We start from the raw sequence: 70,279 nt of genomic DNA on the forward strand, positions 1-70,279 counted from the left end.
GCTGAGTGTCCAGGCTATGGTGGTGTTATACAGAAGGCAGCATGCAGAGTGTCCAGGCTATGGCGGCGTTATATAGAAGGCAGCATGCTGAGTGTCCAGGCTATGGCGGTGTTATATAGAGGGCAGCGTGCAGAGTGTCCAGGCTATGGCGGTGTTATATAGAAGGCAGCGTGAAGAGTGTCCAGGCTATGGCGGTGTTATATAGAGGGCAGCATGCTGAGTGTCCAGGCTATGGCGGTGTTATATAGACGGCAGCATGCTGAGTGTCCAGGCTATGGCGGTGTTATATAGAGGGCAGCATGCTGAGTGTCCAGGCTATGGCGGTGTTAAATAGAGGGCGGCGTGCAGAGTGTCCAGGCTATGGTGGTGTTATATAGAAGACAGCATGCTGAGTGTCCAGGCTATGGCGGTGTTATATAGAGGGCAGCATGCTGAGTGTCCAGGCTATGGCAGTGTTATATAGAGGGCAGCATGCAGAGTGTCCAGGCTATGGCGGTGTTATATAGAGGGCAGCATGCTGAGTGTCCAGGCTATCGCGGTGTTATATAGAAGGCAGCACGCTGAGTGTCCAGGCTATGGCAGTGTTATACAGAAGGCAGCATGCTGAGTGTCCAGGCTATGGCGGCGTTATATAGAAGGCAGCATGCTGAGTGTCCAGGCTATGGTGGTGTTATACAGAAGGCAGCATGCAGAGTGTCCAGGCTATGGCGGCGTTATATAGAAGGCAGCATGCTGAGTGTCCAGGCTATGGCGGTGTTATATAGAGGGCAGCGTGCAGAGTGTCCAGGCTATGGCGGTGTTATATAGAAGGCAGCGTGAAGAGTGTCCAGGCTATGGCGGTGTTATATAGAGGGCAGCATGCTGAGTGTCCAGGCTATGGCGGTGTTATATAGACGGCAGCATGCTGAGTGTCCAGGCTATGGCGGTGTTATATAGAGGGCAGCATGCTGAGTGTCCAGGCTATGGCGGTGTTAAATAGAGGGCGGCGTGCAGAGTGTCCAGGCTATGGTGGTGTTATACAGAAGGCAGCATGCTGAGTGTCCAGGCTATGGCGGTGTTATATAGAAGACAGCATGCTGAGTGTCCAGGCTATGGCGGTGTTATATAGAGGGCAGCATGCTGAGTGTCCAGGCTATGGCAGTGTTATATAGAGGGCAGCATGCAGAGTGTCCAGGCTATGGCGGTGTTATATAGAGGGCAGCATGCTGAGTGTCCAGGCTATCGCGGTGTTATATAGAAGGCAGCACGCTGAGTGTCCAGGCTATGGCAGTGTTATACAGAAGGCAGCATGCTGAGTGTCCAGGCTATGGCGGCGTTATATAGAAGGCAGCATGCTGAGTGTCCAGGCTATGGTGGTGTTATACAGAAGGCAGCATGCAGAGTGTCCAGGCTATGGCGGTGTTATATAGAAGGCAGCATGCTGAGTGTCCAGGCTATGGCGGTGTTATATAGAGGGCAGCGTGCAGAGTGTCCAGGCTATGGCGGTGTTATATAGAAGGCAGCGTGAAGAGTGTCCAGGCTATGGCGGTGTTATATAGAGGGCAGCATGCTGAGTGTCCAGGCTATGGCGGTGTTATATAGACGGCAGCATGCTGAGTGTCCAGGCTATGGCGGTGTTATATAGAGGGCAGCATGCTGAGTGTCCAGGCTATGGCGGTGTTATATAGAGGGCAGCATGCTGAGTGTCCAGGCTATGGCGGTGTTAAATAGAGGGCGGCGTGCAGAGTGTCCAGGCTATGGTGGTGTTATACAGAAGGCAGCATGCTGAGTGTCCAGGCTATGGCGGTGTTATATAGAAGGCAGCGTGCTGAGTGTCCAGGCTATGGCGGTGTTATATAGAAGGCAGCATGCAGAGTGTCCAGGCTATGGCGGTGTTATATAGAGGGCAGCATGCAGAGCGTCCAGGCAATGGCGGTGTTATATAGAGGGCAGCACGCTGAGTGTCCAGGCTATGGCGGTGTTATATAGAAGGCAGCGTGCTGAGTGTCCAGGCTATGGCGGTGTTATATAGAGGGCAGCATGCAGAGTGTCCAGGCTATGGCGGTGTTATATAGAGGGCAGCACGCTGAGTGTCCAGGCTATGGCGGTGTTATATAGAAGGCAGCGTGCTGAGTGTCCAGGCTATGGCGGTGTTATATAGAAGGCAGCCTGCAGAGTGTCCAGGCTATGGCGGTGTTATATAGAAGGCAGCATGCAGAGTGTCCAGGCTATGGCGGTGTTATATAGAAGGCAGCCTGCAGAGTGTCCAGGCTATGGCGGTGTTATATAGAAGGCAGCCTGCAGAGTGTCCAGGCTATGGCGGTGTTATATAGAAGGCAGCATGCAGAGTGTCCAGGCTATGGCGGTGTTATATAGAAGACAGCATGCTGAGTGTCCAGGCTATGGCGGTGTTATATAGAAGGCAGCATGCAGAGTGTCCAGGCTATGGCGGTGTTATATAGAAGGCAGCATGCTGATTGTCCAGGCTATGGCGGTGTTATATAGAAGACAGCATGCTGAGTGTCCAGGCTATGGCGGTGTTATATAGAGGGCAGCATGCTGAGTGTCCAGGCTATGGCGGTGTTATATAGAGGGCAGCATGCTGAGTGTCCAGGCTATGGCGGTGTTATATAGAGGGCAGCATGCAGAGTGTCCAGGCTATGGCGGCGTTATATAGAAGGCAGCGTGCAGAGTGTCCGGGCTATGGCGGCGTTATATAGAGGGCAGCATGCTGAGTGTCCAGGCTATGGCGGTGTTATATAGAAGGCAGCATGCAGAGTGTCCAGGCTATGGCGGTGTTATATAGAAGGCAGCATGCAGAGTGTCCAGGCTATGGCGGTGTTATATAGAAGGCAGCATGCAGAGTGTCCAGGCTATGGCGGTGTTATATAGAAGGCAGCACGCTGAGTGTCCAGGCTATGGCGGTGTTATATAGACGGCAGCATGCTGAGTGTCCAGGCTATGGCGGCGTTATATAGAAGGCAGCATGCAGAGTGTCCAGGCTATGGCAGTGTTATATAGAAGGCAGCATGCAGAATGTCCAGGCTATGGCGGTGTTATATAGAAGGCAGCGTGCAGAGTGTCCAGGCTATGGCGGTGTTATATAGAAGGCAGCATGCAGAGTGTCCAGGCTATGGCGGTGTTATATAGAAGGCAGCACGCTGAGTGTCCAGGCTATGGCGGTGTTATATAGACGGCAGCATGCTGAGTGTCCAGGCTATGGCGGCGTTATATAGAAGGCAGCATGCAGAGTGTCCAGGCTATGGCAGTGTTATATAGAAGGCAGCATGCAGAATGTCCAGGCTATGGCGGTGTTATATAGAAGGCAGCGTGCAGAGTGTCCAGGCTATGGCGGTGTTATATAGAAGGCAGCATGCAGAGTGTCCAGGCTATGGCGGTGTTATATAGAGGGCAGCATGCAGAGTGTCCAGGCTATGGCGGTGTTATATAGAAGACAGCATGCTGAGTGTCCAGGCTATGGCGGTGTTATATAGAAGACAGCATGCAGAATGTCCAGGCTATGGCGGTGTTATATAGAAGGCAGCATGCAGAGTGTCCAGGCTATGGCGGCGTTATATAGAAGGCAGCATGCAGAGTGTCCAGGCTATGGCGGTGTTATATAGAGGGCAGCATGCAGAGTGTCCAGGCTATGGCGGTGTTATATAGAAGGCAGCATGCTGAGTGTCCAGGCTATGGCGGTGTTATATAGAAGGCAGCATGCAGAGTGTCCAGGCTATGGAGGTGTTATATAGAAGGCAGCATGCTGAGTGTCCAGGCTATGGCGGCGTTATATAGAAGGCAGCATGCTGAGTGTCCAGGCTATGGCGGTGTTATATAGAGGGCAGCGAGCAGAGTGTCCAGGCTATGGCAGTGTTATATAGAGGGCAGCGTGAAGAGTGTCCAGGCTATGGCGGTGTTATATAGAAGACAGCCTGCTGAGTGTCCAGGCTATGGCGGTGTTATATAGACGGCAGCATGCTGAGAGTGTCCAGGCTATGGCGGTGTTATATAGAGGGCAGCACGCTGAGTGTCCAGGCTATGGCGGTGTTATATAGAGGGCAGCACGCTGAGTGTCCAGGCTATGGCGGTGTTATATAGAGGGCAGCATGCAGAGTGTCCAGGCTATGGCGGTGTTATATAGAGGGCAGCGTGCAGAGTGTCCAGGCTATGGCGGTGTTATATAGAAGGCAGCATGCTGAGTGTCCAGGCTATGGCGGTGTTATATAGAAGGCAGCATGCTGAGTGTCCAGGCTATGGCGCTGTTATATAGAGGGCAGCGTGCAGAGTGTCCAGGCTATGGCGGTGTTATATAGAGGGCAGCATGCAGAGTGTCCAGGCTATGGCGGTGTTATATAGAAGGCAGCATGCAGAGTGTCCAGGCTATGGAGGTGTTATATAGAAGGCAGCATGCTGAGTGTCCAGGCTATGGCGGCGTTATATAGAAGGCAGCATGCTGAGTGTCCAGGCTATGGCGGTGTTATATAGAGGGCAGCGAGCAGAGTGTCCAGGCTATGGCGGTGTTATATAGAGGGCAGCGAGCAGAGTGTCCAGGCTATGGCGGTGTTATATAGACGGCAGCATGCTGAGTGTCCAGGCTATGGCGGTGTTATATAGACGGCAGCATGCTGAGTGTCCAGGCTATGGCGGTGTTATATAGAAGGCAGCATGCAGAGTGTCCAGGCTATGGCGGTGTTATATAGAAGGCAGCATGAAGAGTGTCCAGGCTATGGCGGTGTTATATAGAAGACAGCATGCTGAGTGTCCAGGCTATGGCGGTGTTATATAGAGGGCAGCGTGCAGAGTGTCCAGGCTATGGCGGTGTTATATAGACGGCAGCATGCTGAGTGTCCAGGCTATGGCGGTGTTATATAGACGGCAGCATGCTGAGTGTCCAGGCTATGGCGGTGCTATATAGAAGGCAGCACGCAGAGTATCCAGGCTATGGCGGTGTTATATAGAGGGCAGCACGCTGAGTGTCCAGGCTATGGCGGTGTTATATAGACGGCAGCATGCTGAGTGTCCAGGCTATGGCGGTGTTATATAGAAGGCAGCACGCAGAGTGTCCAGGCTATGGCGGTGTTATATAGAAGGCAACATGCAGAGTGTCCAGGCTATGGCGGTGTTATATAGAGGGCAGCATGCAGAGTGTCCAGGCTATGGCGGTGTTATATAGAGGGCAGCATGCTGAGTGTCCAGGCTATGGCGGTGTTATATAGAGGGCAGCAGGTGAGTGTCCAGGCTATGGCGGTGTTATATAGAGGGCAGCAGGTGAGTGTCCAGGCTATGGCGGTGTTATATAGAGGGCAGCATGCTGAGTGTCCAGGCTATGGCGGTGTTATATAGAAGGCAGCATGCTGAGTGTCCAGGCTATGGCGGTGTTATATAGAGGGCAGCATGCAGAGTGTCCAGGCTATGGCAGTGTTATATAGAAGGCAGCGTGCTGAGTGTCCAGGCTATGGCGGTGTTATATAGAGGGCAGCATGCTGAGTGTCCAGGCTATGGCGGTGTTATATAGAGGGCAGCGTGCAGAGTGTCCAGGCTATGACGGTGTTATATAGAAGGCAGCATGCAGAGTGTCCAGGCTATGGCGGTGTTATATAGAGGGCAGCATGCTGAGTGTCCAGGCTATGGCGGTGTTATATAGAAGGCAGCATGCTGAGTGTCCAGGCTATGGCGGTGTTATATAGAGGGCAGCAGGTGAGTGTCCAGGCTATGGCGGTGTTATATAGAGGGCAGCGTGCAGAGTGTCCAGGCTATGGCGGTGTTATATAGACAGCTGCATGCAGAGTGTCCAGGCTATGGCGGTGTTATATAGAGGGCAGCATGCAGAGTGTCCAGGCTATGGCGGTGTTATATAGAAAGCAGCATGCTGAGTGTCCAGGCTATGGCGGTGTTATATAGAAGGCAGCACGCAGAGTGTCCAGGCTATGGCGGTGTTATATAGAGAGCAGCATGCTGAGTGTCCAGGCTATGGAGGTGTTATATAGAAGGCAGCATGCTGAGTGTCCAGGCTATGGCGGCGTTATATAGAAGGCAGCATGCTGAGTGTCCAGGCTATGGCGGTGTTATATAGAGGGCAGCGAGCAGAGTGTCCAGGCTATGGCGGTGTTATATAGAGGGCAGCGTGAAGAGTGTCCAGGCTATGGCGGTGTTATATAGAAGACAGCCTGCTGAGTGTCCAGGCTATGGCGGTGTTATATAGACGGCAGCATGCTGAGAGTGTCAAGGCTATGGCGGTGTTATATAGAGGGCAGCACGCTGAGTGTCCAGGCTATGGCGGTGTTATATAGACGGCAGCATGCTGAGTGTCCAGGCTATGGCGGTGTTATATAGAGGGCAGCATGCTGAGTGTCCAGGCTATGGCGGAGTTATATAGAGGGCAGCATGCTGAGTGTCCAGGCTATGGCGGTGTTATATAGAGGGCAGCATGCTGAGTGTCCAGGCTATGGCGGTGTTATATAGAGGGCAGCATGCAGAGTGTCCAGGCTATGGCGGTGTTATATAGAGGGCAGCGTGCAGAGTGTCCAGGCTATGGCGGTGTTATATAGAAGGCAGCATGCTGAGTGTCCAGGCTATGGCGGTGTTATATAGAAGGCAGCATGCTGAGTGTCCAGGCTATGGCGCTGTTATATAGAGGGCAGCGTGCAGAGTGTCCAGGCTATGGCGGTGTTATATAGAAGGCAGCATGCTGAGTGTCCAGGCTATGGCGGCGTTATATAGAAGGCAGCATGCTGAGTGTCCAGGCTATGGCGGTGTTATATAGAGGGCAGCGAGCAGAGTGTCCAGGCTATGGCGGTGTTATATAGAGGGCAGCGAGCAGAGTGTCCAGGCTATGGCGGTGTTATATAGACGGCAGCATGCTGAGTGTCCAGGCTATGGCGGTGTTATATAGAAGGCAGCATGAAGAGTGTCCAGGCTATGGCGGTGTTATATAGAAGACAGCATGCTGAGTGTCCAGGCTATGGCGGTGTTATATAGAGGGCAGCGTGCAGAGTGTCCAGGCTATGGCGGTGTTATATAGAAGGCAGCATGCTGAGTGTCCAGGCTATGGCGGTGTTATATAGAAGGCAGCGTGCTGAGTGTCCAGGCTATGGCGATGTTATATAGAAGGCAGCATGCAGAGTGTCCAGGCTATGGCGGTGTTATATAGAGGGCAGCATGCTGAGTGTCCAGGCTATGGCGGTGTTATAAAGAGGGCGGCGTGCAGAGTGTCCAGGCTATGGCGGTGTTATACAGAAGGCAGCATGCTGAGTGTCCAGGCTATGGCGGTGTTATATAGAAGGCAGCGTGCTGAGTGTCCAGGCTATGGCGGTGTTATATAGAAGGCAGCATGCAGAGTGTCCAGGCTATGGCGGTGTTATATAGAAGGCAGCATGCAGAGTGTCCAGGCTATGGCGGTGTTATATAGAAGGCAGCATGCAGAGTGTCCAGGCTATGGCGGTGTTATATAGAGGGCAGCACGCTGAGTGTCCAGGCTATGGCGGTGTTATATAGAAGACAGCATGCAGAGTGTCCAGGCTACGGCGGTGTTATATAGACGGCAGCATGCAGAGTGTCCAGGCTATGGCGGTGTTATATAGAAGGCAGCGTGCTGAGTGTCCAGGCTATGGCGGTGTTATATAGAGGGCAGCATGCTGAGTGTCCAGGCTATGGCGGTGTTAGATAGAAGGCAGCATGCTGAGTGTCCAGGCTATGGCAGTGTTATATAGAGGGCAGCATGCAGAGTGTCCAGGCTATGGCGGTGTTATATAGAGGGCAGCATGCTGAGTGTCCAGGCTATCGCGGTGTTATATAGAAGGCAGCACGCTGAGTGTCCAGGCTATGGCAGTGTTATACAGAAGGCAGCATGCTGAGTGTCCAGGCTATGGCGGCGTTATATAGAAGGCAGCATGCTGAGTGTCCAGGCTATGGCGGTGTTATATAGAAGGCAGCATGCAGAGTGTCCAGGCTATGGCGGCGTTATATAGAAGGCAGCATGCTGAGTGTCCAGGCTATGGCGGTGTTATATAGAGGGCAGCGTGCAGAGTGTCCAGGCTATGGCGGTGTTATATAGAAGGCAGCGTGAAGAGTGTCCAGGCTATGGCGGTGTTATATAGAGGGCAGCATGCTGAGTGTCCAGGCTATGGCGGTGTTATATAGACGGCAGCATGCTGAGTGTCCAGGCTATGGCGGTGTTAAATAGAGGGCGGCGTGCAGAGTGTCCAGGCTATGGTGGTGTTATACAGAAGGCAGCATGCTGAGTGTCCAGGCTATGGCGGTGTTATATAGAAGGCAGCGTGCTGAGTGTCCAGGCTATGGCGGTGTTATATAGAAGGCAGCATGCAGAGTGTCCAGGCTATGGCGGTGTTATATAGAGGGCAGCATGCAGAGTGTCCAGGCATTGGCGGTGTTATATAGAGGGCAGCACGCTGAGTGTCCAGGCTATGGCGGTGTTATATAGAAGGCAGCGTGCTGAGTGTCCAGGCTATGGCGGTGTTATATAGAGGGCAGCATGCAGAGTGTCCAGGCTATGGCGGTGTTATATAGAGGGCAGCACGCTGAGTGTCCAGGCTATGGCGGTGTTATATAGAAGGCAGCGTGCTGAGTGTCCAGGCTATGGCGGTGTTATATAGAAGGCAGCCTGCAGAGTGTCCAGGCTATGGTGGTGTTATATAGAAGGCAGCATGCAGAGTGTCCAGGCTATGGCGGTGTTATATAGAAGACAGCATGCTGAGTGTCCAGGCTATGGCGGTGTTATATAGAAGGCAGCATGCAGAGTGTCCAGGCTATGGCGGTGTTATATAGAAGGCAGCATGCTGATTGTCCAGGCTATGGCGGTGTTATATAGAAGACAGCATGCTGAGTGTCCAGGCTATGGCGGTGTTATATAGAGGGCAGCATGCTGAGTGTCCAGGCTATGGCGGTGTTATATAGAGGGCAGCATGCTGAGTGTCCAGGCTATGGCGGTGTTATATAGAGGGCAGCATGCAGAGTGTCCAGGCTATGGCGGCGTTATATAGAAGGCAGCGTGCAGAGTGTCCGGGCTATGGCGGCGTTATATAGAGGGCAGCATGCTGAGTGTCCAGGCTATGGCGGTGTTATATAGAAGGCAGCATGCAGAGTGTCCAGGCTATGGCGGTGTTATATAGAAGGCAGCATGCAGAGTGTCCAGGCTATGGCGGTGTTATATAGAAGGCAGCATGCAGAGTGTCCAGGCTATGGCGGTGTTATATAGAAGGCAGCACGCTGAGTGTCCAGGCTATGGCGGTGTTATATAGACGGCAGCATGCTGAGTGTCCAGGCTATGGCGGCGTTATATAGAAGGCAGCATGCAGAGTGTCCAGGCTATGGCAGTGTTATATAGAAGGCAGCATGCAGAGTGTCCAGGCTATGGCGGTGTTATATAGAAGGCAGCGTGCAGAGTGTCCAGGCTATGGCGGTGTTATATAGAAGGCAGCATGCAGAGTGTCCAGGCTATGGCGGTGTTATATAGAGGGCAGCATGCAGAGTGTCCAGGCTATGGCGGTGTTATATAGAAGACAGCATGCTGAGTGTCCAGGCTATGGCGGTGTTATATAGAAGGCAGCATGCAGAGTGTCCAGGCTATGGCGGCGTTATATAGAAGGCAGCATGCAGAGTGTCCAGGCTATGGCGGTGTTATATAGAGGGCAGCATGCAGAGTGTCCAGGCTATGGCGGTGTTATATAGAAGGCAGCATGCTGAGTGTCCAGGCTATGGCGGTGTTATATAGAAGGCAGCATGCAGAGTGTCCAGGCTATGGAGGTGTTATATAGAAGGCAGCATGCTGAGTGTCCAGGCTATGGCGGCGTTATATAGAAGGCAGCATGCTGAGTGTCCAGGCTATGGCGGTGTTATATAGAGGGCAGCGAGCAGAGTGTCCAGGCTATGGCAGTGTTATATAGAGGGCAGCGTGAAGAGTGTCCAGGCTATGGCGGTGTTATATAGAAGACAGCCTGCTGAGTGTCCAGGCTATGGCGGTGTTATATAGACGGCAGCATGCTGAGAGTGTCCAGGCTATGGCGGTGTTATATAGAGGGCAGCACGCTGAGTGTCCAGGCTATGGCGGTGTTATATAGACGGCAGCATGCTGAGTGTCCAGGCTATGGCGGTGTTATATAGAGGGCAGCATGCTGAGTGTCCAGGCTATGGCGGTGTTATATAGACGGCAGCATGCTGAGTGTCCAGGCTATGGCGGTGTTATATAGAAGGCAGCATGCAGAGTGTCCAGGCTATGGCGGTGTTATATAGAAGGCAGCATGAAGAGTGTCCAGGCTATGGCGGTGTTATATAGAAGACAGCATGCTGAGTGTCCAGGCTATGGCGGTGTTATATAGAGGGCAGCGTGCAGAGTGTCCAGGCTATGGCGGTGTTATATAGACGGCAGCATGCTGAGTGTCCAGGCTATGGCGGTGTTATATAGACGGCAGCATGCTGAGTGTCCAGGCTATGGCGGTGCTATATAGAAGGCAGCACGCAGAGTATCCAGGCTATGGCGGTGTTATATAGAGGGCAGCACGCTGAGTGTCCAGGCTATGGCGGTGTTATATAGACGGCAGCATGCTGAGTGTCGAGGCTATGGCGGTGTTATATAGAAGGCAGCACGCAGAGTGTCCAGGCTATGGCGGTGTTATATAGAAGGCAACATGCAGAGTGTCCAGGCTATGGCGGTGTTATATAGAGGGCAGCATGCAGAGTGTCCAGGCTATGGCGGTGTTATATAGAGGGCAGCATGCTGAGTGTCCAGGCTATGGCGGTGTTATATAGAGGGCAGCAGGTGAGTGTCCAGGCTATGGCGGTGTTATATAGAGGGCAGCAGGTGAGTGTCCAGGCTATGGTGGTGTTATATAGAGGGCAGCATGCTGAGTGTCCAGGCTATGGCGGTGTTATATAGAAGGCAGCATGCTGAGTGTCCAGGCTATGGCGGTGTTATATAGAGGGCAGCATGCAGAGTGTCCAGGCTATGGCAGTGTTATATAGAAGGCAGCGTGCTGAGTGTCCAGGCTATGGCGGTGTTATATAGAGGGCAGCATGCAGAGTGTCCAGGCTATGGCGGTGTTATATAGAAGACAGCATGCTGAGTGTCCAGGCTATGGCGGTGTTATATAGAAGGCAGCATGCTGAGTGTCCAGGCTATGGCGGTGTTATATAGAGGGCAGCGTGCAGAGTGTCCAGGCTATGACGGTGTTATATAGAAGGCAGCATGCAGAGTGTCCAGGCTATGGCGGTGTTATATAGAGGGCAGCATGCTGAGTGTCCAGGCTATGGCGGTGTTATATAGAAGGCAGCATGCTGAGTGTCCAGGCTATGGCGGTGTTATATAGAGGGCAGCAGGTGAGTGTCCAGGCTATGGCGGTGTTATATAGAGGGCAGCGTGCAGAGTGTCCAGGCTATGGCGGTGTTATATAGACGGCAGCATGCAGAGTGTCCAGGCTATGGCGGTGTTATATAGAGGGCAGCATGCAGAGTGTCCAGGCTATGGCGGTGTTATATAGAAAGCAGCATGCTGAGTGTCCAGGCTATGGCGGTGTTATATAGAAGGCAGCACGCAGAGTGTCCAGGCTATGGCGGTGTTATATAGAAGGCAGCATGCAGTGTCCAGGCTATGGCGGTGTTATATAGACGGCAGCATGCAGAGTGTCCAGGCTATGGAGGTGTTATATAGAAGGCAGCATGCTGAGTGTCCAGGCTATGGCGGTGTTATATAGAGGGCAGCGAGCAGAGTGTCCAGGCTATGGCGGTTTTATATAGAGGGCAGCGTGAAGAGTGTCCAGGCTATGGCGGTGTTATATAGAAGACAGCCTGCTGAGTGTCCAGGCTATGGCGGTGTTATATAGACGGCAGCATGCTGAGAGTGTCCAGGCTATGGCGGTGTTATATAGAGGGCAGCACGCTGAGTGTCCAGGCTATGGCGGTGTTATATAGACGGCAGCATGCTGAGTGTCCAGGCTATGGCGGTGTTATATAGAGGGCAGCATGCTGAGTGTCCAGGCTATGGCGGAGTTATATAGAAGGCAGCATGCCGAGTGTCCAGGCTATGGCGGTGTTATATAGAGGGTAGCATGCTGAGTGTCCAGGCTATGGCGGTGTTATATAGAGGGCAGCATGCAGAGTGTCCAGGCTATGGCGGTGTTATATAGAGGGCAGCGTGCAGAGTGTCCAGGCTATGGCGGTGTTATATAGAAGGCAGCATGCTGAGTGTCCAGGCTATGGCGGTGTTATATAGAAGGCAGCATGCTGAGTGTCCAGGCTATGGCGCTGTTATATAGAGGGCAGCGTGCAGAGTGTCCAGGCTATGGCGGTGTTATATAGAAGGCAGCATGCTGAGTGTCCAGGCTATGGCGGCGTTATATAGAAGGCAGCATGCTGAGTGTCCAGGCTATGGCGGTGTTATATAGAGGGCAGCGAGCAGAGTGTCCAGGCTATGGCGGTGTTATATAGAGGGCAGCGAGCAGAGTGTCCAGGCTATGGCGGTGTTATATAGACGGCAGCATGCTGAGTGTCCAGGCTATGGCGGTGTTATATAGAAGGCAGCATGCAGAGTGTCCAGGCTATGGCGGTGTTATATAGAAGGCAGCATGAAGAGTGTCCAGGCTATGGCGGTGTTATATAGAAGACAGCATGCTGAGTGTCCAAGCTATGGCGGTGTTATATAGACGGCAGCATGCTGAGTGTCCAGGCTATGGCGGTGTTATATAGACGGCAGCATGCTGAGTGTCCAGGCTATGGCGGTGTTATATAGAAGGCAGCATGCTGAGTGTCCAGGCTATGGCGGTGCTATATAGAAGGCAGCACGCAGAGTATCCAGGCTATGGCGGTGTTATATAGAGGGCAGCACGCTGAGTGTCCAGGCTATGGCGGTGTTATATAGAAGGCAGCACGCTGAGTGTCCAGGCTATGGCGGTGTTATATAGACGGCAGCATGCTGAGTGTCCAGGCTATGGCGGTGTTATATAGAAGGCAGCACGCAGAGTGTCCAGGCTATGGCGGTGTTATATAGAAGGCAACATGCAGAGTGTCCAGGCTATGGCGGTGTTATATAGAGGGCAGCAGGTGAGTGTCCAGGCTATGGCGGTGTTATATAGAGGGCAGCATGCTGAGTGTCCAGGCTATGGCGGTGTTATATAGAGGGCAGCAGGTGAGTGTCCAGGCTATGGCGGTGTTATATAGAGGGCAGCAGGTGAGTGTCCAGGCTATGGCGGTGTTATATAGAGGGCAGCATGCTGAGTGTCCAGGCTATGGCGGTGTTATATAGAAGGCAGCATGCTGAGTGTCCAGGCTATGGCGGTGTTATATAGAGGGCAGCATGCAGAGTGTCCAGGCTATGGCAGTGTTATATAGAAGGCAGCGTGCTGAGTGTCCAGGCTATGGCGGTGTTATATAGAGGGCAGCATGCTGAGTGTCCAGGCTATGGCGGTGTTATATAGACGGCAGCATGCAGAGTGTCCAGGCTATGGCGGTGTTATATAGAGGGCAGCATGCTGAGTGTCCAGGCTATGGCGGTGTTATATAGAGGGCAGCGTGCAGAGTGTCCAGGCTATGACGGTGTTATATAGAAGGCAGCATGCAGAGTGTCCAGGCTATGGCGGTGTTATATAGAGGGCAGCATGCTGAGTGTCCAGGCTATGGCGGTGTTATATAGAAGGCAGCATGCTGAGTGTCCAGGCTATGGCGGTGTTATATAGAGGGCAGCAGGTGAGTGTCCAGGCTATGGCGGTGTTATATAGAGGGCAGCGTGCAGAGTGTCCAGGCTATGGCGGTGTTATATAGAAGGCAGCATGCTGAGTGTCCAGGCTATGGCGGTGTTATATAGAAGGCAGCGTGCTGAGTGTCCAGGCTATGGCGGTGTTATATAGAAGACAGCATGCAGAGTGTCCAGGCTATGGCGGCGTTATATAGAGGGCAGCATGCAGAGTGTCCAGGCTATGGCGGTGTTATATAGAGGGCAGCATGCTGAGTGTCCAGGCTATGGCGGTGTTATATAGAAGGCAGCGTGCAGAGTGTCCAGGCTATGGAGGTGTTATATAGACGGCAGCATGCTGAGTGTCCAGGCTATGGCGGTGTTATATAGAGGGCAGCATGCTGAGTGTCCAGGCTATGGCGGTGTTATATAGAGGGCAGCATGCAGAGTGTCCAGGCTATGGCGGTGTTATATAGAAGACAGCATGCTGAGTGTCCAGGCTATGGCGGTGTTATATAGAGGGCAGCGAGCAGAGTGTCCAGGCTATGGCGGTGTTATATAGAGGGCAGCGTGCAGAGTGTCCAGGCTATGGCGGTGTTATATAGACGGCAGCATGCTGAGTGTCCAGGCTATGGCGGTGTTATATAGAAGACAGCATGCTGAGTGTCCAGGCTATGGCGGTGTTATATAGAGGGCAGCATGCAGAGTGTCCAGGCTATGGCGGTGTTATATAGAAGACAGCATGCTGAGTGTCCAGGCTATGGCGGTGTTATATAGAGGGCAGCATGCAGAGTGTCCAGGCTATGGCGGTGTTATATAGAGGGCAGCATGCAGAGTGTCCAGGCTATGGCGGTGTTATATAGAGGGCAGCGTGCTGAGTGTCCAGGCTATGGCGGTGTTATATAGAAGGCAGCATGCTGAGTGTCCAGTCTATGGCGGTGTTATATAGAAGGCAGCATGCAGAGTGTCCAGGCTATGGCGGTGTTATATAGAGGGCAGCAGGTGAGTGTCCAGGCTATGGCGGTGTTATATAGAAGGCAGCATGCTGAGTGTCCAGGCTATGGCGGTGTTATATAGAAGGCAGCATGCAGAGTGTCCAGGCTATGGCGCTGTTATATAGAAGGCAGCATGCAGAGTGTCCAGGCTATGGCGGTGTTATATAGAGGGCAGCATGCTGAGTGTCCAGGCTATGGCGGTGTTATATAGAGGGCAGCGTGCTGAGTGTCCAGGCTATGGCGGTGTTATATAGAAGGCAGCATGCAGAGTGTCCAGGCTATGGCGGTGTTATATAGAGGGCAGCACGCTGAGTGTCCAGGCTATGGCGGTGTTATATAGAAGGCAGCATGCAGAGTGTCCAGGCTATGGCGCTGTTATATAGAAGGCAGCATGCAGAGTGTCCAGGCTATGGCGGTGTTATATAGAAGGCAGCATGCTGAGTGTCCAGGCTATGGCGCTGTTATATAGAAGGCAGCATGCTGAGTGTCCAGGCTATGGCAGTGTTATATAGAAGGCAGCAGGTGAGTGTCCAGGCTATGGCGGTGTTATATAGAGGGCAGCATGCAGAGTGTCCAGGCTATGGCAGTGTTATATAGAAGGCAGCATGCAGAGTGTCCAGGCTATGGCGGCGTTATATAGAAGGCAGCATGCAGAGTGTCCAGGCTATGGCGGCGTTATATAGAGGGCAGCATGCTGAGTGTCCAGGCTATGGCGGTGTTATATAGAGGGCAGCATGCAGAGTGTCCAGGCTATGGCGGTGTTATATAGACGGCAGCACGCTGAGTGTCCGGGCTATGGCGGCGTTATATAGATGGCAGCACGCTGAGTGTCCAGGCTATGGCGGTGTTATATAGAAGGCAGCACCCTGAGTGTCCAGGCTATGGCGGTGTTATATAGAAGGCAGCATGCTGAGTGTCCAGGCTATGGCGGTGTTATATAGACGGCAGCATGCTGAGTGTCCAGGCTATGGCGGTGTTATATAGACGGCAGCATGCTGAGTGTCCAGGCTATGGCGGTGTTATATAGAAGGCAGCGTGCTGAGAGTGTCCAGGCTATGGCGGTGTTATATAGAGGGCAGCATGCAGAGTGTCCAGGCTATGGCGGTGTTATATAGAGGGCAGCATGCAGAGTGTCCAGGCTATGGCAGTGTTATATAGAAGGCAGCAGGTGAGTGTCCAGGCTATGGCGGTGTTATATAGAGGGCAGCATGCAGAGTGTCCAGGCTATGGCGGTGTTATATAGAGGGCAGCACGCTGAGTGTCCAGGCTATGGCGGTGTTATATAGAGGGCAGCAGGTGAGTGTCCAGGCTATGGCGGTGTTATATAGAGGGCAGCATGCAGAGTGTCCAGGCTATGGCGGTGTTATATAGAAGGCAGCATGCAGAGTGTCCAGGCTATGGCGGTGTTATATAGAAGGCAGCAGGTGAGTGTCCAGGCTATGGCGGTGTTATATAGAGGGCAGCATGCAGAGTGTCCAGGCTATGGCAGTGTTATATAGAAGGCAGCATGCAGAGTGTCCAGGCTATGGCGGCGTTATATAGAAGGCAGCATGCAGAGTGTCCAGGCTATGGCGGCGTTATATAGAGGGCAGCATGCTGAGTGTCCAGGCTATGGCGGTGTTATATAGAGGGCAGCATGCTGAGTGTCCAGGCTATGGCGGTGTTATATAGAGGGCAGCATGCAGAGTGTCCAGGCTATGGCAGTGTTATATAGAAGGCAGCAGGTGAGTGTCCAGGCTATGGCGGTGTTATATAGAGGGCAGCATGCAGAGTGTCCAGGCTATGGCGGTGTTATATAGAGGGCAGCACGCTGAGTGTCCAGGCTATGGCGGTGTTATATAGAGGGCAGCAGGTGAGTGTCCAGGCTATGGCGGTGTTATATAGAGGGCAGCATGCAGAGTGTCCAGGCTATGGCGGTGTTATATAGAAGGCAGCATGCAGAGTGTCCAGGCTATGGCGGTGTATATAGAAGGCAGCATGCTGAGTGTCCAGGCTATGGCGGTGTTATATAGAGGGCAGCATGCTGAGTGTCCAGGCTATGGCGGTGTTATATAGAGGGCAGCACGCTGAGTGTCCAGGCTATGGCGGTGTTATATAGAGGGCAGCATGCAGAGTGTCCAGGCTATGGCGGTGTTATATAGAAGGCAGCATGCTGAGTGTCCAGGCTATGGCGGTGTTATATAGAGGGCAGCATGCTGAGTGTCCAGGCTATGGCGGTGTTATATAGAGGGCAGCATGCAGAGTGTCCAGGCTATGGCGGTGTTATATAGAAGGCAGCATGCTGAGTGTCCAGGCTATGGCGGTGTTATATAGAGGGCAGCATGCAGAGTGTCCAGGCTATGGCGGTGTTATATAGAAGGCAGCATGCAGAGTGTCCAGGCTATGGCGGTGTTATATAGAGGGCAGCATGCAGAGTGTCCAGGCTATGGCGGTGTTATATAGAAGGCAGCATGCTGAGTGTCCAGGCTATGGCGGTGTTATATAGAAGGCAGCATGCAGAGTGTCCAGTCTATGGCGGTGTTATATAGAAGGCAGCATGCTGAGTGTCCAGGCTATGGCGTTGTTATATAGAGGGCAGCATGCTGAGTGTCCAGGCTATGGCGGTGTTATATAGAAGGCAGCATGCAGAGTGTCCAGGCTATGGCGGTGTTATATAGAAGGCAGCATGCAGAGTGTCCAGGCTATGGCGGTGTATATAGAAGGCAGCATGCAGAGTGTCCAGGCTATGGCGGTGTTATATAGAAGGCAGCATGCAGAGTGTCCAGGCTATGGCGGTGTTATATAGAGGGCAGCATGCAGAGTGTCCAGGCTATGGCGGTGTTATATAGAAGGCAGCATGCAGAGTGTCCAGGCTATGGCGGTGTTATATAGAAGGCAGCATGCAGAGTGTCCAGGCTATGGCGGTGTATATAGAAGGCAGCATGCAGAGTGTCCAGGCTATGGCGGTGTTATATAGAAGGCAGCATGCTGAGTGTCCAGGCTATGGCGGCGTTATATAGAAGGCAGCAGGTGAGTGTCCAGGCTATGGCGGTGTTATATAGAGGGCAGCATGCAGAGTGTCCAGGCTATGGCGGTGTTATATAGAAGGCAGCATGCTGAGTGTCCAGGCTATGGCGGTGTTATATAGAGGGCAGCATGCAGAGTGTCCAGGCTATGGCGGTGTTATATAGAAGGCAGCATGCAGAGTGTCCAGGCTATGGCGGTGTTATATAGAGGGCAGCACGCTGAGTGTCCAGGCTATGGCGGTGTTATATAGAGGGCAGCACGCTGAGTGTCCAGGCTATGGCGGTGTTATATAGAAGGCAGCACGCTGAGTGTCCAGGCTATGGCGGTGTTATATAGAAGGCAGCATGCAGAGTGTCCAGGCTATGGCGGTGTTATATAGAGGGCAGCAGGTGAGTGTCCAGGCTATGGCGGTGTTATATAGAGGGCAGCATGCTGAGTGTTGTAGTCCTGACACCATGTTATCAGAAATTGCAGCAGTACCGCAGAGTGACCAGCAGGGGGCGTCCTGTAATTACTAATCTACCACCAGTGTCAGCCCCGCCCCCTGTGCGCACGCACTGCCCTCCACTGCGACGTGATGACGTAATGACAACACGTCTCCCTGACAGAACGCAGCGCAGAGAGAAGGAACATCCGGGATAGTGATCCGAACATCAGTCCTAGAGGTCCGGGGAGCCTCACAACTCACATGGGGATCTCAGGGAACGACGACATAACGGCCCCGGAGGATGAGCTAAAGATAGCCGTCAGATCCAAGGTACGAGCCGGGGACGAACAGCCGCACAGGGCACTTCCGGTGTGTGGTGACGTCATCGTGTGCGCCGGAAGTTTCAGCCATGTGGCTTTATGTATTGAAACTGTCACAGAGAACTCGTTTGTGTGCTGCACACAGGTGACTGATAGGCTGTATGAGCAGAGCTGTGCAAGCTGCAGGGCTGCTGGGAGTTGTAGTTCTAAACTAGTGCTTACACCTGCAGCGTGGTCTGTCCTGACACATCTATGTACTGTAATTCCTTCCATACTGCACAGTGAGCCGAGGAGATGGCGCCTTCTACTGCATCAATCACATAGAGATAGTGAGGCTGCATCTGTACCGCCCTCCCTCCATCATGGAGAGACAATACTGCCGCTGCTGCGTCCCCCCTCCTCCATCATGGAGAGAAGATGCTGCAGCATCCCCCTCCTCAGTCATGGAGAGACGATGCCGCTGCTGCGTCCCCCTCTTCCATCACAGAGAGACAATGGCGCTGCTCCGTGTCCCCCTTCCCCAATCATGGAGACTATGCCGCTGCTGCTTCCCCCTTTTCCATCACAGAGAGACAATGGCGCTGCTCCGTGTCCCCCTTCCCCAATCATGGAGACTATGCCGCTGCTGCTTCCCCCTTTTCCATCACAGAGAGACAATGCCGCTGCTCCGTGTCCCCCTTCCCCAATCATGGAGAGACGATGCCGCTGCTGCTTCCCCCTCTTCCGTCATGGAGAGACGATGCCGCTTCTGCGTCCCCCTTTTCCATCACAGAGAGACAATGCCGCTGCTCCGTGTCCCCCTTCCCCAATCATGGAGACTATGCCGCTGCTGCTTCCCCCTTTTCCATCACAGAGAGACAATGCCGCTGCTCCGTGTCCCCCTTCCCCAATCATGGAGAGACTATGCTGCTGCTGCTTCCCTTTCCTTCATCATGGAGAGAAGCTGTAGCACTATCCCCCAAATCCATCTTAGAGAAAGTTATAGCTTCATGGCTTGCCTCCATCACAGAGAGAGAATCTGCCGCTGCTTCTCTCCTCCTTCACATAGGAAATCTCTCTATCTCTTGCTTCCGTCACATAGAGAGAGGACCTGCCTCTGCACCAGCCATTCTCCATCACAGAAAGAGAGAAGTTGCAGATGCATCTCGTTCAGAAAGATATTAATGTTTTGAGGGGTTCTTTAGCTTCCAAAAATTACAAATCCACCCCCAGCAGTGCTCCCTCGTGCAGCCTTTGCTTGGCTCTATTTGACTCTCATCTCTTACTTCATCTTCCTGCTCTCACGCTCTGTGTACCTGTTCCTTCTCTACATTCCCCTGCAATGAAATCACAGATAATAAATAGAGATGAGCGAGTACTGTTGGGATCAGCTGATCCGAACAGCACGCACCATAGAAATGAATGGATGCACCTGGTACTTCCGCTTTGACGCCGGCCGGCCGCTTAACCCCCCACGTGCCGGCTACATCCATTCATTTCTATGCGAGCATGCTGTTCAGATCGGCTGATCCGAACAGTACTCGCTCATCTCTAATAATAAACTACTCCCACATTTGAGGTCACGAGCTGCTGCGATGACATCACAGTTGGGGTCAATGACCTGATGGTGCTGATGTAGATTAGGAAGTGTTTGGTATTGATGTATCCTAAACTGAATAACCCCTTTAATGGTTCTTCTGTCCACAGGAGATCATAGTACCCCTAGGGGAGCACCCGCTGCAGTACCGCTATACCTTCTGGTTCTCTCGGAGAACCCCCTCCCGACCCGCCAGCTCTCAAAACTATGAGCAGAACATCCGACAGTTCGGGACAGTGGCATCAGTGAGTGTGACCTTCTCTTTAAGGACCCCCTAAGGTATGGCAGCGTGGTTACCGTAACCTCTCAACTCGTCTCTGCTATATTCTAGGTGGAGCAGTTCTGGCGAGTATACAGCCACATAGTGCGGCCCGGAGACCTCACCGGATACAGCGACTTCCATCTGTTCAAGGAAGGCATCAAACCCATGTGGGAGGTGAGTGCAGGCACACCCCTATTTTATGTGTAGCTTTGTCTCAGTCCCTCATTAGTACCAGGATGTCTGCCTGCTATTAGTGAATTAAACTGATACACTGTAACAAACACTTATGGCAGGAGCTATGCTGTACAGCCTTCAGGGGATCATCTAGACTGCATGTAACTGTAACAAACCCTCCGCTGTGAGAAGCATCAGATCACTGGCAGAAATGTTATATCCCCCCTAGTATTAACCTATCACCTCCGCTACATCATTAACTCATTGATATAACTCGCCCACAGGATGACGCCAATAAAAATGGCGGGAAGTGGATCATCCGCCTACGGAAGGGCCTAGCGTCCAGGTTCTGGGAGAACATCATCCTCGCCATGGTGGGGGAGCAGTTCATGGTGGGAGAAGAGATCTGCGGAGTGGTCGTGTCCATACGCTTTCAGGTACGTTCCCCTCTTACCCACAGGAAGCTTCTCCTCCTAGCCTGCCCCAGCTGTCATGGAGAAGGAGACCTCCAGCCAGCACGTGGGGAAACCCATCAAGCCCCGCCCACCTTTCTGCCTCTTCTATATAGGGTGGAGCATGACACACCTGACTCCTCCCCCTGTACACTACAGGCTAGTAATGTTTGAGCATTGTCTGTTCCGCCTCCTTCAGGAAGACATCCTCTCCATCTGGAACAAGACGGCCAACGACCAGATCAGCACCATCCGTATCCGGGACACACTCAGGAGAGTCCTCAACCTCCCTCCAAACACCATCATGGAGTACAAGACTCACAACGACAGCCTCAAGTAAGTGGCCCCTCCTCCTCCTCCTGTTAGACCCCGCACTCTTTGCCTGCTGTCATTAGGGGATGTGTTTGGTCTTGATATAGTCCTGCAGTCTCGGCGGATAGGATCGGTGCTCTGGGACAACAGGTGCATTATAACAACCCTTCAACTCTGTGAGCAGGTCTAGCTCACAAATTAAAGGGATTTTCCCAGGCTGTATACTTAACCTATCCCTAGGTCTGTAAAGACTTACACATGGGACCCATGCAGATCAGCTGCTCAAAGTAACTTCCACTTCACTGGCCTGATTGTAGCTCAGTCCCATTTAGGTGAATGGGCTGAGCTGCAATACCAAGGACAGCCACTATATAAAATATGGTGCTGTGCTTGGTAAGTAGTGAAGAGGTCACATCACTCACCTGAACACTCTCCAAACAGCTGATCGACAGGGGTCCTAGCTTCTAGACTTAGCTCCTGTCTCCTCTGCTGCCCCCTCACTGTATTCTCATGTTTCCCTGCAGAGACAACTCAAGTTTCAGGAACACAAAGCTCACCCTCTAGTGCCCGCCTCGCCCCAATAGGGTCTGCAGTCATATCTGCGGAGAGTCCTGCGGACGGAGGAGACCTCTGATCACAGCGTATATGGGTAGACCGGACATAGGTCTGTGGACGTCATCTGACCACTGGACGCACACCGCCCGGACCACACTGGACCCTTCCATTCTTCTTCCATTTAGGTTTTTGTCATCCATACAATTTAGGACAATAAAATATTTTCCAACAGTTTTCAGGTTTATTACTGGACCAGAGATGAGACCGCCCCCGAGGAACAGGCCGTGCTCTGCTGCAGAACCTCAACCTGCCATAGGGAGCAAAGGACGATATCCCTCATTGGTAGTAAGAGGCCGCCTGGATCTGAGCGCAGGGGGGAGATAGTCTCTGCCGATACCCCTAAAAGATGGCAGTATATCCGCAAATGCAGGCCTATGAGTGGCGGTGCATTTGGCAGGTACATGGTCCAGGGTACTACTATGACTCTCAGCACACAGCGGTCAGACACGTATACATGTAGTATGGCCTCTATATACTATTACTGCAGCAGTAACACATGTGAGTGCTGTAGGATAATAGTGCCGGAACATTAATAGGAGCAAGGGGGGAAGAAGCGATCGCCATTCAGGAAGTAGTTCTCCGGAACATTGTTGAAATGACCCATAAAAAAGATAGCCAAGGTCCCCACCACAAAGAGGGGGAGCGCCCCCCAAAAGCAAAGAACGTCCAGCACCTTCCCGATCATGACCCAGTTCTCCATCTCCTGGTGGGGGCAAAAGAGACAAGCGGTTACATGAGCTGAAATGGGTTGTAATGAGTAGTGGGAGGGGGTCATTGTCTAATGGAGAGTCCCAGTACATCCTGTATTAGGCCCGGTTCACATCTGCGATCGGTATTCCATTCAGGGAGTCCAGTTGGGGACCCCCGAACGGGATACCGAACGCATTGACAAGTGTTGAGCTTATAAAAGCACATGGACCCCATAGACTATAATGGGGTTCATGTGTTTTCTGCTCAGAACATGCAGAGAGAAAAGTACTTCATGAATTTTCTTCTCCGCATGATTCCGCAGACATTGCACAGAAAACACACGAACTCCATTATAGTCTATGGGGTCCATGTGCTTTCATAGGCTTACTGCTTGTCAATGCGTTCGGTATTCCATTCGGGGGGAGTCCTCATGCGGACTCCCTAAATGGAATACCGAAGGCATATGTGAACTAGGCCTTATACAGTACTTCAGAGCTTCGCTCACTATTCTGCTGGTGCAGTCACTGTGTACATACGTTACATTACTTATCCTGTATTATACTTCAGAGCTTCGCTCACTATTCTGCTGGTGCAGTCACTGTGTACATACGTTACATTACTTATCCTGTATTATACTCCAGAGCTGCGCTCACTATTCTGCTGGTGCAGTCACTGTGTACATACGTTACATTACTTATCCTGTATTATACTCCAGAGCTGCGCTCACTATTCTGCTGGTGCAGTCACTGTGCACATACGTTACATTACTTATCCTGTATTATACTCCAGAGCTTCGCTCACTATTCTGCTGGTGCAGTCACTGTGCACATACGTTACATTACTTATCCTGTATTATACTCCAGAGCTGCGCTCACTATTCTGCTGGTGCAGTCACTGTGCACATACGTTACATTACTTATCCTGTATTATACTCCAGAGCTGCGCTCACTATTCTGCTGGTGCAGTCACTGTGTACATACGTTACATTACTTATCCTGTATTATACCCCAGAGCTGCGCTCACTATTCTGCTGGTGCAGTCACTGTGTACATACGTTACATTACTTATCCTGTATTATACCCCAGAGCTGCGCTCACTATTCTGCTGGTGCAGTCACTGTGTACATACGTTACATTACTTATCCCGTATTATACCCCAGAGCTGCGCTCACTATTCTGCTGGTGCAGTCACTGTGTACATACGTTACATTACTTATCCCGTATTATACCCCAGAGCTGCGCTCACTATTCTGCTGGTGCAGTCACTGTGTACATACGTTACATTACTTATCCTGTATTATACTCCAGAGCTGTGCTCACTATTCTGCTGGTGCAGTCACTGTGTACATACGTTACATTACTTATCCCGTATTATACCCCAGAGCTGCGCTCACTATTCTGCTGGTGCAGTCACTGTGTACATACGTTACATTACTTATCCCGTATTATACCCCAGAGCTGCGCTCACTATTCTGCTGGTGCAGTCACTGTGTACATACATTACATTACTTATCCCGTATTATACCCCAGAGCTGCGCTCACTATTCTGCTGGTGCAGTCACTGTGTACATACATTACATTACTTATCCAGTATTATACTCCAGAGCTGCGCTCACTATTCTGCTGGTGCAGTCACTGTGTACATACATTACATTACTTATCCCGTATTATACTCCAGAGCTGCGCTCACTATTCTATGTAACACTCACCGCGCCACACTTGTTCTGCTCCTTGGTGTTGCAGGCGATATAGTTGCACGCTTCCACACACTCCTTTATTTCTGGAGCGCAGTGTGCCAGATTCTTGAACAGCGGGGTGGTCACCCCCACATCAAAGCCGTCCACTGTAACGCAGGGAGACAATGAGCTATATAGCCCTGTGTTATTAAGCTCCGCCCCCTTGTCTGTTACTTCCTCTCTATTTACGTGACTCTTCTTCGCAAATCTCGGCTCCTCCAGCAGCAGCTCCACTTCTGTACGTCACGTGCGCGGTTATAGCAAAGTATTATATTAGGTAATTTGTCCTCATCTGGAGTTACATCTTCACTCCATACACATCCAAAGCTGCATTTGCCATGTGTTATACGCCAATCACATACAGAACTACTTTTGTACCTATTACATTGTATTTTACAGAGCTGCCTTCACCATTCTGCTATTACATCATGTCCCACACTCCAGTCGCATCCAGAGCTGCATTCACCATTCTACTATTACATCATGTCCCACACTCCAGTCGTATCCAGAGCTGCATTCACCATTCTGCTATTACATCATGCCTCACACTCCAGTCGCATCTAGAGCTGCATTCACCATTCTGCTGTTACATCATGTCTCACACTCCAGTCGTATCCAGAGCTGCATTCACCATTCTGCTATTACACCATGTCTTGCATTCTAGTTACATCCAGAGCTGCATTCACCACTTTGCTATTACATCATGTCCCGCACTCCAGTCGTATCCAGAGCTGCATTCACCATTCTGCTATTACATCATGTCTCACACTCCAGTCGCACCCAGAGCTGCATTCTCCATTCTGCTATTACATCATGTCTTGCATTCTAGTTACATCCAGAGCTGCATTCATCATTGTGCTATTACATCATGTGTCACACTCCAGTTGTATCCAGAGCTGCATTCACAATCTTGCTACATCATTTCTCACACACTAGTTGCACCCAGAGCTGCATTCACCATTCTGCTATTACATCATGTCTCACACTCCAGTCGTATCCAGAGCTGCATTCACCATTCTGCTATTACATCATGTCTTGCATTCTAGTTACATCCAGAGCTGCCTTCACCATTCTATTACATCATGTCTCACACTCCAGTCGTATCCAGAGCTGCATTCACCATTCTGCTATTACATCATGTCTTGCATTCTAGTTACATCCAGAGCTGCCTTCACCATTCTATTACATCATGCCTCACACTCCAGAGCTGCATTCACAATCTTGCTACATCATTTCTCATACACTAGTTGCACCCAGAGCTGCATTCACCATTCCCATATTATGTCTTAGCTCCTGTTGCAGTCTCCATTCTTCTGCTACATAAGGCCTTCTACTCTGGTTATAACCAAAGCTGCATTCAGCATGTAGTTCAGTGTTTTCTGCTAGCTCATGCCTGCTGTATACAGCCCCTGCTGCCAAGCATTGTTGTAGTTGTAGTGTAGATTTGACTAGAGCCTATATAGTAGTGAATAGCCCCACATCTCCCTGCATGCAGCTCTGGCTGTGAGTGGAGGTCAGAGGTGGAGCTGTGCTGTGGCCTCCTCCTGCCCCCTCCTTACCTATCTGCCACCTCCACTGCCCCTTCCTGCCTTTGGATCCCTTTTCTTCACCTCTGTGGCCCCGGTCGTCCCGGCTCATCCCATGGCGCTCTCTCTGCCGCTCAAACATCAGCTCGCTCCGCGGCTTCCTCAAGACGTACTCCTCAGCCTTCAGCATGATGCCCAAGGAGCTCTTCCTCCTCTCCCGCGGGATCTCCTCCTCTTCCTCACAGGGCTCAATCTTCATCTGCAGGTAGCGAGGTAAAACCTCCAGGAGTTTCTGCAAGAATAGCAAACCATCATCAGAAACAGCGCCACTCCTGGCCATAGGCTGTGTCTGGTATTGCAGCTCAGCCCCACTGAAATAAAATGACTGCGCTTATTATTTGTTCCACTAGGTGGTGCTTAGAGTTATGCTCCTAGTGGTAGAAACATTAGGCCACTGTGCTCAGTGCTGCTCCTGTGGTCAGGCCTGATATTGCAAGTGAAAGGAACCGAGTCATGGCCCTTTAAGAATGTACATAAGTGAATTCCTTACGTGTTTCATAGCCGCGGTCAGGTTGTGGGTTTTCGGCGACCGCAGGGAGACGTTGAGGACGATGACGCAGCTGAGGACGATGATGGTGGACACAATCATCACGAAGATCAAATACCTGAAATAAAAGCTCATTGTCATTCCAGTAGTCTCCAGAAGAGGGCAGAGCACCGCTAACAGGCTAGGGGAGTGTCTGTCAGCATGTAAACTGCTGACAGATTCCATGTAGCAACGTATGAATGCAGCTTTGGATGTGACTATAGTATAAGGCATGGTTGGATCCAGCGATACTCCAGATTTAAGATCTTAGAGGCCCAGAATTCTAATCCATATGTTCTACTCCAATCACATAAAATGCTGCATTATGGCCTATACTTGACGTGGACATTTGCAGCAGCTTTGGTGACAACTAGTGATCATTGCTACCGATCACACAATGCTCATAGTGATGCATGATACTGAGATGTAAGCTCCTGCAGCCTGGGGCTAGGAAGAAGTCACGTAAATTATGAATGCAGCTCTGGATATGACTAGAGCACTTTAAAGGTCTTCGTAATGGAGTGTGGGGTCACTTACTTTCCAATTAGTGGGACACTCAGGGAAGTTTCCGGGACCTTTTGAGCGATGAGGAACAGGAACACAGTCTGGGCCAGGAGGACGGAGATGGACGTTGTGCACTTCTGACCACCAGCTGGAGAAGAAGAGGATGAATTAAAGGGATTGTCCATGATTTTACCTAAAATATAGTCCCGACTATGGAGTCAGTCCCTTTCTCAGCCCCATGGGATTGATGGATAGGCCAGAAGATCAATGAAGATGAAGTTGCTCTTTAAGGAACTTTTTGGCCAAAGTTATGTGACCACCGATCACCTTTGGGTGGCAGAAAGTAGAGGAACACTGTGACAGAGGAGAGGAGGACATCGATGTTGTCCTTTAAGGAACTTTTTGGCCAAAATGATGTGACCATCAACCAGTGTCATACTGAAGTACCTTAGACCCACCAGATAAAATTATTCTGAAGGTCCACCATCCAACAACCCCTTGGATATAGACCATCATGTCCTCCAAATTTAGGTACCATCTCCTGCACCATTGTTGTGTTGGGGCTTGGGCCCACCAGAGGATCCTCTGTTACACCGATGGGCCAGTCCAACACTGTCCCCAACCATCATTCATCTTTGGCCAGCATAAAGTAGACAACCACCAAGAGGGAGGAGATGAGGACCCAGAAGTTGCCCTTTAAGGAAGTTTTTGGCCAAAGTTATGTGACCACCGATCACCTTTGGGTGGCAGAAAGTAGAGGAACACTGTGACAAAGGAGAGGAGGACATCGATGTTGTCCTTTAAGGAACTTTTTGGCCAATATGATGTGACCATCAACCAGTGTCATACTGAAGTACCTTAGACCCACCAGATAAAATGATTCTGAAGGTCCACCATCCAACGACCCCTTGGATATAGACCATCATATCCTCCAAATTTAGGTACCATCTCCTGCACCATGGTTGTGTTGGAGCTTGGGCCCACCAGAGGATCCTCTGTTACCCCGGTGGGCCACTCCAACACTGTCCCCAACCATCATTCATCTTTGGCCAGCATAAAGTAGACAACCACCAAGAGGGAGGAGATGAAGACCCAGAAGTTGCCCTTTAAGGAACTTTTCGGCCAAGGTCCCATGACCATCAGCCATTGCTCACCTTTCGCTGGCAGAAAGTAGACGAGCACCACAAGGGAGGAGATGAGGACGCAAGGCACGATGATGTTGACGATGTAGAAGAGAGGCTTCCTCTGGATGATCAGACCGAAGACAATCTGCTGGTACTGGAGGTCATCCTCCGTGTAGCTGAGGTTCACGTATTTCCAGGCTGGACAGTGTTTGATTGCCCACTCCCCGTTTTCTGGAAGAGATGAGAACATGATGGTGGACCAAGACTGACCAAACTCTGACGACAATTTTTGACCACCTTCCCCATATCTATGGGCAGGTCTGTATCTACTGTACCTGACGCTACCTGTGAAAGCCTCTGGATCAATATCCACCCTCTCCAGGGGGTCCCCATTTTCATTATCCGCCAGCTGCAGGTCCACTTCTTTGGCGTTGAAGGTCTGAGACCTAAAGTGAGACACAGCATGAAGATATAGATACGTTATATGGCCATCACGTTGTGATACTGGCCCAGACCATTACCCTTCCTCCACCATATTTATAGTAGACACTGGTGGGTATGCTGGGTATCTGCCAAACCTAGATCTGTCCTCCTTAAAATGGTGAGAGGAGATCCATCACTCCGGAGAACATGGTTCTGCTGACTCTAGTGATGTTGTGCTTTACACCACCCCAACCAATGCTTGGCCTTGAACATTAGGCTTGTGCAGTGGCTTAACTAGGAATGGTGGGGCCCCAAGGAGAACATTTGACTCGCTGCCCAGGTTGTTACGCGCCTGGGCTTGTGTCTATCTCCTTCAGAGTTCACGAAGACGTGCTTTACAACACTCAAGCCTACAGCTGGCATTGAGCATAACGATCTTCAGCTTGTATCTATCGGCTTCAGAGTCCACCGACAACAAGCTTTACACCACTCCAGCTGACACTTGGCATTGAGCATGATGATCTTAGGCAGGCACGCATCTGCTCCACCATGGAAAGCCAAGTTCTTGATTGATATTTCTTGTGCTGATGTCCGTTTCAGACGGTGCCACGCTCACAGTCACCTCAGTATGACCCATACTACCACCCATGGTTATCTACGGAAATGACATGGCTGTCTGCTGGAGGGCTGGGACTTTTGGACATAGAGCGATATTAGAAGAAGACCTAGCTTGGAGGAAAAACCATTGAAGAAGATATACACCAAGATAGGAGAAGACTGAAAACCCAAAAACAAGCCAGAGCCTTCAGGAGAAGATGTTCTTCATATGGTCACTAGGGTTGAGCAATCTGGATCGGAAAAGATCGGTGATCGAGCAAATTTCGAGAAAATGATCAGAAATCGGATTTTAAAATCTCAAGATCGGTTCAACCCTAGTCACCAGGAGTCAACTAGATGACACCCAAGTCAAGTAACGCGTCCTCACCTGAACACCAGGGTGCAGTTCTGCCAGTCAAAAGGGAAGTAGGTGACTTCGATGCTGCACATGCTCCTGAAGATGGCCGGTGGCAACCAGGACATGTAGCCATTAGAATAGACAAGGACATTGGCGTAGTACGCGACATCAAACTGTCCGTCAATGCTGCGAGAGAATACAAGACACTGAAGACCATAGACCTCAAGATGTCACCTACCCCAAGAGATGACCCTCTTTAGGTGTGAGGACCACCCATTGCTTAGACAAGGGTAAATGTGCTCCAAGCATAGCATGGAGCTCCTCCAACACCACCATCCATGGTCGAAGGAGACATCTATCCTTATCCTGACAACTCTACCAACTCTGTCCATGTAAGTGATCATTATAGTGCTGCTGTCTTTAGAGAGTTCAAGAAGAACTAGCATGGGGTCATGGACGTATGTGATCAAGGAGACAGATCATCACTCTCACACTTACTTGTTCTCCAGTCCAATTTCCGGCAGCCACACCGTGTCATGTGGGACTCGTACAACTTCAATGCCGCCATATTCTGATTGATTCCACGTCAGGCGATAGTCATTCCATTCCTGATGGAGATGTCACAGTCCACTTTAGAATACGCCTCGGCCATCATGACCTTAATCTGTTGTTATAGCGGTCAGTGCTCTGATTATGTGATACAGAGCATCAAATCCTCCCTACAGATATAGGGTAACATAATACAATTCAGCTGCCACCACTAAAGGGAGCTGAGGAGCTTTCTGCATACAGATTCTGCATTGACCTCAATAATAACACAGTATACAGTAAGCTCCCCCTAGTGGTGGCAGCAGAATTGTATCATATAATTTGTGTAGTGTCTATGTAGGGGATTCGGAGCTCTGATTCAGAAAAATAAACAAAAAATTTTGGATTTAAAAACAAAAGTATGATAAGAAGAGAATGAGCAGAAGATCTGGAATCTCATAAACAGTATATATATATATATATATATATATATAACAGGATCGGTCATCTTCCCCCACAATTGTCCTCCTTACCTGCTGCACCCACACATTGGTCGTCATCGTCTCTTCCTTCTCTTTCTACAAAAAGAAAAATGACCAATACAGCAAAAGTTGATGGATCTTTTACTGAAATACTCTGTGCTGCTGTGCACCCTGCTCCTTCTACTATATAACTCTCAGCCTGTAGTCACCACCAGATCAGCACACTCCTCTCCTGTAATACTCTGTGCTGCTGCTCCTTCTACTATATAACTCTCAGCCTGTAGTCACCACCAGATCAGCACACTCCTCTCCTGTAATACTCTGTGCTGCTGCTCCTTCTACTATAAAACTCTCAGTCTGTAGTCACCACCAGATCAGCACACTCCTCTCCTGTAATACTCTGTGCTGCTGCTCCTTCTACTACATAACACTCAGTCTGTAGTCACCACCAGATCAGCACACTGCTCTCCTGTAATACTCTGTGCTGCTGCTCCTTCTACTACATAACACTCAGTCTGTAGTCACTACCAGATCAGCACACTCCTCTCCTGTAATACTCTGTGCTGCTGCTCCTTCTACTATATAACTCTCAGTCTGTAGTCACCACCAGATCAGCACACTCCTCTCCTGTAATACTCTGTGCTGCTGCTCCTTCTACTATATAACTCTCAGTCTGTAGTCACCACCAGATCAGCACACTGCTCTCCTGTAATACTCTGTGCTGCTGCTCCTTCTACTACATAACACTCAGTCTGTAGTCACTACCAGATCAGCACACTCCTCTCTTGTAATACTCTGTGCTGCTGCTCCTTCTACTACATAACACTCAGTCTGTAGTCACTACCAGATCAGGACACTCCTCTCCTGTAATACTCTGTGCTGCTGCTCCTTCTACTATATAACTCTCAGTCTGTAGTCACCACCAGATCAGCATACTGCTCTCCTGTAATACTCTGTGCTGCTGCTCCTTCTACTACATAACACTCAGTCTGTAGTCACTACCAGATCAGCACACTCCTCTCCTGTAATACTCTGTGCTGCTGTGCACCCTGCTCCTTCTACTATATAACTCTCAGTCTGTAGTCACCACCAGATCAGGACACTCCTCTCCTGTAATACTCTGTGCTGCTGCTCCTTCTACTATATAATGCTCAGTCTGTAGTCACCACCAGATCAGGACACTCTTCTCCTGTAATACTCTGTGCTGCTGCTCCTTCTACTATATAACTCTCAGTCTGTAGTCACCTCCTGATCAGCACACTCCTCTCCTGTAATACTCTGTGCTGCTGCTGCTCCTTCTACTATATAACTCTCAGTCTGTAGTCACCACCAGATCAGCACACTCCTCTCCTGTAATACTCTGTGCTGCTGCTGCGCCTACTACTATATAACTCTCAGTCTGTAGTCACCACCAGATCGGCACACTCCTCTCCTGACATCCTCTGTGCTGCTGTGCACCCTGCTCCTTCTACTCTATAACCCTCAGTCTGTAGTCACCACCAGATCAGCACACTCCTCTCCTGACATCCTCTGTGCTGCTCCTCCTCTGACTACAATCGGTAGGTGTCACTCACCAGGGAGATGAGGTTGGTCAGTGTGAGTTTCAGTTTGACACTGATGACGTCTTTGATGGACTTGACGGGTCGGGACATTTTATCATAATTGGAGAATAATTCCTTCACCAGTCGGTACTCCTCGCTGGCCCGGGCGCCTGAGACAGGAGAGACGACCAATCAGATGTCGCCGTCCACTGGGCAGACAGTAGGGTCAAAGTAACTAGAGGGGGGACATGAAGTGCGGGTTCCCCACCACCATGTGCTGCTTGTTTGGTGTGTAGAGGGGGTAGGAGCAGATTATCACTTGGACAAAGCGACTGAAAGGAGGTATACAGGGATACATACAGGGATACATACAGGGATACAGCCGCTGATATTGCAGCAAGACAGCAGGATTTTTTAAAATTTAATGAACATTTATTTGATAATCACATTTGTTTTTCATCTTTTGCTCGCTCTGCCTTCCAGACTTGCACATTCTTATTACTGGATGTTTCCATCTCCCACATTCCCCTGGGACAAAGCGTCTGAAATGAGGTATCTAGTAATAGTATAGTATAGTAATATAATACCGCTCCTTATAAGTGCAGGCAGGACACAACTAGCAGGAATTTTTTAATAAAAATTTTAACTTTTTTGACAATCAAATTTTCTTGCTTTCCCAACTTTTACTTGCGCCCTGTCTCCGGCCTTTCCTGGAGGACTGCAGCTGTGTTCACACTCACTTCACAGGCAGCAGAAATCCTTCTGACCATGTCTTGTGTTTTCTGCAGTTTTTCAGCTGCATTTCATTAGGTGTGGCCGTAGCCTTAAGCAGGTAGTGTACGGTGTATAACCTCACTGGGGTTGGGTATTTCAGTTGTCTGATGTGTTGGTGTAGGGTGCTGCTTGTTCAGGTGCTGGGGAGTTGTCTGATGTGTTGGTGTAAGGTGCTGCTTGTTTAGGTGCTGAGGAGTTGTCTGATGTGTTGGTGTAGGGTGCTGCTTGTTCAGGTGCTGGGGAGTTGTCTGATGTGCTGGTGTAGGGTGCTGCTTGTTCAGGTGCTGAGGAGTTGTCTGATGTGTTGGTGTAGGGTGCTGCTTGTTCAGGTGCTGGGGAGTTGTCTGATGTGTTGGTGTAGGGTGCTGCTTGTTCAGGTGCTGGGGAGTTGTCTGATGTGTTGGTGTAAGGTGCTGCTTGTTCAGGTGCTGGGGAGTTGTCTGATGTGTTGGTGTAAGGTGCTGCTTGTTCGGATGCTGCTTGTTCAGGTGCTGGGGAGTTGTCTGATGTGTTGGTGTAAGGTGCTGCTTGTTCAGGTGCTGGGGAGTTGTCTGATGTGTTGGTGTAAGGTGCTGCTTGTTCAGGTGCTGGGGAGTTGCCTGATGTGGTGGTGTAAGGTGCTGCTTGTTCAGGTGCTGGGGAGTTGTCTGATGTGTTGGTGTAAGGTGCTGCTTGTTCAGGTGCTGGGGAGTTGCCTGATGTGGTGGTGTAAGGTGCTGCTTGTTCAGGTGCTGTGAAGTTGTCTGATGTGTTGGTGTAGGGTGCTGCTTGTTCAGGTACTGAGGAGTTGTCTGATGTGATGGTGTAGGGTGCTGCTTGTTCAGGTGCTGTGAAGTTGTCTGATGTGTTGGTGTAGGGTGCTGCTTGTTCAGGTGCTGGGGAGTTGCCTGATGTGTTGGTGTAAGGTGCTGCTTGTTCAGGTGCTGAGGAGTTGTCTGATGTGTTGGTGTAGGGTGCTGCCTGTTCAGGTGCTGAGGAGTTGTCTGATGTGTTGGTGTAGGGTGCTGCTTGTTCAGGTGCTGGGGAGTTGCCTGATGTGGTGGTGTAAGGTGCTGCTTGTTCAGGTGCTGGGGAGTTGCCTGATGTGGTGGTGTAAGGTGCTGCTTGTTCAGGTGCTGTGAAGTTGTCTGATGTGTTGGTGTAGGGTGCTGCTTGTTCAGGTACTGAGGAGTTGTCTGATGTGATGGTGTAGGGTGCTGCTTGTTCAGGTGCTGTGAAGTTGTCTGATGTGTTGGTGTAGGGTGCTGCTTGTTCAGGTGCTGGGGAGTTGCCTGATGTGTTGGTGTAGGGTGCTGCTTGTTCAGGTGCTGAGGAGTTGTCTGATGTGTTGGTGTAGGGTGCTGCTTGTTCAGGTGCTGGGGAGTTGCCTGATGTGTTGGTGTAGGGTGCTGCTTGTTCAGGTGCTGGGGAGTTGCCTGATGTGTTGGTGTAGGGTGCTGCTTGTTTAGGTGCTGAGGAGTTGTCTGATGTGTTGGTGTAAGGTGCTGCTTGTTCAGGTGCTGAGGAGTTGTCTGATGTGTTGGTGTAGGGTGCTGCTTGTTCAGGTGCTGGGGAGTTGCCTGATGTGTTGGTGTAGGGTGCTGCTTGTTTAGGTGCTGAGGAGTTGTCTGATGTGTTGGTGTAAGGTGCTGCTTGTTCAGGTGCTGGGGAGTTGCCTGATGTGTTGGTGTAGGGTGCTGCTTGTTCAGGTGCTGGGGAGTTGCCTGATGTGTTGGTGTAGGGTGCTGCTTGTTTAGGTGCTGAGGAGTTGTCTGATGTGTTGGTGTAAGGTGCTGCTTGTTCAGGTGCTGAGGAGTTGTCTGATGTGTTGGTGTAGGGTGCTGCTTGTTCAGGTGCTGGGGAGTTGCCTGATGTGTTGGTGTAGGGTGCTGCTTGTTTAGGTGCTGAGGAGTTGTCTGATGTGTTGGTGTAAGGTGCTGCTTGTTCAGGTGCTGGGGAGTTGCCTGATGTGTTGGTGTAGGGTGCTGCTTGTTCAGGTACTGGGGAGTTGTCTGATGTGCTGCTTGCTCGGATGCTGCTTGTTCATGTGCTGGGGCTTGCCTGATGTGTTGGTGTAGGGTGCTGCTTGTTCAGGTGCTGAGGAGTTGTCTGATGTGTTGGTGTAGGGTGCTGCTTGTTCAGGTGCTGTGAAGTTGTCTGATGTGTTGGTGTAGGGTGCTGCTTGTTCAGGTGCTGTGAAGTTGTCTGATGTGTTGGTGTAGGGTGCTGCTTGTTCAGGTACTGAGGAGTTGCCTGATGTGTTGGTGTAGGGTGCTGCTTGTTCAGGTGCTGGGGAGTTGTCTGATGTGTTGGTGTAGGGTGCTGCTTGTTCAGGTGCTGGGGAGTTGTCTGATGTGTTGGTGTAAGGTGCTGCTTGTTCAGGTGCTGGGGAGTTGCCTGATGTGGTGGTGTAAGGTGCTGCTTGTTCAGGTGCTGGGGAGTTGCCTGATGTGTTGGTGTAGGGTGCTGCTTGTTTAGGTGCTGAGGAGTTGCCTGATGTGTTGGTGTAGGGTGCTGCTTGTTCAGGTGCTGGGGAGTTGCCTGATGTGTTGGTGTAGGGTGCTGCTTGTTTAGGTGCTGAGGAGTTGTCTGAAGTGCTGGTGTAGGGTGCTGCTTGTTCAGGTGCTGGGGAGTTGTCTGATGTGTTGGTGTAGGGTGCTGCTTGTTCAGGTGCTGGGGAGTTGTCTGATGTGTTGGTGTAAGGTGCTGCTTGTTCAGGTGCTGGGGAGTTGCCTGATGTGTTGGTGTAGGGTGCTGCTTGTTCAGGTGCTGGGGAGTTGTCTGATGTCTTGGTGTAAGGTGCTGCTTGTTCGGATGCTGCTTGTTCAGGTGCTGAGGAGTTGTCTGATGTGTTGGTGTAAGGTGCTGCTTGTTCAGGTGCTGGGGAGTTGTCTGATGTGTTGGTGTAGGGTGCTGCTTGTTCAGGTGCTGAGGAGTTGTCTGATGTGTTGGTGTAAGGTGCTGCTTGTTCAGGTGCTGGGGAGTTGTCTGATGTGCTGCTTGTTCGGATGCTGCTTGTTCAGGTGCTGGGGAGTTGCCTGATGTGTTGGTGTAAGGTGCTGCTTGTTCAGGTGCTGGGGAGTTGCCTGATGTGTTGGTGTAGGGTGCTGCTTGTTCAGGTGCTGGGGAGTTGTCTGATGTGCTGGTGTAGGGTGCTGCCTGTTCAGGTGCTGGGGAGTTATCTGGTGTTGATGTAGGGTTCTGATTGTTCAGGTGCTGCTTGTTTAGGTGCTGGGGAGTTGTCTGATGTGTTGGTGTAAGGTGCTGCTTGTTCAGGTGATGAGGAGTTGTCTGATGTGTTGGTGTAGGGTGCTTCTTTTTTCGGGTGCTGTGGAGTTGTCTGATGTATTGGTGTAGGGTGCTGCTTGTTCAGGTACTGAGGAGTTGTCTGATGTGATGGTGTAGGGAGCTGCTTGTTCAGGTGCTGTGGAGTTGTCTGATGTATTGGTGTAGGGTGCTGCTTGTTCAGGTACTGAGGAGTTGTCTGATGTGATGGTGTAGGGAGCTGCTTGTTCAGGTGCTGTGGAGTTGTCTGATGTATTGGTGTAGGGTGCTGCTTGTTTAGGTGCTGAGGAGTTGTCTGATGTGTTGGTGTAAGGTGCTGCTTGTTCAGGTGCTGGGGAGTTGCCTGATGTGTTGGTGTAGGGTGCTGCTTGTTTAGGTGCTGAGGAGTTGTCTGAAGTGCTGGTGTAGGGCGCTGCTTGTTCAGGTGCTGGGGAGTTGTCTGATGTATTGGTGTAGGGTGCTGCTTGTTCAGGTGCTGGGGAGTTGTCTGATGTGTTGGTGTAGGGTGCTGCTTGTTCAGGTGCTGGGGAGTTGTCTGATGTGTTGGTGTAGGGTGCTGCTTGTTCAGGTGCTGGGGAGTTGCCTGATGTGTTGGTGTAGGGTGCTGCTTGTTCAGGTGCTGGGGAGTTGTCTGATGTCTTGGTGTAAGGTGCTGCTTGTTCGGATGCTGCTTGTTCAGGTGCTGAGGAGTTGTCTGATGTGTTGGTGTAAGGTGCTGCTTGTTCAGGTGCTGGGGAGTTGTCTGATGTGTTGGTGTAGGGTGCTGCTTGTTCAGGTGCTGAGGAGTTGTCTGATGTGTTGGTGTAAGGTGCTGCTTGTTCAGGTGCTGGGGAGTTGTCTGATGTGCTGCTTGTTCGGATGCTGCTTGTTCAGGTGCTGGGGAGTTGCCTGATGTGTTGGTGTAAGGTGCTGCTTGTTCAGGTGCTGGGGAGTTGCCTGATGTGTTGGTGTAAGGTGCTGCTTGTTCAGGTGCTGGGGAGTTGTCTGATGTGCTGGTGTAGGGTGCTGCCTGTTCAGGTGCTGGGGAGTTATCTGGTGTTGATGTAGGGTTCTGATTGTTCAGGTGCTGCTTGTTTAGGTGCTGGGGAGTTGTCTGATGTGTTGGTGTAAGGTGCTGCTTGTTCAGGTGATGAGGAGTTGTCTGATGTGTTGGTGTAGGGTGCTTCTTTTTTCGGGTGCTGTGGAGTTGTCTGATGTATTGGTGTAGGGTGCTGCTTGTTCAGGTACTGAGGAGTTGTCTGATGTGATGGTGTAGGGAGCTGCTTGTTCAGGTGCTGTGGAGTTGTCTGATGTATTGGTGTAGGGTGCTGCTTGTTCAGGTACTGAGGAGTTGTCTGATGTGATGGTGTAGGGAGCTGCTTGTTCAGGTGCTGTGGAGTTGTCTGATGTATTGGTGTAGGGTGCTGCTTGTTCAGGTACTGAGGAGTTGTCTGATGTGATGGTGTAGGGAGCTGCTTGTTCAGGTGCTGTGGAGTTGTCTGATGTATTGGTGTAGGGTGCTGCTTGTTCAGGTACTGAGGAGTTGTCTGATGTGTTGGTGTAGGGTGCTGCTTGTTCAGGTGCTGTGGAGTTGTCTGATGTATTGGTGTAGGGTGCTGCTTGTTCAGGTACTGAGGAGTTGTCTGATGTGATGGTGTAGGGAGCTGCTTGTTCAGGTGATGAGGAGTTGTCTGATGTGTTGGTGTAGGGTGCTGCTTGTTCAGGTGCTGAGGAGTTGTCTGAAGTGTTGGTGTAGGGTGCTGCTTGTTCAGGTGCTTCTTGTTTAGGTGCTGGGGAGTTGTCTGATGTGTTGGTGTAGGGTGCTGCTTGTTCAGGTGCTGCTTGTTTAGGTGCTGGGGAGTTGTCTGATGTGTTGGTGTAGGGTGCTGCTTGTTCAGGTGCTGGGGAGTTGCCTGATGTGTTGGTGTAGGGTGCTGCATGTTCAGGTGCTGGGGAGTTGTCTGATGTCTTGGTGTAAGGTGCTGCTTGTTCGGATGCTGCTTGTTCAGGTGCTGAGGAGTTGTCTGATGTGTTGGTGTAAGGTGCTGCTTGTTCAGGTGCTGGGGAGTTGTCTGATGTGTTGGTGTAGGGTGCTGCTTGTTCAGGTGCTGAGGAGTTGTCTGATGTGTTGGTGTAAGGTGCTGCTTGTTCAGGTGCTGGGGAGTTGTCTGATGTGCTGCTTGTTCGGATGCTGCTTGTTCAGGTGCTGGGGAGTTGCCTGATGTGTTGGTGTAAGGTGCTGCTTGTTCAGGTGCTGGGGAGTTGCCTGATGTGTTGGTGTAGGGTGCTGCTTGTTCAGGTGCTGGGGAGTTGTCTGATGTGCTGGTGTAGGGTGCTGCCTGTTCAGGTGCTGGGGAGTTATCTGGTGTTGATGTAGGGTTCTGATTGTTCAGGTGCTGCTTGTTTAGGTGCTGGGGAGTTGTCTGATGTGTTGGTGTAAGGTGCTGCTTGTTCAGGTGATGAGGAGTTGTCTGATGTGTTGGTGTAGGGTGCTTCTTTTTTCGGGTGCTGTGGAGTTGTCTGATGTATTGGTGTAGGGTGCTGCTTGTTCAGGTACTGAGGAGTTGTCTGATGTGATGGTGTAGGGAGCTGCTTGTTCAGGTGCTGTGGAGTTGTCTGATGTATTGGTGTAGGGTGCTGCTTGTTCAGGTACTGAGGAGTTGTCTGATGTGATGGTGTAGGGAGCTGCTTGTTCAGGTGCTGTGGAGTTGTCTGATGTATTGGTGTAGGGTGCTGCTTGTTCAGGTACTGAGGAGTTGTCTGATGTGATGGTGTAGGGAGCTGCTTGTTCAGGTGCTGTGGAGTTGTCTGATGTATTGGTGTAGGGTGCTGCTTGTTCAGGTACTGAGGAGTTGTCTGATGTGTTGGTGTAGGGTGCTGCTTGTTCAGGTGCTGTGGAGTTGTCTGATGTATTGGTGTAGGGTGCTGCTTGTTCAGGTACTGAGGAGTTGTCTGATGTGATGGTGTAGGGAGCTGCTTGTTCAGGTGATGAGGAGTTGTCTGATGTGTTGGTGTAGGGTGCTGCTTGTTCAGGTGCTGAGGAGTTGTCTGAAGTGTTGGTGTAGGGTGCTGCTTGTTCAGGTGCTGCTTGTTTAGGTGCTGGGGAGTTGTCTGATGTGTTGGTGTAAGGTGCTGCTTGTTCAGGTGCTGAGGAGTTGTCTGATGTGTTGGTGTAGGGTGCTGCTTGTTCTGGTGCTGGGGAGTTGTCTGATGTGCTGGTGTAGGGTGCTGCTTGTTCTGGTGCTTGGGAGTTGTCTGATGTGTTGGTGTAGGGTGCTGCTTGTTCAGGTGCTGTGAAGTTGTCTGATGTGTTGGTGTAGGGTGCTGCTTGTTCAGGTGCTGTGAAGTTGTCTGATGTGTTGGTGTAGGGTGCTGCTTGTTCAGGTACTGAGGAGTTGCCTGATGTGTTGGTGTAGGGTGCTGCTTGTTCAGGTGCTGGGGAGTTGTCTGATGTGTTGGTGTAGGGTGCTGCTTGTTCAGGTGCTGGGGAGTTGTCTGATGTGTTGGTGTAAGGTGCTGCTTGTTCAGGTGCTGGGGAGTTGCCTGATGTGGTGGTGTAAGGTGCTGCTTGTTCAGGTGCTGGGGAGTTGCCTGATGTGTTGGTGTAGGGTGCTGCTTGTTTAGGTGCTGAGGAGTTGCCTGATGTGTTGGTGTAGGGTGCTGCTTGTTCAGGTGCTGGGGAGTTGCCTGATGTGTTGGTGTAGGGTGCTGCTTGTTTAGGTGCTGAGGAGTTGTCTGAAGTGCTGGTGTAGGGCGCTGCTTGTTCAGGTGCTGGGGAGTTGTCTGATGTATTGGTGTAGGGTGCTGCTTGTTCAGGTGCTGGGGAGTTGTCTGATGTGTTGGTGTAGGGTGCTGCTTGTTCAGGTGCTGGGGAGTTGTCTGATGTGTTGGTGTAAGGTGCTGCTTGTTCAGGTGCTGGGGAGTTGCCTGATGTGTTGGTGTAGGGTGCTGCTTGTTCAGGTGCTGGGGAGTTGTCTGATGTCTTGGTGTAAGGTGCTGCTTGTTCGGATGCTGCTTGTTCAGGTGCTGAGGAGTTGTCTGATATGTTGGTGTAAGGTGCTGCTTGTTCAGGTGCTGGGGAGTTGTCTGATGTGTTGGTGTAGGGTGCTGCTTGTTCAGGTGCTGAGGAGTTGTCTGATGTGTTGGTGTAAGGTGCTGCTTGTTCAGGTGCTGGGGAGTTGTCTGATGTGCTGCTTGTTCGGATGCTGCTTGTTCAGGTGCTGGGGAGTTGCCTGATGTGTTGGTGTAAGGTGCTGCTTGTTCAGGTGCTGGGGAGTTGCCTGATGTGTTGGTGTAGGGTGCTGCTTGTTCAGGTGCTGGGGAGTTGTCTGATGTGCTGGTGTAGGGTGCTGCCTGTTCAGGTGCTGGGGAGTTATCTGGTGTTGATGTAGGGTTCTGATTGTTCAGGTGCTGCTTGTTTAGGTGCTGGGGAGTTGTCTGATGTGTTGGTGTAAGGTGCTGCTTGTTCAGGTGATGAGGAGTTGTCTGATGTGTTGGTGTAGGGTGCTTCTTTTTTCGGGTGCTGTGGAGTTGTCTGATGTATTGGTGTAGGGTGCTGCTTGTTCAGGTACTGAGGAGTTGTCTGATGTGATGGTGTAGGGAGCTGCTTGTTCAGGTGCTGTGGAGTTGTCTGATGTATTGGTGTAGGGTGCTGCTTGTTCAGGTACTGAGGAGTTGTCTGATGTGATGGTGTAGGGAGCTGCTTGTTCAGGTGCTGTGGAGTTGTCTGATGTATTGGTGTAGGGTGCTGCTTGTTCAGGTACTGAGGAGTTGTCTGATGTGATGGTGTAGGGAGCTGCTTGTTCAGGTGCTGTGGAGTTGTCTGATGTATTGGTGTAGGGTGCTGCTTGTTCAGGTACTGAGGAGTTGTCTGATGTGTTGGTGTAGGGTGCTGCTTGTTCAGGTACTGAGGAGTTGTCTGATGTGATGGTGTAGGGAGCTGCTTGTTCAGGTGATGAGGAGTTGTCTGATGTGTTGGTGTAGGGTGCTGCTTGTTCAGGTGCTGAGGAGTTGTCTGAAGTGTTGGTGTAGGGTGCTGCTTGTTCAGGTGCTGCTTGTTTAGGTGCTGGGGAGTTGTCTGATGTGTTGGTGTAAGGTGCTGCTTGTTCAGGTGCTGAGGAGTTGTCTGATGTGTTGGTGTAGGGTGCTGCTTGTTCTGGTGCTGGGGAGTTGTCTGATGTGGTGGTGTAAGGTGCTGCTTGTTCAGGTGCTGGGGAGTTGTCTGATGTGTTGGTGTAGGGTGCTGCTTGTTCAGGTGCTGAGGAGTTGTCTGAAGTGTTGGTGTAGGGTGCTGCTTGTTCAGGTGCTGCTTGTTTAGGTGCTGGGGAGTTGTCTGATGTGTTGGTGTAAGGTGCTGCTTGTTCAGGTGCTGAGGAGTTGTCTGATGTGTTGGTGTAGGGTGCTGCTTGTTCTGGTGCTGGGGAGTTGTCTGATGTGCTGGTGTAGGGTGCTGCTTGTTCTGGTGCTTGGGAGTTGTCTGAAGTGCTGGTGTAGGGTGCTGCTTGTTCAGGTGCTGCTTGTTTAGGTGCTGGGGAGTTGTTTGATGTGTTGGTGTAGGGTGCTGCTTGTTCAGGTGCTGGGGAGTTGTCTGAAGTGCTGGTGTAAGGTGCTGCTTGTTCAGGTGCTGGGGAGTTGTCTGAAGTGTTGGTGTAGGGTGCTGCTTGTTCAGGTGCTGTGGAGTTGTCTGATGTGCTGGTGTAGGGAGCTGCTTGTTCTGGTGCTTGGGAGTTGTCTGATGTGTTGGTGTAGGGTGCTGCTTGTTCAGGTGCTGCTTGTTTAGGTGCTGGGGAGTTGTCTGATGTGTTGGTGTAAGGTGCTGCTTGTTCAGGTGCTGGGGAGTTGTCTGAAGTGCTGGTGTAGGGTGCTGCTTGTTCAGGTGCTTCTTGTTTAGGTGCTGGGGAGTTGTCTGATGTGTTGGTGTAGGGTGCTGCTTGTTCAGGTGCTGCTTGTTTAGGTGCTGGGGAGTTGTCTGATGTGTTGGTGTAGGGTGCTGCTTGTTCAGGTGCTGAGGAGTTGTCTGAAGTGCTGGTGTAGGGTGCTGCTTGTTCAGGTGCTGGGGAGTTGTCTGATGTGTTGGTGTAGGGTGCTGCTTGTTCAGGTGCTGCTTTTTCAGGTGCTGGGGAGTTGTCTGATGTGTTGGTGTAGGGTGCTGCTTGTTCAGGTGCTGCTTTTTCAGGTGCTGGGGAGTTGTCTGATGTGATGGTATAGGGTGCTGCTTGTTTAGGTGCTGGGGGTTTTAAATGAACCCAAACAATAACAGCTAATAAAGCCATTTGGAGCAGGAGGTTCTGCAGATATTTTAGGAGAAGTATTTATTTGAGGTTTTGGGGCCCAGGACTGAGGTAGGGGAATCAGGTTACCGGGCTGTAATATAAATGTAACAACACCCAACCCTACACCTCGAGCCCGTAGTCCCCTCAGCATAGTCTGCTGGGGAGGGACTGGTGAGATATATGATATGTATCCAGACCTGGAGGTGATTTAGTAGTTTAGTGACAAAATTTGGAAAAAATATGTCACATGGGGCGCAGTATGGTGAAATATAAATACCCCAGATGGGGGATGGGGGTGCTGTGTGGCAGGAAATATTCCGTGAGATTGGATTTAGGTCCAACATGAGCATGCTCTGGGGCTGAATATATGCCAGAGATTGGTGGGCTGTGGGGTAGGATATATATCAGAGATTGGTGGGCTGTGGGGTAGGATATATACCAGAGATTGGATGGCTGTGGGGTAGGATATATACCAGAGATCGGTGGGCTGTGGGGTAGGATATATACCAGAGATTGGTGGGCTGTGGGGTAGAATATATACCAGAGATTGGTGGGCTGTGGGGTAGGATATATACCAGAGATCGGTGGGCTGTGGGGTAGGATATATACCAGAGATTGGTGGGCTGTGAGGTAGAATATATACCAGAGATTGGTGGGCTGTGGGGTAGGATATATACCAGAGATTGGATGGCTGTGGGGTTGGATATATACCAGAGATCGGTGGGCTGTGGGGTAGGATATATACCAGAGATTGGTGGGCTGTGGGGTAGGATATATGCCAGAGATTGGTGGGCTGTGGGGTAGGATATATGCCAGAGATTGGTGGGCTGTGGGGTAGGATATATACCAGAGATCGGTGGGCTGTGGGGTAGGATATATACCAGAGATCGGTGGGCTGTGGGGTAGGATATATACCAGAGATCGGTGGGCTGTGGGGTAGGATATATGCCAGAGATCGGTGGGCTGTGGGGTAGGATATATGCCAGAGATCGGTGGGCTGTGGGGTAGGATATATACTAGAGATCGGTGGGCTGTGGGGTAGGATATATACCAGAGATCGGTGGGCTGTGGGGTAGGATATATGCCAGAGATCGGTGGGCTGTGGGGTAGGATATATGCCAGAGATCGGTGGGCTGTGGGGTAGGATATATACTAGAGATCGGTGGGCTGTGGGGTAGGATATATACTAGAGATCGGTGGGCTGTGGGGTAGGATATATACCAGAGATTGGTGGGCTGTGGGGTAGGATATATACCATAGATTGGTGGGCTGTGGGGTAGGATATATACCAGAGATTGGATGGCTGTGGGGTTGGATATATACCAGAGATCGGTGGGCTGTGGGGTAGGATATATACCAGAGATTGGTGGGCTGTGGGGTAGGATATATGCCAGAGATCGGTGGGCTGTGGGGTAGGATATATACCAGAGATCGGTGGGCTGTAGGGTAGGATATATACCAGAGATTGGTGGGCTGTGGGGTAGGATATATACCAGAGATTGGTGGGCTGTGAGGTAGAATATATACCAGAGATTGGTGGGCTGTGGGGTAGGATATATACCAGAGATTGGATGGCTGTGGGGTTGGATATATACCAGAGATTGGTGGGCTGTGGGGTAGGATATATACCAGAGATCGGTGGGCTGTGGGGTAGGATATATACCAGAGATCGGTGGGCTGTGGGGTAGGATATATACCAGAGATCGGTGGGCTGTAGGGTAGGATATATACCAGAGATCGGTGGGCTGTAGGGTAGGATATATACCAGAGATTGGTGGGCTGTGGGGTAGAATATATACCAGAGATTGGTGGGCTGTAGGGTAGGATATATACCAGAGATTGGTGGGCTGTGGGGTAGGATATATACCAGAGATTGGTGGGCTGTGGGGTAGGATATATACCAGAGATTGGTGGGCTGTGAGGTAGAATATATACCAGAGATCGGTGGGCTGTGGGGTAGGATATATACCAGAGATCGGTGGGCTGTGGGGTAGGATATATACCAGAGATCGGTGGGCTGTGGGGTAGGATATATACCAGAGATCGGTGGGCTGTGGGGTAGGATATATACCAGAGATTGGTGGGCTGTAGGGTAGGATATATACCAGAGATTGGTGGGCTGTAGGGTAGGATATATACCAGAGATTGGTGGGCTGTGGGGTAGGATATATACCAGAGATTGGTGGGCTGTGAGGTAGAATATATACCAGAGATTGGTGGGCTGTGGGGTAGGATATATACCAGAGATTGGATGGCTGTGGGGTTGGATATATACCAGAGATCGGTGGGCTGTGGGGTAGGATATATACCAGAGATCGGTGGGCTGTAGGGTAGGATATATACCAGAGATCGGTGGGCTGTAGGGTAGGATATATACCAGAGATTGGTGGGCTGTGGGGTAGAATATATACCAGAGATTGGTGGGCTGTGGGGTAGGATATATACCAGAGATTGGTGGGCTGTGGGGTAGGATATATACCAGAGATTGGTGGGCTGTGAGGTAGAATATATACCAGAGATTGGTGGGCTGTGGGGTAGGATATATACCAGAGATTGGATGGCTGTGGGGTTGGATATATACCAGAGATCGGTGGGCTGTGGGGTAGGATATATACCAGAGATTGGTGGGCTGTGGGGTAGGATATATACCAGAGATCGGTGGGCTGTGGGGTAGGATATATGCCAGAGATTGGTGGGCTGTGGGGTAGGATATATGCCAGAGATCGGTGGGCTGTGGGGTAGGATATATGCCAGAGATCGGTGGGCTGTGGGGTAGGATATATACCAGAGATTGGTGGGCTGTGGGGTAGGATATATGCCAGAGATCGGTGGGCTGTGGGGTAGGATATATACCAGAGATCGGTGGGCTGTGGGGTAGGATATATACCAGAGATCGGTGGGCTGTGGGGTAGGATATATACCAGAGATCGGTGGGCTGTGGGGTAGGATATATACCAGAGATCGGTGGGCTGTAGGGTAGGATATATACCAGAGATCGGTGGGCTGTGGGGTAGGATATATACCAGAGATCGGTGGGCTGTGGGGTAGGATATATGCCAGAGATCGGTGGGCTGTGGGGTAGGATATATACCAGAGATTGGTGGGCTGTGGGGTAGGATATATACCAGAGATCGGTGGGCTGTGGGGTAGGATATATACCAGAGATCGGTGGGCTGTGGGGTAGGATATATACCAGAGATCGGTGGGCTGTAGGGTAGGATATATACCAGAGATTGGTGGGCTGTGGGGTAGAATATATACCAGAGATTGGTGGGCTGTGAGGTAGGATATATGCCAGAGATCGGTGGGCTGTGGGGTAGGATATATGCCAGAGATCGGTGGGCTGTGGGGTAGAATATATACCAGAGATTGGTGGGCTGTGAGGTAGGATATATGCCTAAATCCTACACTACCTGCTCATTCTATTTGGCAGGCTATGTACCCCAGGGGCAGGTACTGTGGGGTAGGATTATACCCCAGATGGGCATACTATAGGGCAGGTTAGATATCCCACATGAGGGTCTATAAGCCCCAGCTGGGGGTCTTGCAGGTCACAATTTACACCCAGATATATGATCTGAATCTATAGTGCGATGTTTTTATTGACTGCATACCCCCCGCATGACACACGGCACACGTCTATCTATAGGACCCCCAGACTATATATAACCCACAGACATAGACAAGTGACTCACAGCTCAGGAGGGGCAGCAGGACCAGAACGCGGAGCCCCCAGCCCATGTTTAGAGTGTCAGCTCCTGGGACGATCTGCCCTGAGAACTGGCTGGAGGAGAGGGCACAAAGGGACGGAGTTATTTAAAGACAGGATGTGTTATTTCCGAAAGGAGGAGAAGATCGTCTTCCGAACCCTCTTCATCTCCCCCCCGTGTACGATGCCAGCTGCCCCCCCTCCCCATATAAGAGGATCACGTACAGCTGTCACCAATTAGTGCCAATAAGAGACCCTTTTTTAACCTCTTGATGGCCACAAACCTATCTAGTAAATGCCAGCAAGTCATCCCCTGGCCACCATAGAGTCCCTCCTTCTGCTTGGGTCATCCGTGGACACGAGCCAGGTCCACCCTTCTTGGCCCGTATCAGAAATGACCCCTCTGGGCCCCTCACTCGGCGCTCACTTTTTCCATAGGGCTGTAGCTTCAGATTCGGACACCAGACTCAGTTCCTCGGTTCACCATGTTGGGTCAAGACGTAAGATACAAGACGAGGAATATTCTAAGGCGAGATGCTCCAAGTCCAGACTTCTTGAGGAGGTAATTCATGAACTATGATGACTATCCAGATGTTACAGAAAGCCAAGAAAGTCCAAATGTTGTTGATGTTGATGGAATTTTTTGGTTTACTGTCGGCTTTACCATAACTGGGGGGCAGGAACACCCTTAGACCTAGTCGTCACCATTCCAAGATTTCGGCTACCTGCCATTGAGTGACATGGACCTCGTCCTGTTCACAGCTGAGGGGTCGTTACAGTGGCGCCTAGACTATCCTGCAGCTTGTTACAATGTATCAGTACACTGGAACAAACCCTCAGCTGTGATAAGTCGACAAACAAACCCATAGGAAGAAAATCTTTAAAAACCTCAATATTTCCTAAAAAGTCGTAGATTTTATTTAAAGGGACAGACACAATTATTAGAAGCTTTAACGACAGCGTACATTTTTCGCAAAGTCGATGATAGGAAAACCAATATGGCGGACAGCCCTCAGTAACCACTCCAGGCAGAGGATTCCCAGCGTGCCGGGTTATGGTTCATAGAGACGGTCGTCACCCGCAAAAGGGCGATCCGGTGCGCTATTGAAATGTCCCATAAGGAAAATGGCGAGAGTCCCCACCACGAACAGCGGGAGGGCGACCCAAAAACAGAGGACGTCCAACACCTTCCCAATCATCACCCAGTTCTCCATTTCCTGCAACACAAAAAGTGGTTCTCTGAGAACACTGGGGTAGGACCTCCTGGCACAGACAACAAGCACAATGTCATCACAGGGATTGGTTACCCACCAGCCCACCAGGGGTGTTTTTACATATCCACCCCAAAAAATGGGAATATTATAATCCAGGCCACAAGCCCACCAAGGATATCATTATTACCTTCCCACTAGACCATCACAGGTATTATTTACCCCAACTCAGCAGGGTTCTTATTACTTACCCACCAGACCACCAGGGGTATTACAAATTAAGCTTGTACCCCACCTCAGACATTGCTTACTCATCCACTAGACCACCAGGGGTAATGTTATTTACCATTAGACCTCTAGGACCAGAATACAGTCACTGTAATTGGGCTTCTATTGCAGCCATATGCCACTAGACCACCAGGGCCAATATTCAACAAGTGCACTCTCCATAAAGAACAAGAAGCTCTAGACCAGGGGTCGGCAACCTTCAGTTGTTGTAAAACTACAACTCCCAGCATGCACACCCGCTCTGCTATTCGTGGAACTCCCATGGATGTGAATGGAGCATGTTGGGAGTTGTAGTTTCACAACAGGTGGAGTGATGAAGGTTGCTGACCCCTGACCATCATACATGAACTATACAGTATCACCACGGACATTACACGCTTTGTGGATCAGCCCCACACCAAAGGGACGACCTCCCATGTTAGTAAATAGGTGGCTGAAGATGTGGATCAGCCCCACACCGAAGGGCCGACCTCCCATGTTAGTAAATAGGTGGCTGAAGAGTCAGAGGCCGCTCCTCGGTAAGCGGAGGACACTCACGGCTCCGGTGGCATTCTGCTCCTTCGTGCTAGCCGTGATGAAGTTACAGGCGTCCACACAGTCCTTGATTTCTGGGGCACATTGGGCTAAGCCTCGATACAAAGTGGTCGTCACGTCCGCATCGAATACATTAGCTGCAAGATGGCGGAGGCGAGATGTTAGAATAAGGCCTTGTAGAGCTGAAGCTTCTTATTACTGTCTTCATGTATGATATTTGTTCACCTACCATCTCCTGGCCCCTTCCTTATCTCTTTAGTGGCCTTTTCCACCCTGTTCCTTCTCACCCTAGTGGCCCATATCCTTCCTGTTCCTTCTCACCCTAGTGGCCCATATCCTTCCTGTTCCTTCTCACCCTATTGGCCCATATCCTTCCTGTTCCTTCTCACCCTATTGGCCCATATCCCTCTAGTTACTTCTCGCCCTAGTGGCCCATATCCTACTAGTTCTTTCTCAGCCTAATGGCCCATATCCTTCCAGTTCCTTCTCACCCTAGTGGCCCATATCCTACCTGTTCCTTCTAACCCTAGTGGCCCATTTCCTTTCTGTTCCTTCTCACCCTATTGGCCCATATCCTTCCAGTTCCTTCTCATTCTAGTGGCCCATATCCCTCTAGTTACTTCTTGCCCTAGTGGCCCATATCCTACTAGTTCTTTCTCAGCCTAATGGCCCATATCCTTCCAGTTCCTTCTCACCCTAGTGGCCCATACCCTCCCTATTCATACTCACTCTTGTGTCCCCTATCCTCACTGTTCTTTCTCACATTTGTGGCCTCTTCCTCTGCTTTCCGACATTAGTGGCCCCCTTGCCTCTCACCTTAGTGGCCCCTTTCCTGACCATTCCTTATCATCTCTTTTGCCCCTTCCATTCCTGTTCCTTCCCAACTCTGTGGACTCTTTTCACCTTTTGGCCCCCATCCTTTCCTGTTACTATTCACTTTAGTGGCCCCTTCCCTTCCTGTTTCTTCTCACCTTTGTGGCCCCTGTTTATCCCGTGTCTGTCTCTCTGCTTCTCAAACATCAGCTCGCTCCGGGGTTTCTTCAGAATATACTCCTCGGCCTTTAGCATGATTCCTAGGGAGCTCCTCCTTCTCTCTTGTGGCGTCTCCACCTCCTCACAGGGCGCGATCTCCATATGTAAGTAACGTGGGAGTATCTCCAGGAGCATCTGGACAGATGACAAAAATCATCAATTAATCAATAGTGAAATCAATCAAGATGATCTGTAAGTACGATAGATCACTGATGCATTCTCACATCCATGATCTTGTCTCCAGAAGCTCAAACATGGTCTCAAAAACTGCACAAAACAGAAACCACACCACATCTGGTCATGGCTTGTGTCTAGCATTGCAGAGCAGCTTCCTCGAAGAGAAAAGGGCTAAGGTGTAATACCAGACATGACCTGTGGAGAATTGTGGCACTGTGGACAATCTTTAGTGATGATATATAAATTGGCAGCCCACCCCCAAAGGGCTATTTCATTTGCCTCCTCTCGATCAACCCAATAGAATAACTGGTCAACTCAATGGTCTTTGGTGAACTTCTTATAAGGAAAGTAAGGTGATTTGCTCACGCGTTTCACACTGGCAGTCAGGTTATGGGTACTTGGCGTCCGTAGTGATACATTCAGAACGATGACGCAACTAAGAACGATGAGCGTCGATACAAGCATCACAAAGATTAGGTATCTGGAAGATAAATGTCACATTCATGTCTACTGCCATTAGAGAGTTTCCAAAACCAAAAAGTTGGGCCACCTACTTGCCGATTAACGGGACGCTGAGTGATGTCTCCGGGACACTCTGAGCGATAAGGAATAGAAAAACGGTCTGGGCAAGGAGGACTGAGATGGAGACTGTACACTTCTGACCACCAGCTGAAGAAGATGGAACAGAAGATTATACAATGGGTAGATCTTCAGAACTCGAAGAGCACCACCAGTATAGACAGGTCTAAAGGTCTAAAAAATGCTCCCGTCCCTAATGTCTTTATATTGTTTCAAAAATATTCAGGTGTCACCAACAAACTTCATAGGGTGTTCAGATGATCTGACCAAACTAGGAGACCTTCACGGGAACATTACCCAAATGATGTTTTATGGAGAAGCTATGGGTGAATTTGCTCCTCAGAGCATTGGTCACCACCACGCGTCACAGGACCATCTTACCTTTGGCTGGAAGGAAGTAGACCAGTACGGCCAAGGATGATATTAGGACACAAGGTACAATGACGTTGATGATGTAGAACAAAGGCTTCCGCTGAATAATCAAGTAGAAGCGTATCTCCTGGTACTCCAGCTCTTCGGCAGTGTATGCCATATTTATAAGCTTCTTTGCAGGACGATGTCTTATTGCCCACTCTCCGTTCTCTAGAAAGAACAAAATAAATGATATAGTAATCAGGTTGACAATGTTTGGTGTGGGATGGTCATGGTAGATTAAATGGACTCAAGTCAAGATGGCAGACTCCTAAGAAGTCAACAAGGCCTAGAAGCTTTGGTAGTCACAGTCTTGGAAAGAAACCATGGAGGAAAACATCTACAGGCCATTAGATAGTCTATAGAATAGTTGAACTTTTGATCACGAGCATGGAGAGGAACTGAGAGGAACCAGCCCAACCTGAAGAAGTTGAAGACGTCAGCTAAAGTGGAGACACATATTAAAGTTTTACTTGTAGGAAAACCTTATTTATGAGTAGAAGAACATAGGACCTTCCATAGGCTGCACCTTCTGGGAATACTTGAATAAAAACCATGGTTTAAGAGGTTCTTCGGTAAAGTCTAGAAAGCGAAGGACATACAACATCAAGTTCAAATAAAGGATTTACCTGTAAATGCTTCTGGATCAATGTCCACCCACTCAATCTTCTCAAGTGTGTCATCATCAAGAGCCAACTGCAGGTCAACCTCCTTTGCATTATAGGTTTTAGACCTGCAAGAAGAACCCAATTTTTGACTAAAGTATACTCAAATTCCTAAATGGCCACCAATTAGGAGGTCTAGTCACCGATATGTATCTATAGATACAACTTTGGTGGACAAGCCACCCAATACAAGAGTAAAGTTGAGGTTGTAACTCTATAGATATAACATATCTACTGTATGGTGGTGAGGACGTTGAGTGATATAGATATATTCACCTGAACACCAGCGAGCAGTTTTGCCAGTCAAATGGGAAGAAAGTCACGTCAACGCTGCATGTACTCCTGAAGATGGCTGGTGGAAGCCAATACATATATCCAGAGCTGTACACCAGCACGTTGGCATAGTACGCCACATCAAATTGACCATCGATACTGAAACAAAACATAGGATTGAGAATAGAATACCAGGTAGTGTGAAGGCCAAACTGAAGAAGAATCAGGACATGGTCTCATCTCTTCACTTACTTGTTCTCCAGGACTATGTCTGGAAGCCATACCATGTGATGTGGAACACGTACAATATCTATCCCACCATAGTCAGATTCATTCCAGGTCAGTCGGTAATCATCCCACGTCTTAAAGAGATTAAGACCAAAAAGTATCAGTGACAGGATAGTGAGGATCCTGCCTATGGGGGCCCAGATCACATCTAAGTGGACATCTCTTAGAATGACGTAGGAAGAGGAAGCTAGATGTTCCTCTGTAGGTTTTCATGGCATATCAGCTGGGTAAAAAATCTGATTGGTGGTGGATTGATGACTGGGAACAAGAAGTAGGAGTAAAGCCTGATAAGAAGAGTTTTTCTGCCTCCGATTTTGTGAAATTGCATATTCTACTGCTGGACCATCAGAGACGTTCTTTGACCACATGCAAATACTACTCACAATTAATATCCACACATTCGTCGTCAGGGTCTCTTCTCGTTCTTTCTGCCAAAACACATAGATGGAGACTTTGTGTTATCCCATGTGATGGGTCCAAGCATGGCTAAACCCATGACGATCACCTACCAAGGAAATGAGGTTGGTCAACGTAAGTTTCAGCTTTACTTCGATTATGTCATTGATGTTCCTCACTGGACGGGATTGTTTATCGTAGTTGGAGAAGAGGTCCTCGATCAGCCGCGACTCCTCACTGGCCAACGAAACTGGAACAAGAGAAGGCTGTAGTTATTTAGTACAGAAATAAACACCATACTATAAGGAGCTTGTTTTCTTGAAGCCTCCTTCTTCTACATGGAGATTCTTGATTGATCAAGCAAGGGTTTGGGGGTTGTCTATCACAAAGAGGATGTCAACATAGGACTTGGAGGGCTTAGATTTCATACCTCTATAGCATGTCTTACCTGAGTTGGACTCACTTATTTCAATGGGCATGGACATTGAGGTTCTTCTGAACAAGGTAAGATACTCATAGAAATTGACAAAAACGTCTTCGAGGACTGAGGGTTCAGAGTATCCCACTTCCAAGATGTCTAAATGAGCATCTATTATAGGAGGTGTCCCACCCATAGATATCCTATTTTATTAGTAGATTATGGAGTACCATCAAGTACTAAACGTAACAATGATATGGGTTGACTATTTATGGAACATCTCTCATCAGAGGAGGCCCTCAGGCGCTTCATAGTTATTGGTTGTGATTGAGTTTTCTCCAGTCATAGTATCTGCTCAATGAAGATCTCAGCAGCTTCTCTTTGATGATTGACCAGAGACCAAAATCTATAGAGGGTTTAGAGTATCTCAGTTACTAGATGTTTAATTGAGGAGCTACTATGGGGGTTGTCTATCACTAGATTCAGGAGCTCCATGGTTGTTCTCGGATGTGTTGGACCCATTCATTTCAAGAAGAATAGACCTTAGGCCGCAATCATTCCTCGTAGAAGATACCAGCTGCTTGCCAATGGAAACCGTTGTAAAAAATGGACCAAGGGTACTGAGTATCTCAATCACTAGATGTCAACATGAGTAGCTACTATTGGGATTGTCCAGTATGGAAGTTGTCTCCCTATAGAAACCCCTCTTTGATGGTATGATTTGGGAACTCCATTATGGTTCCAGGGTGTTGAAACCACCGAATTCAATGAACATGAACACATAGGGTCCTCCGACCATCATAGCTACTCATAATCTACTAGCTTGCCCCTATAGAATTTTTACCATTGATCAAAATGGACCACCTCATAGTAGGACAACTATAGATGGTTGCGTAGATTGGGTCTTTGCTCCAGAGGTTGCCAAAACTTTTGGGGTGAATAATCTGATCCAAGGGTGGAAGACACAGATACCACATGGCTGTGAGGTGCGTCACGGGCCAGTTAGTCATGGTGTCGGCCCAAATCTACAAGAAGGTCCAGCATGTACTGACTGGCCAACTGCTTGCTACTGCTAATACATGAGATTAGACTGGCGGCAGACCCCAGATCAATCATTTTCAGGTCCATGGATATCTCTCAAGATGGTAGAACAAGGGATTATGTAGATAATCTTGTTTCCCTTAGTCCTAACAGCGGCACAATGTGGGGTATTTCGTGCCCCTGTGTGCTGGTAGGACAGGCGGAATTTTAATTAGCCATGTATTAATTTCACATGGCTTGTTCCCTTTAAGAGGGCACAGATACCTCCCCCCTGTGCGTAAATAACAAGTAATAATACATACATTCCAAAATAAACAACAATAGGGGGGGAATCCTTGTGCCGCTGTTAGGACTAAGGGAAACAAGATTATCTACATAATCCCTTGTTCCCTGTCGTCCCTACCAGCGGCACAATGTGGGGAAATAGCAAGTAATCCCCATAAGGGTGGGAGATTAAACACAAGCAGAATGTAATACAGTACGCCCGAAGGCAGTAGCTTCTGAGCCATACCGATCAAGTCGGTAGTGCTTCACAAAGGTCAATTCTGAAGACCAGGATGCTGCTGCACAAATCTGGTCCAAGGTGAGAGCCTTGACCTCTGCCCAAGAGGTCGATACTGCCCGCGTCGAATGGGCCCTTAGGACGGTCGGCGGAGGTAAGTTCTGACTCACAAACGCCAACTTGATTGCTTCCTTCACCCAGCGAGAGATGGTGGTCTTAGAAGCCTTGCGGCCTTTATGGCCCCCTACATAATTTATTAACAAGTTCTCAGATCTCCTGAAAGCGCGTGTGTGCTGAAGGTAAATCTGCAGGTTCCGGACTAAATCTAGGGTATGCCACTTCTCCTCCTCAGGGGAAGTGGGCACGGGAAAAAAGGTTGGCAAGCAAATGAGCTGACTCACATTCGCCCTAGAAGAAACTTCCGGCCTGAATCCTGGCAGAAATCTCAACTGAACACGGTCTTCAAAGAAGGCAATGTAAGGAGCTTCCGATGAGAGTGCTTGAAGCTCCCCTACTCTTTTTGCCGAGGTGATAGCGAGGAGAAAAGATACCTTATAGGTCAGCCACTTTAGATCCACCTCCTCCAGAGGTTCGAATGGAGCAACACAAAGTGCCGTTAGGACCTTGCTGAGGTCCCATTGGTGGACAGGAGCAGAAACTGCTGGTCTCAGCCTAGTTGCCCCTTTGATAAAGGTGCTCACTAAAGGATCCTGAGACAACCGCCTCCCCAGATAGGCGGACAAAGCGGCTACATGTACCTTCAGGGTAGAAGCTGCAAGCCCTCTGTCTAGGCCGTCCTGAAGGAAATCCAGGATCGCCCTCACAGGGGGATCGGAGGAGTCCACTTCGTGTTCCGTGCACCAGGCCTGGAAAATATTACCGATCCTACGGTAATTCTTATTGGTCGAGGTGGCTCTGGCGCTGGCTAAAGTCCTTAGGACGCCTTGAGACAGTCCTCTATTCCTTAATAGGGACTGGTCAACCTCCAGGCTGTCAGATTGAATCTCCTCAGATCGTGGTGTCTCAGCTCTCCTTGTGTCACCAGATCTGGGAGGGGGGGAAGCCTCCAATACCTGCCTTGACTCATCCACATGAGCTGGGCAAACCAAGTCCTTTTCGGCCAGAACGGGATTATGGCAATTCCCGAGACTTGGTCCTGTCTGATTTTCATCAATACCTTGGGTATGATGGAAACTGGAGGGAAAATGTATATCAGCCTGAACCTCCATGGGATGGACAGGGCATCCACTGCCAAGGCATTGTCCTCCTGGTACAGAGAGCAGAAGGTTTCCACCTTGGCGTTGAGTCGGGTTGCCATGAGGTCGACATCCGGAAGGCCCCATGTTTGGACAATCTGATGGAATATGTCTTGATTGAGAGACCATTCTCCTGATACAGGGATACCCCGACTCAACTGATCCGCTACTATGTTCAGGGAGCCCTTGATGTGAACAGCGGATAGGTGGGTCAGATTCTTCTCTGCCCACGTGAAGATCAAGTTCGCCTCTCTCAGTAGGGCTGGAACCCTGGTGCCGCCCTGTTTGTTCAAGTATATTACCGTCGTCATATTGTCTGACCGGACCTTGACTGCCTTCCCTTCGAGAAAGGGGGCGAGTACTTCAGCGCCAGATACACTGCTTTTAGCTCCTTCAGGTTGGAGGTTCCTACCTCTGGATTCCTCCACAGACCCTGGACAGTCCTGCCGTCCAGGTGGGCTCCCCATCCCGAATGGGACGCATCTGTTGTCAACAGGGTCCAACGAGGTTGAACCGAGGACCTTCCGTCTTTCAGGTGTCTCCACCATCTGAGGGAAAGACGGGTACCGGGAGAAAGGCAGATCTTCCTGTGCAGTCCCCGTGGAGATCCGTTCCAGGCTCTCAACACTTCCATCTGAAGGGGACGCAAGTGCCATAAAGCCCAAGGGACCGCCTTGGCTGAAGAAGACATCAGGCCTAGGACCCGCATGGCGGTGCGAATGGTGATCCATCGGGACCTGAGGAGGCCCCGAACCGAAGCTTCTATTTTTGCTCGCCTTGGACGAGATAGGAAAATCTGCATGCTCTGGGAATCCAGAACAAACCCTAGGAATTCCTTCCGGGTGGATGGCACTATTTCTGACTTCTCCCAATTGATCAGCCAACCTAACTCCTGGAGGAAGGAGATGGCTATCTGGAGGTGGTGATGGAGAATTGAAGTAGACTGAGCTTTTATAAGCCAGTCGTCGAGGTAGGGAACCACGAAGAGGCCTTGAAGTCTGAGAGCGGCGGCAACTGGTGCAACCATCTTGGTGAATACATACGGAGCTGACGATATGCCGAATGGCAGAGCAGTGAACTGTAGGTGCTCTCTGTGACCAGCCATAAGAACGGCTATACGTAGATATTTCCTGTGTGGCGGGAAGATGGGGATATGTAAGTAGGCATCCTTCAGGTCCAGGGTGACCATGACCTCGTTGCGCAATAGGAAACTGGTTACTGAGTCTATGGACTCCATCCTGAAAGGTTTTTTCTTTATGAAGAGGTTGAGGAACCGAAGATCTATAATCATCCGCCACCCTCCTGTGGACTTTGGAACCAAGAACACGGGTGAATAAACTCCTTGACCCACTTCGGGAGGAGGGACCCTTTCCAGGGCCCCCTTTAAGAGATATTCTGCGACGGAAGCCTCCAGGCAGTCTTGTTGTAGGGCTGGTAAGACCCGCGTAGTGATGAAACGATCCACCGGAGGATGGGAGAACTCTATTGCGTATCCTCGCTGAACAACTTGAAAGACCCATGGGTCCAGAATGCGAAGATGCCATGCCACAAGGAAATTCGAAAGGCGCCCTCCTACGGGAGAGCTGGTCACAGAGAGCGGCGTCTCCTCAAAACCCCTTCTTCTTAGGGTCCTCCTTGGGGATCCCGCGACCCGCCCCTTTCGGACGGTATCTGGGGCGTCTCTGGCTTCCTTGTTGAGGCCTGTATTGAGACGTGGAGCCTCGACCCCTAGAAGGGGGAGGCCTTCCTCCTCTGGTTGCTTGTGGTAGTGATCTCCCTCTACCATCAGCCAATCCCTCCATCAGATCGTCCAGCCCTTGGCCGAAAACCTTCCCAGGTTGAAAGGGGAGGGAACACAAAGAAAACTTGGAGGCGACATCAGCCCGCCAAGGTTTGAGCCACAAGGGCCTCCTGGCGGCGGTATTGAGGGCCATGGCCTTGGAAGCCAGCTTCACCTGCTGTCTTGCCGATTCTCTCAGGAAATCCGTAGCGAGACGGATCTCCCCCATGGATGCCAGGATGTCGTCCCTGTTAACCCCGGAGTCGATATCCCGTTCCAGGCGGTCCAGCCGGGCTTGAAGCTTATCAGCTACTTCCGTTGAGGCGATGCCCACCGTCACCTGGGCTGAAGCAGACGAATACGCCTTCTTGAGCGTTGAATCCACTCTTCTATCAAGCAAATCCTGAAGATTTGACCCGTCATCGATGGGCACGACAGTGCGACGGGAAAGCTTAGAGATGGCTAAATCCACCTTGGGTGGTGGACCCCAGCGATCCAGCTGGGAGGGATCAATCGGATACACTGCTTTGAAAGCTCTGGTGGTGACGTAAGCCTTCTCCGGCTGCTTCCATTCTTGTTCCATTAGGCTGGCCATGGAGGCGTCCACTTGGAAAACCCTCCGCTTCCCAGAGGTGGACGCAGAGGCTTCCCCCTCGCCAACCTGGTCCCACGACCGGATGGCCTTCAGCAGTTTATTAGTCTTTTCCCGATGGAAAATTGGTCTGCTGGTACAGGAGGACTGATCGTCCGATGATATGGACACCTCCTCCACCTGGAGGCGCTCCAGGGAGGGCAGTGAAGCAGAACGCCTTTCCACGCGCTGCTTCTTGGTGAGCTGAGCCAGTGAAGTACGGATATCCTTTAAAGAATCATCCTGCAAAAAACACAAGGATACTTAGAAGCCGGAGGGGACCCTTCCCCTCTTTGCGGCAACCGTACTCACCATGTACTCCTTGACCCATGCTACCATATCACTGGTAACGGGTTCCTCCCGCAGAGGTCCCCTGCATTGCTGGCAGCGTGACCAGTCATAGCCTAAAGGCAAAACAATGACATTCAGGATACTCCCACCATTGGGAGAATTAGCAGACGAAAAAAACGCACCTACCATCAGGTAGTGGAACGTCACAATCAATGCAAGCCAGGTGTCTCCTTTTAGAAGACTTCTTCCGTCTTACTTGATCCCCGGGAGGGGTAGAAGAGGAAGACATGACAAATAGAAGCTAGCTTTCAGCGATACCTAAGCATAGGATACGGAAACATCAGAGGAGTACATTCAAGGAACCATATGAGGAGACTCACCCAGCTTCTGCAGGCCACTTACCAACCTTCAGCAGAGTTTGCAGTAGAATAAATGCAGTTTGAAGCGGTAACCACAAGCCACAGCGGAGAAACCAGCTAGGGATTAGACTAGCAGGCAATGAGGGATGCAACCTGCCCCCTTTTTACAGCCCCATATCCGGAAGGGGCGTGGCCTTAGTCAAAAGCTTCGTTCCTTTGCCCTTCATAACACTCCTAGCCCTTCAAGTCACGCTCCCCCCTTGAGCCAACTACATTGGCACGTACCTTAATCTCCTGAGGACCTCCAGTGTCCAACGCTGCTGTTCGCGTGGTCCCGGAGCGGCGAATGCCGAAAAACCGGAAGTTGCCGGTGTTACACTTCTAAACGACCGGCCGGAACCCTCCTACGCAGAGGAAAGGTTCCGCGAAAACCGGAAGTTCCCCTCATGGAGCTGCGCGAACACGCCGGCTGGCTGCGCGCGGCTCCGAAGCCCAGCAGGACTGGATGCCGGGGAACAGGAGGTAGGATTGCGTGAGGGAGGTGGGCAAAATAGGTAACTTTAATCTTACCTATTCTCTTTGCAGGACCGACAGAAGTCCAAAGGGGCAGAGTGCATCATTGAAGACACCTGAACAGGTCTGAGCAGGTAAGTACCTGAAACTTCTTCTTACTCTTTCTCTTTAGGAGGACACAGAGTCCTCCCCACCTGTCCGATCCTTTACACAGGACAGAAAAAAACGCACAGGGGGGAGGTATCTGTGCCCTCTTAAAGGGAACAAGCCATGTGAAATTAATACATGGCTAATTAAAATTCCGCCTGTCCTACCAGCACACAGGGGCACGAAATACCCCACATTGTGCCGCTGGTAGGGACGACAGGGAACTTTCTTTAACATCATCTCATGTGCGGTGGGGTGCACTAGGAAGAAGAAACCCCTCAGAATCGCACCGCAGACAGCACAAAATCACAAGAGACAGGCGGCACGCTAACAGCTCTATACATAGACAGACATATAGACAGGTCAACTCACAGCTCAGAAGTGGAAGCAGGAAGAATGTTCTCAGCCCCCAACCCATAATTAGATTGTCAGCTTCAGGCCCAGCAGTACCGGGCAGTAATACAGGACAGAGAGCAGAAGAGGGGAGCAAGTTATCGAAAGACAGGGTACAGTGTCTGCCACAAGAGAAAGAAGACTCTCATGTCCCTGAAGACATTTCCCTGTGACGCCTCCTGACCCTCAGTGTAAAGCACAGCTGTCATCAGTGTCACTGACAGGCCACACCCACATGTCATAACATATATATATATATACTGAGTATGTAAATACAGTCCTATGAAAAAGTTTGGGCACCCCTATTAATCTTAATCATTTTTAGTTCTAAATATTTTGGTGTTTGCAGCAGCCATTTCAGTTTGATATATCTAATAACTGATGGACACAGTAATATTTCAGGATTGAAATGAGGTTTATTGTACTAACAGAAAATGCGCAATATGCATTAAACCAAAATTTGACCGGTGCAAAAATATGGGCACCTCAACAGAAAAGTGACATTAATATTTAGTACATCCTCCTTTTGCAAAGATAACAGCCTCTAGTTGCTTCCTGTAGCTTTTAATCAGTTCCTGGATCCTGGATGAAGGGATTTTGGACCATTTCTTTCTACAAAACAATTCAAGTTCAGTTAAGTTTGATGGTCGCCGAACATGGACAGCCCGCTCTCAAATGATCTGAAAACAAAGATTGTTCAACATAGTTGTTCAGGGGAAGGATACAAAACGTTGTCTCAGAGATTTAACCTGTCAGTTTCCACTGTGAGGAACATAGTAAGGAAATGGAAGACCACAGGGACAGTTCTTGTTAAGCCCAGAAGTGGCAGGCCAAGAAAAATATCAGAAAGGCAGAAAAGAAGAATGGTGAGAACAGTCAAGGACAATCCACAGACCACCTCCAAAGAGCTGCAGCATCATCTTGCTGCAGATGGTGTCACTGTGCATCGGTCAACAATACAGCGCACTTTGCACAAGGAGAAGCTGTATGGGAGAGTGATGAGAAAGAAGCCGTTTCTGCAAGCACTCCACAAACAGAGTCGCCTGAGGTATGAAAAAGCACATTTGGAGAAGCCAACTTCATTTTGGAAACAAAGATTGAGTTGTTTGGTCATACAAAAAGGCGTTATGCATGGCGTCCAAAAAGAAACAGCATTCCAAGAAAAACACTTGCTACCCACTGTAAAATTTGGTGGAGGTTCCATCATGCTTTGGGGCTGTGTAGCCAATGCCGGCACCGGGAATCTTGGTAAAGTTGAGGGTCGCATGGATTCCACTCAGTATCAGCGGATTCTTGAGAATAATGTTCAAGAATCAGTGACGAAGTTGAAGTTACGCCGGGGATGGATATTTCAGCAAGACAATGATCCAAAACACCGCTCCAAATCCTCAGGCATTCATGCAGAGGAACAATGACAATGTTCTGGAATGGCCATCCCAGTCCCCAGACCTGAATATCATTGAACATCTGTGGGATGATTTGAAGCGGGCTGTCCATGCTCGGCGACCATCTAACTTAACTGAACGCGAATTGTTTGTCCAAAATACCTTTATCCAGGATCCAGGAACTAATTAAAAGCTACAGGAAGCGACTAGAGGCTGTTATCTTTGCAAAAGGAGGATCTACTAAATATTAATGTCACTTTTCTGTTGAGGTGCCCATACTTTTGCACCGGTCAAATTTTGGTTTAATGCATATTGCACATTTTCTGTTAGTACAATAAACCTCATTTCAATCCTGAAATATTACTGTGTCCATCAGTTATTAGATATATCAAACTGAAATGGCTGTTGCAAATACCAAAATATTTAGAACTAAAAATGATTAAGATTAATAGGGGTGCCCAAACTTTTTCATAGGACTGTATGTACACGGAGTAGCACTTCTGTTCTTCTCCATAGGGGGCAGTATTATAGTAGTTATAGTCTTGTACATAGGAGGTAGTATTATAGTAGTTATATTCTTGTACATAGGAGCAGTATTATAGTAGTTATATTCTTGTATATAGGAGCAGTATTATAGTAGTTATATTCTTGTACATAGGTGTAGTATTATAGTAGTTATATTCTTGTACATAGTAGTATTATAGTAGTTATATTCTTGTACATAGTAGTATTATAGTAGTTATATTCTTGTACATAGGAGCAGTATTATAGTAGTTATATTCTTGTACATAGGTGTAGTATTATAGTAGTTATATTCTTGTACATAGGAGGTAGTATTATAGTAGTTATATTCTTGTACATAGGAGTAGTATTATAGTAGTTATATTCTTGTACATAGGTGTAGTATTATAGTAGTTATATTCTTGTACATAGGAGGTAGTATTATAGTAGTTATATTCTTGTACATAGGAGGTAGTATTATAGTAGTTATATTCTTGTACATAGGAGGTAGTATTATAGTAGTTATATTCTTGTACATAGGAGTAGTATTATAGTAGTTATATTCTTGTACATAGGAGGTAGTATTATAGTAGTTATATTCTTGTACATAGGAGGTAGTATTATAGTAGTTATATTCTTGTACATAGGAGGTAGTATTATAGTAGTTATATTCTTGTACATAGGAGCAGTATTATAGCAGTTATATTCTTGTACATAGGAGTAGTATTATAGTAGTTATATTCTTGTACATAGGAGTAGTATTATAGTAGTTATATTCTTGTACATAGGTGTAGTATTATAGTAGTTATATTCTTGTACATAGGAGTATTATTATAGTAGTTATATTCTTGTACATAGGAGGTAGTATTATAGTAGTTATATTCTTGTACATAGGAGGTAGTATTATAGTAGTTATATTCTTGTACATAGGAGCAGTATTATAGTAGTTATATTCTTGTACATAGGAGTAGTATTATAGTAGTTATATTCTTGTACTTAGGAGTAGTATTATAGTAGTTATATTCTTGTACATAGGAGGCAGTATTATAGTAGTTATATTTTTGTACATAGGAGTAGTATTATAGTAGTTATATTCTTGTACATAGGAGTAGTATTATAGTAGTTATATTCTTGTATATAGGAGGTAGTATTATAGTAGTTCTATTCTTGTACATAGGAGTAGTATTATAGTAGTTCTATTCTTGTACATAGGAGTAGTATTATAGTAGTTCTATTCTTGTACATAGGAGTAGTATTATAGTAGTTCTATTCTTGTACATAGGAGTAGTATTATAGTAGTTCTATTCTTGTATATAGGAGGTAGTATTATAGTAGTTCTATTCTTGTACATAGGAGTAGTATTATAGTAGTTCTATTCTTGTACATAGGAGTAGTATTATAGTAGTTATATTCTTGTACATAGGAGTAGTATTATAGTAGTTATATTCTTGTACATAGGAGTAGTATTATAGTAGTTATATTCTTGTACATAGGAGTAGTATTATAGCAGTTATATTCTTGTAAATAGGAGGTAGTATTATAGCAGTTATATTCTTGTATATAGGAGCAGTATTATAGTAGTTATATTCTTGTACATAGGAGTAGTATTATAGTAGTTCTATTCTTGTACATAGGAGTAGTATTATAGTAGTTCTATTCTTGTACATAGGAGTAGTATTATAGTAGTTATATTCTTGTACATAGGAGTAGTATTATAGTAGTTATATTCTTGTAAATAGGGGGTAGTATTATAGCAGTTATATTCTTGTATATAGGAGCAGTATTATAGTAGTTATATTCTTGTATATAGGAGCAGTATTATAGTAGTTATATTCTTGTACATTAGAGCAGTATTATAGTAGTTATATTCTTGTACATAGGAGTAGTATTATAGTAGTTATATTCTTGTACATAGGAGTAGTATTATAGTAGTTATATTCTTGTACATAGGAGCAGTATTATATAGTTATATTCTTGTACATAGGATTAGTATTATAGTAGTTATATTCTTGCACATAGGAGTAGTATTGTAGTTATATTCTTGTACATAGGGGGCAGTATTATAGTAGTTATATTCTTGTACATAGTGGGCAGTATTACTCTCGTCCTTTTTCAGGTCTATAATAATTTTCATAGTCTTCCTCCATCACCACTACAGCACGTTCTGTGATATGTCGTTTCCTTCCATATGTGATGATTGACATGGATGTGTGCAGTATCTCGCAGACATAGCAGAGGGCTTAATGTTCAGCAGATGAACTCTGGAATCCCGTCTCAGGAATGAATGGGAGAGAGGAAACAAGAGTCTTATCGAGTGTCTGTCATGACTTCTCCAAGGTTAGTGAAGTCTCAAAATAGCATTAGATATCTTTTCCACCGGGCAGCACATTATATTACACATACAATAAGCTTCTCCCTCAGCCTCCAAGTGAAGCTCAATGATCTCTTACATTTTTTATTTAAAGGACCCTGTAAGCAAAACTTGGTGCAGATTCAATGACAAGATGATATTGAGCACTTACGGTAGTTATGTATTGTATTCATTACTATGAGAACTAAGGAACGAGTACAGTTGGGAGGACGAATTCCAGGTCCCTAAAACGGTTGAAATTTTTTGGGGTGAAAAATTTTGAATTTACTCCAAGACCAAGAAGTGTCAGACACACGTACTGAGCACACACAAAGCATAAGAGTAGCTCCATGTGGTGCCAAGATTGCAGTTGCTACCAGGCCCTGGATCCTGAGGGGGGCCTCATAAAATATACCAACACTCCTATAAAGGGTACATAGGATTTAGGGGTCCCATCACAGATTTTGCATTGAGACCCAGGAGCTCCAAGTTATATCTCTGCTTGAAGGCCATGCCATTGCTATGCAAAACCAAATCTACACAAAAAGCCAATTCTTGGTAGATATGGTGGAGCCGCCAATGGTAATGACCCAGTTGTAGACCAGCAGTATTATCTTCCTCTGGTCCCATTGTGTGCAGTGCTGGACTGGAACATACAACTCTACAAGGGACACAACCGATCTTCATAGACAGCAGAGAGTCAGTCAGAAGTCTCAAATAGTCTATGGAGTCACAATAAAGAGCTCAAAGTGCCCATTGGAAGTGATTGGTTATGCCCATATACCTCAATGCTTGGACATGGTAGTGCCATGATAGACTGGCAAAGGCCTTTTCCCCCTGGAGATCGGAGAATGGAGAATTTCCTGGGGTTGGGCAGAGGTGGGAGTGAAGTATAAGTTCTGATGGGGTTGAAGTTGGGGCTAGAGGAGAGTCTTCCACCCGACTCTCGCCATTGATATATGACATTTATTTTCTGATGTGATCCTTCAGGGAGCGAATGATGTAGACCTTGTCATTGAAAGAGCATGCGATGTGGGAAAACCCCAGCGGTAGTGAATCTGGGCCTTCTGTGAAGGTGACTGGGCGCATGGTTGTAAGTCTATCCAGGGTGGCCGAACCCAAATCTACAAAGAGCTGGACAGATGGGACAATGCCTGCTAGAGATTGTAGATTTTGGCTGCTGACGGGTTCTGATCACGGGGATCTGGGTATTGTAGTTTGAGTATAATGTCCCTGGGTACATTTTGTTTTTTGGGGCAACCTAATGCTCTATGAATACGATCCATGTGGAGCAAGGTGGGAGCAGAACTGAGAACAGAGCTGTAACCCTTTCCCGCTGATCCAGCCATTCCTCTGATGCCAATGTGGGCTCATCGAGAACTATTTTCCAGGTCTTCCAATTTAAGTTGAATCAAGGTGGATTTTTTCTTCCTACCCAAGCAACTTCGTCCAATCTATCCACCACCCCGAGCCCCTGGATCCAAGGCCCTGGATCTGTTTGATGTTACCAGCCATCACTTTAGAGAGTTCAATGGAAAACGGTTGTTGGATCCTTGCAAACAGAGTATTAGGATCCAAGTCATGGCCTTGGCGTCCGCCATAGGTTCTTGGTCTGAGGTAGTGAGGAAGGTAGCGTGACCATAGGGAGAGCAACCACCGGCTGAGCCAGGAGGACAAGGTGATCGAAGCAGTTCAGGTAGTGCCAGACAGCCGAGTTCTTTCTGAGCTTTCTACTTTTCGGCTTTTGAGAGAGAGTAGTTATCACAGGGTACAAGCAGATGATAGGGCGGTGGACGTAGTAGATTTAGGCCACGGGTGCAGGTGGGAGAGCCATGGCGGATAGCTGAAGTGTTAACTGAACACGATGGGCACATGGAGAGCAGATCAAGAGCTAAACAGATGCACTATAGCAGACGTTAGCATGCCACAGCCTTGGCGGGAAGTGGAACGTTTAGTATAGTGGATACTGAGCAACGGCTGCAGGGGAGGAGGCTAAGGATGTGGCATGGAGTATAAAAATAATAGGTCCAAGATGGCGGCCAATAGTAAGGCAGTGAGAATGGAGCACAATATTCCCCAGTGGGAGACTACCTCAAATGGCAGCAAGTGGTTGGCAACGTTGACAATGTGGAGCCCCACAGGAGTACACATGATATAGAGGTGGTCCTCAGCGAAACGTGTGGACTGGAGGGGAAGCCGCTCCCCAACCATTGGGGAAGCTGGGCCGCCTCATCGCCGTAAAGATGGCATCCTCAACACAGGTGAAAGCAGAACTCAAAACCAGCAGGATAGGACTGCATGATAATCTATAGTGACACTATCAGCTCTGCTACATCTTCATATACATATAGTGTAGAATAGAGAGTGCGCACGTCTACATACAAACCACAAGAACATCACAGGACTTCCCAGTAAACACAAAATTAACTCCAGGAAACATCGGCTCCGTAAGATAAGCGAAGACAAGGCGAGAAGAAGAAGACGACAGAGCAGTGGAGGATACTGAGCGGAGCAGCGTCCGAGAGAGGTGAGGACCTGACCATGTACAATAATTCCTAACTATACTGACCGTCACTGCTGTGTAATATAACTAATATCTGGTGATCGGTGATGTCACTACTGTAGAATATAACTAATATCTGGTGAGCGGTGATGTCACTACTGTAGAATATAACTAATATCTGGTGAGCGGTGATGTCACTGCTGTATAATATAAAGTATATCTGATGCATATACTGTATATAGTATACCTCAATACGGATGATCTGTTGCTATTCTTCCTCTTTGTCTCCCAGGTCACAGACTCTCATCCACCTTCACCATGAATTTCCTCCATCACTTTCTCTTCTTTAGTCTCGCTGTAGTCAACAAAGTCTTCTCTAAGCCTTCCTGTTCCTCAGAGATGAACCACAGTAAAAACAAGGAGGAAACTTCTTGTATAAATCTTGGCCTGTCCAGTCTCCCACTGAAAGAGATCCCTGCGAACACGGCCATCCTCATCCTGTCCTCCAACAACTTCAAGTCACTCTCCACCTCCAGCTTAAAGGCCTTCAAGGACCTGACAGAGTTGGATGTAGCAGACAATGGGATGACCAGTTTTGAAATAGATTTACAACTAAAGCTGGAAGAGCTCAACCTGGCCAACAATACACTGACCGCCCTGCCAAAGGTGTCCGAGCTGCCCACACTGACCACCCTGCAACTCTCCAACAACCGCATCACCACGATTCCTGCAAACGCTTTCACAGGTCTGAAGAAACTGACCAGGCTGGAGCTACAACACAACTACATTCAGTCATTAGATGAAGAGGTGAGGACACAAATAATACTCCAATACCACTACATACAAGAATATAACCAGTATAACACTGCCCCCTATGTACAAGAATATAACTACTATAATACTGCTCCTATGTACAAGAATATAACTACTATAATACTACTCCTATGTACAAGAATATAACTACTATAATACTGCTCATATGTACAGGAATATAACTACTATAATACTGCTCCTATATACAGGAATATAACTACTATAATACTACTCCTATGTACAAGAATATAACTACTATAATACTACCTCCTATGTACAAGAATATAACTACTATAATACTGCTCCTATGTACAAGAATATAACTACTATAATACTACCTCCTATGTACAAGAATATAACTACTATAATACTGCTCCTATGTACAAGAATATAACTACTATAATACTGCTCCTATGTACAAGAATATAACTACTATAATACTAGTCCTATGTACAAGAATATAACTACTATAATACTAGTCCTATGTACAAGAATATAACTACTATAATACTACCTATGTACAAGAATATAACTACTATAATACTACTCCTATGTACAAGAAAATAACTACTATAATACTACCTCCTATGTACAAGAATATAACTACTATAATACTACCTCCTATGTACAAGAATATAACTACTATAATACTACTCCTATGTACAAGAATATAACTACTATAATACTGCCCCCTATGTACAAGAATATAACTACTATAATACTACCTCCTATGTACAAGAATATAACTACTATAATACTACCTCTTATGTACAAGAATATAACTACTATAATACTACCTCCTATGTACAAGGATATAACTACTATAATACTACTCCTATGTACAAGAATATAACTACTATAATACTGCTCCTATGTACAAGAATATAACTACTATAATACTGCTCCTATGTACAAGAATATAACTACTATAATACTGCTCCTATGTACAAGAATATAACTACTATAATACTGCCCCCTATGTACAAGAATATAACTACTATAATACTACCTCTTATGTACAAGAATATAACTACTATAATACTACTCCTATGTACAAGAATATAACTACTATAATACTACCTCCTATGTACAAGGATATAACTACTATAATACTACTCCTATGTACAAGAATATAACTACTATAATACTACTCCTATGTACAAGAATATAACTACTATAATACTACTCCTATGTACAAGAATATAACTACTATAATACTGCTCCTATGTACAAGAATATAACTACTATAATACTGCTCCTATGTACAAGAATATAACTACTATAATACTACCTCCTATGTACAAGAATATAACTGCTATAATACTACCTCCTATGTTCAAGAATATAACTACTATAATGCTACCTCCTATGTGCAAGAATATAACTACTATAATACTACTCCTATGTACAAGAATATAACTACTATAATACTACCTCCTATGTACAAGGATATAACTACTATAATACTGCTCCTATGTAAAAGAATATAACTACTATAATACTGCTCCTATGCACAAGAATATAACTACTATAATACTGCTCCTATGTACAAGAATATAACTAATATAATACTGCTCCTATGTACAAGAATATAACTACTATAATACTACTCCTATGCACAAGAATATAACTACTATAATACTGCTCCTATGTACAAGAATATAACTACTTTAATACTACTCCTATGTACAAGAATATAACTACTATAATACTGCTCCTATGTACAAGAATATAACTACTATACTATTGCTCCTATGTACAAGAATATAACTACTATAATACTACCTCCTATGTACAAGAATATAACTACTATAATACTACCTCCTATGTACAAGAATATAACTACTATAATACTACTCCTATGTACAAGAAGATAACTACTATAATACTACCTCCTATGTACAAGAATATAACTACTATAATACTGCCTCCTATGTACAAGAATATAACTACTATAATACTGCTCCTATGTACAAGAATATAACTACTATAATACTACTTCCTATGTACAAGAATATAACTACTATAATACTGCTCCTATGTACAAGAATATAACTACTATAATACTACCTCCTATGTACAAGAATATAACTACTATAATACTACCTCCTATGTACAAGAATATAACTACTATAATACTACTCCTATGTTCAAGAGTATAACTACTATAATACTGCTCCTATGTACAAGAATATAACTACTATAATACTGCTCCTATGTACAAGAATATAGCTACTATAATACTGCTCCTATGTACAAGAATATAACTACTATAATACTGCTCCTATGTACAAGAATATAACTAATATAATACTGCTCCTATGTACAAGAATATAACTACTCTAATACTGCTCCTATGTACAAGAATATAACTACTATAATACTACCTCCTATGTACAAGAATATAACTACTATAATACTACTCCTATGTACAAGAATATAACTACTATAATACTGCCTCCTATGTACAAGAATATAACTACTATAATACTGCTCCTATGTACAAGAATATAACTACTATAATACTGCTCCTATGTACAAGAATATAACTACTATAATACTACTCCTATGTACAAGAATATAACTACTATAATACTACCTCCTATGTACAAGAATATAACTACTATAATACTACTCCTATGTACAAGAATATAACTACTATAATACTACTCCTATGTACAAGAATATAACTACTATAATACTACCTCCTATGTACAAGAATATAACTACTATAATACTACTCCTATGTACAAGAATATAACTACTATAATACTACTCCTATGTACAAGAATATAACTACTATAATACTACCTCCTATGTACAAGAATATAACTACTATAATACTACTCCTATGTACAAGAATATAACTACTATAATACTACCTCCTATGTGCAAGAATATAACTACTATAATACTGCTCCTATGTACAAGGATATAACTAATATAATACTGCTCCTATGTACAAGAATATAACTACTCTAATACTGCTCCTATGTACAAGAATATAACTAATATAATACTGCTCCTATGTACAAGAATATAACTACTCTAATACTGCTCCTATGTACAAGAATATAACTACTATAATACTGCTCCTATGTACAAGAATATAACTACTATAATACTACCTCCTATGTACAAGAATATAACTACTATAATACTACCTCCTATGTACAAGAATATAACTACTATAATACTACCTCCTATGTACAAGAATATAACTACTATAATACTACTCCTATGTTCAAGAGTATAACTACTATAATACTGCTCCTATGTACAAGAATATAGCTACTATAATACTGCTCCTATGTACAAGAATATAACTACTATAATACTGCTCCTATGTACAAGAATATAACTACTATAATACTACCTCCTATGTACAAGAATATAACTACTATAATACTGCTCCTATGTACAAGAATATAACTACTATAATACTGCTCCTATGTACAAGAATATAACTACTATAATACTGCTCCTATGTACAAGAATATAACTACTATAATACTACTCTTATGTACAAGAATATAACTACTATAATACTGCTCCTATGTTCAAGAATATAACTACTATAATACTACTCCTATGTACAACAATATAACTACTATAATACTACCTCCTATGTACAAGAATATAACTACTATAATA

At 48.1% G+C, this 70,279-nt stretch overlaps 4 protein-coding genes across 6 annotated transcripts in view; 2 read left to right on the forward strand and 2 right to left on the reverse strand.

The window, feature by feature from the left end:
* Positions 1–18,235: 18,235 nt before the first annotated feature.
* Positions 18,236–21,961, forward strand: LOC142202348 (eukaryotic translation initiation factor 4E type 2-like). The gene is made up of 6 exons (XM_075272427.1): positions 18,236–18,415; positions 20,092–20,226; positions 20,313–20,417; positions 20,702–20,854; positions 21,069–21,205; positions 21,706–21,961. The coding sequence occupies exons 1-6, from the start codon at positions 18,347–18,349 to the stop codon at positions 21,743–21,745; spliced, it is 639 nt and encodes a 212-aa protein (XP_075128528.1). The 5' UTR covers positions 18,236–18,346; the 3' UTR covers positions 21,746–21,961.
* Positions 21,962–21,968: 7 nt separating this feature from the next.
* Positions 21,969–46,206, reverse strand: LOC142202346 (acetylcholine receptor subunit epsilon-like). Of its 3 annotated transcripts, none has more exons than XM_075272425.1 (12): positions 45,875–46,206; positions 31,924–32,060; positions 30,401–30,445; positions 29,838–29,947; positions 29,370–29,525; positions 28,307–28,407; positions 27,992–28,192; positions 26,871–26,985; positions 26,298–26,412; positions 25,832–26,039; positions 24,195–24,328; positions 21,969–22,499 (listed from the first exon to the last, which is right to left on the reverse strand). In XM_075272425.1, exons 1-12 carry the CDS (start codon positions 45,918–45,920, stop codon positions 22,326–22,328), a joined length of 1,542 nt encoding a protein of 513 aa, XP_075128526.1. In that variant the 5' UTR covers positions 45,921–46,206; the 3' UTR covers positions 21,969–22,325. The 3 variants fall into 3 exon arrangements, with proteins under 3 accessions (XP_075128526.1, XP_075128523.1, XP_075128524.1); XM_075272422.1 differs by having other exon boundaries at positions 25,781–26,039; XM_075272423.1 differs by lacking the exon at positions 45,875–46,206 and adding an exon at positions 32,338–32,397 and having other exon boundaries at positions 25,781–26,039.
* A 722-nt stretch (positions 46,207–46,928) lies between these two features.
* LOC142202347 (acetylcholine receptor subunit epsilon-like) lies at positions 46,929–59,319 on the reverse strand. The gene is made up of 12 exons (XM_075272426.1): positions 59,053–59,319; positions 51,856–51,992; positions 51,730–51,774; positions 51,311–51,420; positions 51,062–51,217; positions 50,750–50,853; positions 50,091–50,291; positions 49,685–49,799; positions 49,497–49,611; positions 48,893–49,088; positions 47,925–48,058; positions 46,929–47,105 (listed from the first exon to the last, which is right to left on the reverse strand). The coding sequence occupies exons 1-12, from the start codon at positions 59,096–59,098 to the stop codon at positions 46,941–46,943; spliced, it is 1,524 nt and encodes a 507-aa protein (XP_075128527.1). The 5' UTR covers positions 59,099–59,319; the 3' UTR covers positions 46,929–46,940.
* A 6,375-nt stretch (positions 59,320–65,694) lies between these two features.
* GP1BA (glycoprotein Ib platelet subunit alpha) overlaps positions 65,695–70,279 on the forward strand; it is a 12,069-nt gene continuing 7,484 nt past the window's right edge. Inside the window, exons 1-2 of the mRNA XM_075272421.1 lie at positions 65,695–65,836; positions 66,105–66,619. Coding sequence (XP_075128522.1) covers positions 66,131–66,619 — 489 coding nt within the window. The 5' untranslated portion in view covers positions 65,695–65,836; positions 66,105–66,130. The remainder of the gene's footprint in view (positions 65,837–66,104; positions 66,620–70,279) is intronic.

Source organism: Leptodactylus fuscus, chromosome 5 (assembly GCF_031893055.1).
Source record: "Leptodactylus fuscus isolate aLepFus1 chromosome 5, aLepFus1.hap2, whole genome shotgun sequence".
Classification (NCBI taxonomy): domain Eukaryota; kingdom Metazoa; phylum Chordata; class Amphibia; order Anura; family Leptodactylidae; genus Leptodactylus; species Leptodactylus fuscus.

Excerpts from the sequence above, each read along its gene's own strand:
- LOC142202348 (XM_075272427.1), top strand. The coding sequence starts at position 18,347 with ATGGGGATCTCAGGGAACGACGACATAACGGCCCCGGAGGATGAGCTA. Across the intron at positions 18,416-20,091 it reads AGATAGCCGTCAGATCCAAG|GAGATCATAGTACCCCTAGG; the intron begins GTACGAGCCGGG and ends TTCTGTCCACAG. Across the intron at positions 20,855-21,068 it reads TCGTGTCCATACGCTTTCAG|GAAGACATCCTCTCCATCTG; the intron begins GTACGTTCCCCT and ends CGCCTCCTTCAG.
- LOC142202346 (XM_075272422.1), bottom strand. The coding sequence starts at position 45,920 with ATGGGCTGGGGGCTCCGCGTTCTGGTCCTGCTGCCCCTCCTGAGCT. Across the intron at positions 26,413-26,870 it reads AGTGTCCCACTAATTGGAAA|GTATTTGATCTTCGTGATGA; the intron begins GTAAGTGACCCC and ends CTTTTATTTCAG. Across the intron at positions 24,329-25,780 it reads GCAGTGGAGGTGGCAGATAG|TGGACGGCTTTGATGTGGGG; the intron begins GTAAGGAGGGGG and ends CCTGCGTTACAG.
- LOC142202347 (XM_075272426.1), bottom strand. The coding sequence starts at position 59,098 with ATGGGTTGGGGGCTGAGAACATTCTTCCTGCTTCCACTTCTGAGCT. Across the intron at positions 49,612-49,684 it reads AGCGTCCCGTTAATCGGCAA|ATACCTAATCTTTGTGATGC; the intron begins GTAGGTGGCCCA and ends TTTATCTTCCAG. Across the intron at positions 47,106-47,924 it reads AGCAGAATGCCACCGGAGCC|GAAATGGAGAACTGGGTGAT; the intron begins GTGAGTGTCCTC and ends TTTGTGTTGCAG.